Here is a 72,089-nt window from a genome sequence, read left to right as displayed (position 1 = left end):
CTAAAATAAAAGACCCTGTATTCACCTCTGGCACCGTTTCAGCGCGGTCAGCAATCACGATTCATGGCTCACATTACATCATGGGAGCCCCACGTCCAATCACTACCAGCTTCTGTCTCCCCACCTTAGGAATGAATTATCATTTGAGGGAACATAAGGGACCAGGATGGGAGACTTTATCAACTAAAGGTGGCCAGGATGGGGACATTATTAAATAAAGGGGACCAGGATGGGAGATATTATTACTATATGGGGCCAGAACGATGAACATACATTATGGGTTTATGTTGGCAAATTGTGAATATAATTACTGTAGAGGCAAATTAGGGAACATTATTACTGCTGTAATATAATATAATTTTGAGGATACTGTCTTCCATGAGGGGAACAAAAGACTGATGTGGTGTAGAAATTGGGGGAAAAGTGAGGAATGTGCTCAGCTAGAGAGGTCACTGGTAAGTCAGTGTATTACATGTACACACACACACACACACACACACACACACACACACTATACAGTATATACAGAGCTCCTGTGTATAATGTCACTAATTAATGTCACTGGTGATCACTGTATTACCTGTACATTGACACTATATACAGAGCTCCTGTGTATAATGGCACTGATGGTAATATTAGTGTTATTAGTATTGTGGTTTTTATTCATGATCATTATTGTAGTATTATTTGGGCACTGTGTGGTGGTAATATGTGGTCTGGTCACAGTGCGGTGGTATTTCTCTGTTGTATGTGGTATTATTTGGTCATTTATGTGGTCTGGTGTTGAGGTATTTCTCTCTTGTATGTGGTAATATTCGGTTATTATGTGCTCTTATGCTGTCGTGGTATTTATTTCTTGTATGTGGTGCATTCGGTTACTATGTGGTGGTAATATGTTATTGGACTCGGTGTGGTGGTATTTCTCCCCTGTGTGTGGTATTATTGGTTTTGGCATAGTGGCTTGTGTTGTGTCTGTAGGACATTTTTTCTCTCTATCAATAAAGGAAAGATAATTTCCAGTAGAGATTAAATGCTTAAATGTTTAACCCCTCCCTGTTCTGTGACTATTACACTGTAGCAAATATGCTAAGTAATCGCCTATTCTAAGGCCATGTGCCCATGTTGAGTATTTGGTCAGTATTTTACCTCAGTATTTGTAGCCAAAACCAAGAGTGGTAAAATCAGAGGAAAAGTATAATGGAAACACCTCTGCATTTTTAACCCACTCCTAGTTTTGGCTTAGAAATACTGATGTAACATACTGACCAAATATTGAACGTGTAAACGTGGCCTAAGGATAAGTGATAACTTATTCATCTGTGGGGGTCCAATTGCTGGGACCAGCCCCGATCGTGCAACTTTTATCCCCTTGAAAGTGGAGCTGATGTCCGACTCGTCCCTGGATCCATTCATTCAGTAAGTTATCACCAAACATGTGGATCAGTGATCACTTGTTTCAACAAAAGATCCCCCTTACTGCAAACTACTGTAATTTTACATCAGTTATTGTGTGTGCACAGTAGATGTGCCGGAGCCACCTGTGTTTCACAGTCAATGCACCACTATAACGGGGATAACGGCTAACAGGTATTTGCATATCGCTGTAGGGTGGGCCCCTGAAGTCAAGTCCTCTGGTGGGCCTTAGACACCCCAGTTCAATGCTGAACTGGAGTACATTTCTGGTGTAATTTACACCGTTTTAGTGGTGTAAATTGTCATAAAAGTGAACTAATCACCAGGATTTTCATATATAAGCTAAAGCCACTGCTACACTGGCACTATCAGGCTGATTCTATATATACTATTAGTGGTCAGCTCAGATGTTTAGGTTTGGAAATCCAAGAAAGCAAAGTTTATAAAATCGGCAGCTGCTTGAGTGACAGCAGCTGAGGAGCAGATAATATCTTGGGGGTATGCATAGTTTTCCCCTGTTAGAATTAGCATAAGTATTATACTATCGATGTAACTTTTCACTTCCAGGACCTGTGGTGAGGTCATACCCATGCGACCAGAAGGGGTGGGGCTTCAGCCAACAAAGCAGATACCATGAAGCATCATTTTCCTATTGTCTGAGGCCCCACCCCTTTTGATCACATGAGTATGACATCACCACAGGTCCTGGAAGTGAAAAGTTACATCGATTGTATAATACTTATGTTAATTCTAACAGGGGAGGGCATAACTTTGCATACCCCTCCAGATATTATCTGCTCCTCAGCTGCTGTCACTCAATCAGCTGCCAATTTTATAAACTTTACTTTCTTGGACTTCAAAACCTAAACATCGAGGTGACTTCTACAGGTATATATAGTATCAGCCTGATAGGGCCAGTATAGCACTAGGTTTAGATTATATACGAAAATCCTGGTGATTGGTTCCCTTTAATTAGGAAGGCAGAGGTGGCTAGGAATACAGTAAAGACACCAAAAAATGCAATGTTTGTGCAACTTAGAGAGTTTTTTAAACATTTTGTTACACTACACCAAAATTGTAGTGCAAAAAATGTAGAGGAATCGGATCCTAAATGCTTATAGCATAGTCACGGGTTCCGATCTCTGGCTAACTCAGTGGTAGTGTATTGCCTGCCTTGCCTATGTCACCCATGTCACTGGCACCCTGATAGGCTTCTGTGTGTTTCACTCCACAACCTCTGCCCTCAACAGTGCTTCTCCAACCATGATCCTTTCAATAGTGGCAGTGACAGTCGCTTGTTATACATCCTATGCAGAGTCATGCCTGTCATATGCCATCAATAAATAAGCATGCCTCATAGTGCTTTTGACCAATCAGGGGACATTTAGTTTTAGCGTCTAACCTAGTCTATTCTTTAGTTGTCAGAAATGCCTATCCAGTCAATCTGTCACAGTCTTCTCTCTGTTGTGGAATTTAGTGACAGGTTCTGGATCAGAGTGTCACTTTAGGTCCCCTTAATATGTCTGTGTGTCCAGTACGTGTGAGGTCTGTTTTTACGGACACACGTAGAAACATTAAAATCATTGGGTCTGCGCACACCTGCATGTTTTCACATCGACCGTGTGTCTGTGTGGAACATATGTGTGTCCATGTGCTCCACACGTAAATGTAGCGCCCCTGAGACTGGTCGCTACAGGGTATATCATTATATCCTTCCCTGGCAGGTCAAGATGTTAATCTAGTAAGTTCTACACACACCTCACACCACCATACAGCAGGGAGAAGAAGTCACTAGGAAAGGGTTAATAATGTTTCTACAGACACAGGAAGTGACTCAGCCAGTTCTTAGACCCAGGTTACCATAGTAACTTGCAAAAGTTGAGCAGTTAGGAGTAGAAAACAGTTTCACTTTACCTCAGAACAGCTTGGACACAAGACAGAGCAGTCGTGTGCAGCTCCCTGAAGGGAAGCTATCAGGCCTTCAGGGAGGCAGAGCAGAGCTTTCTTGATGTAACACCGAGCAGACAGCACCACCAACCTGGGGGCCAGTGACATCTATAGAGATTGGACCCGGTACCTGTAATCGTGGACCAGAAGAGAGTAGTCACGAGAGAAGGGAACTGAGCACAAGAGAGAGGTACAGAGCCCTAGTCATGGTGGCCTCGGCGCGACAGAACAGAGGGAGCCTGGGGAAAGGGATAGGAGCCTGACCCACGAGAGGCTCAGGCTGCCGGCCATTCGGGCCAGGGCCGGGGGAGAGTACAGAGTTGTGCATGGAGGAGAAAGGTCACAGATTATCAAACCGGATCCAGCCTCTGATTTGCCCGGGAAGCGACTGGAGACTCTGATGGCGAGGACCAGCACCCGGGGTGTGATACCACTTGAGCCAGTAATTAAAGTGACTGAAACCCGCACCTGGTGACTCTGTGAGTAACTGCCGCCGCCCTGCGCTCCGGCGCTCCCGTGGACTGCTGCCCCAGTTCTCACCAACCTTCCGGGGTACCCCACTCCGCCCGTGGGGAGCGATACCATCCCAGCTGCACATAACACCTGCCCTGGAGAGAGACTGTGCAGCGGCGGCTAGTTCCTGGCCGCATACCGCGGGTGGCGCTGCAAAGCATCCCCATTCCCCATCTAGTACTGCCCCTGGGAGAGGACTAGTCGCAGGAAGGGTCAGCGGCGGAGGAGGTTACCGCTGCAACCGGTGACACACTTCCCAGGGGCCCGTCATCCTCCTTCCATCCCCATCTGTGTTGGACACTTGTCCGTTTGCTGTTCTTATTTAACATGCAGCCGACAGGGAGCCGGATCAGGCCAGTCACAGCTACCCCAAGGAACCACTGGCCCAGTGACGAGCACCCTAAGGCCCCGTGGACGCTACATAGACATGTCCGTTTTTCTCTGGCAGCACAAGTGTCATACGGACCACACACTGATGTGATCCGTGTGACATCAGTGTGACATGTACCGGAGAAAACCACATGTCTGTGAAATAAAATCATTTTCTATACTCACTTGTCTCCACCACTGATGTCTTCGGCTCTGCTGTCACTTGCTTCCGACCCCTGCTCATTGTGCTCATTGCATATTCACTGCACCTCGGACCAGAAGCAGCCGCAGCGCCGGACCCAGCAGTACCATGGACAGGTAAGTATAGAAGTTCATGCTGTCTGTGTGCTATGCGGATGTCACATGGATAGCACACGCTGAACACACACAGACACACGCACACACATACGCACCTACACCACGGACAGTGCAAAACCTGTGTCTTGCACGGATGTGTGAAAGAGGCCATAAGACTTTGCTGATTAAATTAATTCCCTTTCCTTTGGGGATAAGCGGGTTAATGTTAGTTTACCTTTCAGCAGCTTCTGACTTCTGGTCAGGTGTTTCACATTTGGACCACTCCCAGGTCCTATATTTACCTTCTGCTTCCAGCAGAGGGTGCTGTTTATTTTCATTCATTTTGAATCTTGGCCGGGAGGAGAAAGGAGCTGGAGAAGCCCTTTCTGTGATTTGCTTTGTTGGCTGCAGCAGTTTGTGGTGTGCTGGTTGTATGGTTTGGAAGTTTCCCAGTAGTCTTTTTACTTCCCCCTTTTGTGTTGTTTCCCCTTGGGCACTTTTAGTGGCTCCTTTTTGTATGATTGCTGTGTGTACGAGTTGTCGTTTTCCCCTGTCCGTGTCTGGTTGCGGGGTTTGTGTTTACGGTCCTTGCTCACCCCTTGAGTGGAGGTGGGGAAGGGGAATTACATCAGGGCTAGGACAGGAGTCAGGGACAGGCTGGTGACTCAGGCCTTGCTACCATCAAGATTACCTCTGAGCTGAGGGACAGCACAGGGTATGCAGTCTGAGGGTCAGCTTAAGTGTCCTGGTCCTGTCATTCAGTCCCTGTGACACAATCACTGACTAAAGCAGATCAATATGACAGCCAATGATGGGCTCAGCAGACATTTGCAACCGTTTCTCATATATCTTGGACAGGACCAATGTGCACAGACTACTGGGATGTTAAATCATGATTTGCCTCAGATTGGTAAGGTTATGTATCATTTTTTTTCCACTATGCTTAACAACGTGAGCCATTTAACAAAAAATATCATTGGAAAAAACATGATTATCGTGTGTGCTCCAATGATTTTATCTCACAGATGTTAGGAATTGGAGATGACATATTGAGTGAGGCCTGGGTACATGGACAATAGCTGTCAGGCTAAGTGCAAAAGATGAATGTTGCCATATCAGGTAATTGCTTTTATCTTTACACTGCTTTCTTAAACATGGTTGGAAAACTAAAATGATGAACTGATCGTGTGCAATGTGTAATGGTTGCGATGTATTAATTTACCACTAGGGGGCACTCCAAGCTTAGACATTCCTTTAGAGTCTAGTCAGTGGAGAGATTTCAATGTTACACAAATGTTGATGAAGAATAATTCAGATGATGCATTTTATGTCAAAACTGTTTATTTATTGGTGGTAAAACACCACATTGCACAAATCCGCTTATAGGTTTTAAAGTAAATGTATATAATTCTTTCAGTCTCAGCACTGTACAGAAATAATGGCTGATATTCAGGTATGATTGCAATTTACAAGGGTCATGAATAATATTGACGAGGACATTTAGTCTTTTTTTGCTCTGCACAAACACCACAGCCAAGCATTAGATGTGACTTGCCAGGAAGAACATTTAGTGCAGTCTTGTGGTTTGGAGGAGGTGCTGGAGGCCTCAGATGAACTTTATGTGAGCACTATAAGGCTCTGTTCACATGTCGCTTTATTCTTTCCTTTTGTCTTTTCTGCTTAGAACAGACAAACAAAATTATGATCCTGTGCACTCCTGTTATTAACAGATGCTGAGGTGTCCTGATGATTTATATGGGACCCGTCCATTTGGTATAATTTTTTTTTAATAAAAAAAGTCATGCACCCAGAACATTTTTTTAAAACTGTAAATACAAAACAACCAGAAATGAGACGGAACCATAGAAATAATTGGGGCGACTATGCTCAAACAGACGTGCGCAGGATCATAATTTCCTTTGTCTCTTCTGTTTGTTCTAAATGGAAAAGACAAATGGAATAATAAAAACAGACGTGATCATAGCCTACACCAACATATTCCATAGTTTGGGATTTTATTGGGTGGTGTTTCTACGTTTTATCCACAGTCATCAGAAGATTTCATAAATATAACGGCATCTTATTTATATACTGTGAATCTTAGGCCTCTTTCACACGTCAGTAAAACTACTTGTTTCTTACGGAGGTGTTGAAAGTGCGTATGGTGCACTGTGTGCCGTGATTTTAGAGAGCAGGAACTTTTATATTCACCTGTCCTCGCCACTGCTGTTCATGGTGCTAATTAGTGATGGGCGAACCCCTCAATGTTCTTGTTCAGGAGACTCGCCCAAACTTTTTGTAAAGTTCGACTTCGGGTTCTGAGATAACGCAAACTTGCGTCCAAACCCCAAACTTTGACTTTACAGTTATGGGATGGGGTGGGTGGCTGTAAAATAAAGAATATAGTTAATAATAGACATTGTCACTATACCTATCACTCCTGCGACGCGTCCTGCAGACACGCTCAGCCGATGTCTCCCAGCCACTTCTGCTTTCGGGTCCAATTATTAACTTCCGGGGGTATTCACTGCACTGCTCATCACTCGGCTTGTCTTCGGCTGCTTTCGACTGTGTTCACGGTGACGTCAGGATTCACCCGAGTCCATGAGCTATGGACTCAATTGAATTTTGACTGCAGCTGTGTGAGTCTTGCATCAGTATCACCCGACACGGCGCACACTCTCCTTACAGGAGCGGGTCGGCTGAATGTATTTCCATGCAGCTGAGGCACTCCTGTCAGGAGAGTGTGCGCTGTGCTGGGTGATACCAATGCAAGACTAGCAGGTGGCATACACAAGTGCAATAATACCCTCAGTGTCAGCCTGCGTCTCGCTCTGTAGATATACTTGTCTGTAGAGAGTGATGAAGCAGAGCTGACATTGCTCTATCTGTGGACTACGTCAGACAAAGGATTTTTGTTATAATAAACATGGAGTCTCTAAATGTTTTTTTTGTTTTATTTCTAATAAAAAAAAATTCTATGTGTTTTATTTTTCTTTTTACTGTTTACTAGAAATTCATGGTGGCCAGGTCTAATTTGGCGTGACACCATGAATTTGGGGCTTAGTACTATCTGAGAATACAAAGCTGGTATTAACACCTTTATTACCTAGCGTGCCACTGGCTGGAGGAGCCAAATAAAGCCTATGGAAATGGCGTCCAATGGCTGTGGAGAATCACAACGCCCAACTGACTGGTTTTACCTGACTAGTGATCAAAATACAGTGGGAGCCAACACATTTTTTTTAATTATTTTTTTAAATAATTAAAAAAAAATTAATGGGCTTCCCTGTATTTTGATTGCCAGCCAAGGTAAAGCCAGGCAGATGGGGGTGGCAGCCCATAGCCGTCCGCTTTATCTGTGCTGAGAATCAAAAATACTGCGGAGTGCTACATCATTATTTATTTTTACACTACTATATGTGTGAGGGACCCAACAGCCAATCTCAAACACACAGAACGGGCGTCTGTGATTGGCTGTTGGAGTAACCTGGAATCTTCCTAGATATTCCAGCTGCTAGAATGTATGGGCTGGTTTCAGGTTACTCCAGCATCCAATCACAGATGCCCACTCTGAGACAGCATCTGTGATTGTCTGTTATTTTAACAGTAATATAAAACAACAACACATAGAAAAAAATATTTTATTAGAAACTAGCTGTACTACCCAGCTTCGCCCGGGTAAATAACTGCTGTTAACAAAATAGAATGTATTAACAAAAATGTATTCTGCACACAAAAACCACAAAACAAATAGATATAAATGCAATTATTAAATTGTTTATTTAAATTGGCTAAGTAATGTGAAGTAATCTTCTACTCCTTATTCGAGAGCCTTTTGATAGACGACATTCTTAGTTCTTCCTTCAGGTGCAAAGTAACTGTCTCTCTGTTTCTTTCCCATTCTCTGTCTGTCTCCCCGCCTGTATATATCTCTCTGTCTCTCTCTCTCTTTGTCTTTCTCTCTCTTTCCCTGTCTGTCTCTGACTGTCTCTGTCTCTTCCTCCGTCTGTCTCAATCTTTTTCCCTATCTGTCTATCTCTTTCCTTCTCTGTCTATCTATCACTGTCACTTTCCCTGTCTGTCTCTTTCCCTGTCTGTCTCTTTCCCTCTCTTTCCCTGTCTGTCTCTTTCCCTGTCTGTCTCTTTCCCTCTCTTTCCCTGTCTGTCTTTTTCCCTCTATCTCTTTCCCTGTGTCTGTCTCTTTGTCTGTCTCTTTACCTGTCTTTGTCTCTTACCTTGTCTGTCTGTTTCCCTCTCTTTCCCTGTCTGTCTGTTTCCCTGTGTCTGTCTCTGTGTCTTTTGTCTGTGTCTGTCTCTTAACCTGTCTCTCTCTTTTCCTCTCTTTCCCTGTCTGTCTCTTTCCCTATCAGTCTGTCTCTTTGTTCGTGTCTGTCTCTTTGTGTCTTTCTCTTACCCTGTCTATGTCTGTTTCTTACCCTGTCTGTGTCTGCCTCTTTCCCTGTCTGTGTCTGCCTCTTTCCCTGTCTGTGTCTGTCTCTTTTCCTAGCTGCATTGTGGAACGCCAACATTCCATTTAAGGGCGTGGCTGCGCATTCTTCTGAAGTTCTGGCTGCACTGTGGCTCCCAGCTCCATTCGCTTTAATGGAGGCAGGTTTTTTTGTGAATAACTGTAAAGCGCGGGGTTAAAATTTCCCCTCAAAACATAGCCTATGATGCTCTCAGGGTCCAGAAGTGTGAGTGTGCAAAATTTTGTGGCTGTAGCTGCGACGGTGCAGATGCCAATCCTGGACATACATACATACACACACACACACACACACACACACACACACACACACACACGCACATACATACACACCTTCAGCTTTATATATTACATAAAACAGAAGACATTTAGGACTCCATCTTTATTACACCAAAAAACCCTCTGACGTAGTAAAAAGGTGGGCCAGTATCTTCAGCTCTGCTACATCTGTGCGAGAGCTGTCAGAGACTTCACTCGAGTGCACAGCTGAGGCTTGCGTATGACTCCTGTGAGTCTCGCTTCGGTATCACCCAGCACGGCACATACTCTCCTGACAGGAGCGCTTCAGCTGCATGGAAATACATGCAGCCGTCTCGCTCCTGTAAGGAGAGTGTGCGCCGTGCCGGGTGATACCGATGCAAGACTCACACAGTGACAGTCAAAGTTCAGTCGAGCCCATGGCTCATGGACTCGGGTGAACCTTGACGTCACCGCGAACACAGCTGAAAAAAGTCGAATACTGCCGAGCAATGAGCAGTGCAATGAATACCTCTGGAAGTTAATGATCAGACAGCGGCTGAGTGGGTCTGCAGGACACGTTGTGGGACCAGTGAGTATAATCATAATGTTTTTTACTAATGTGCTTTTTTTACAGCCCCTGGACCCGAATTGGACCCGAACTGTAACACAAGCTTCCTAGAAAGCTTGTGTTCGAGATCGTGTGGATTACATCAGTGTGTGGGCTGTGTGACATCAGTGGTGCCAGAGAAAAACAAACTTGCCTCCATGCAGAACACACGGACAGTGAGAAATTACTGATGTTTGTGCAGACCCATTGGTTTTAATGGGTCTGCGTATATCAGTAATTCCAGTACGTACAAAAACGTTGACATACGTACTCGAATCACTAACGTGTGAAGGGGACTTAATACATAGTGGCCAACTTTTGGACAATAACAACAGGGAAATTTTGTGGTCCGGAGTTTAGTGGGTATTTTTTACAGCCGTTTTCCTTTTTATCAATAACACTTTTTAGGACCACTCGGGGCATCACAAATTTAGGAGCGTTTTGGAAAAATTTGCTTTTTTGGGGATGAGTGGGTGTGGGGGAGGTAATCACAGGGCTCTGTTGCTAATTGTAGGGCACTCAAAGGACATTTTTACTTTTTAATGAGCACATTATTAGTTGATAGAGGGGCACTCAAGAGCATTATTGCGTAAGTAGACACTTAATGGGCATAAATACTTTTTAGAGGAGGTACACAGGGGGAATTTTTATTTTTGTTGGCCATTCCAGGGTCAGTATTGTGAAGGAAGCACTCAATGGGCATTATTACTTTGTACGGGACACACTGTGGATTATTAAGGTTGTAATGTACGTAGTCGCCAACAGTCCTGGATTTTCCAGTATTTATGTGGCAAAAGTGTGATTCCGAGGGTATATTAGGGACTTTATCAGGAGGAAAGGAGGTGCTCCATGAAAAACTGGGGGAAGGGTTGAGACATCTCCCAGAAAAGATGCAACTTTGACAATATATGGCTCGATTGTTCGTTTCAGTGTCATACTGGTTAGAAGATGTAATGTGGTCTTGCATTTTGCAATAAAAGCACATGGTGGCACTAAAGGTACATTAGCTGTGTAGAAAAGTGCAATGTAGAAAAATACAATTTTAGCTGCTTTCTTTTCTCCAGGAAGTTATACCAGAAAAGGTTTGAGTTCAGTGCAGATGATGGTTATTTAAACAATTGTGCAAGGCACCTGACACGTAGCATTGTTACTGTGAATAGCTGTGTCCCAAGTCACTGCGAGTAACTTCATTTAACTATTGCAATCATGTTAGCATACAGCCTTTGAATATATAATTAACTCCAACAAAATATGTACAGTATCTGCAGCTTAAGGTTCTGTTCACATCTGAGGCTCTATTACATTCCATTGTGGATTCCTTTACAGAGCATGTTAAATTCCTTAAAGGTGTTCTTTTAGGATGAGATAAAATGGATTCCCTGATATAATTCAAACTGGAGCCTGATCTAGTTATGCGTCAGTTTGGGCTGCAAATTGATGACATAAAGTTCACAATAATCTGTGCATCTTAAATTACAAGAGCTGTATCACACATACCCTGTTGGCAACTAGGAGCATAGCTGCGATATGTGAAGAAATATGTTTTAACCCACATTGTGCTTGGAGAGTAGAATTCCAGCTTCTTCCTCTTCCATAATTGTGCCAGCTTTGTAGCACAATTCGAAGACTGACTGTCCCCCAACTGTAAAACAAACATTGAGGAGGATGAATCTGTAGAAAACCTTCTTTATGCTCAGCGTCGAAGAGATATATTTCTTCACATATGACTGCCTTGCTTCTGGCTTCCAACTGAGGTATGTGTCATACAGCTATAGTTAGTTGTGACATAGATCTCAGGAGCTTTATGTCTTCAGTCTGCAGCCGGTATTGACATGTGACTAGGACAGCTTGCCGTTTGAATAATATCACAAATGTCATTTTATCTCATTCTTGGAGAGCTCCTTTAAGAAAATGATCTATTGGGCACCATTTGAATTTTCTGAGCACTGGATCTGGCACAGCATTATAGTTTCCATTAAAAACAGAAGATATAACAGACAGATATTGACGTTACATTATTATTAGCAGTAAAACAGATCAATTGTCTCTTCTGCACCATCATAAAAAAGGTGAGTGCTTATGACAGATCCAAACATGTTTATGAATAGGACAACCACAGAGACTAGAAGAGGTCCTGGTAACCCCAAGGAACTGCGATTGAAGCCATTCCATATTATACTGCTCAAAAAAATAAAAGGAATGCCAAAATACAAAATCCTTGTTTAAGTGTTCCCTTTATTTTTTTGAGTAGTACATATTGAAAAGTAGATACAATTCGGAGCCATATCATGTGGATTCTTCTAAAATAACTGATGGCTACAATGCAGTTAAAGGGAGTCTGTCAGCCCAAACTGACAGTATAAACATAGCACAGAGCCTTCTAGAGAATATAACCCTATAAAAATTGTACTTCTAGAGTTTCAATAGCTAACTCCCTTAGGTAATTTACAAAAAAAGACAGTTTGCACTCTGATAATGCTAAAGTATGGAAACCATGAATGTTGGAACATGGACCTGCATTACTGCTAAGTAAAATCTAAGAAAAATGAGATATTTAGCATATATAAATGGCCATTTGTATATCTGCCCAGTTGCCCCTTCATGGCACATCTCATAACTGGGTACCTACCCTATGCTGAAGCCTCTCTCTGGGTTAAAAACCTCCTGTGTATGGGCAAGTAGGAACCTGCTATATAGGATAAGATTACCTGTGGCAAGTGGGGGAGGGGTGCTCGGTCAGAAGGTATGACCCTCTTAATATAGGCAAAAAGACTGACTGCACTCACCAAACTGAGGTGTGAACAGGTGCATAACTGAACATGACATAAAATACAAAAAAAGACACTCTGAGAATGCTAAAGTATGGAAACCATGAAGTTACGAGATATGCCGTGAAGTGGCAACTGGGCAGATATACAAATGGCCATTTATATATGCTAAATATCTCATTTTTCTTAGATTTTCCTTAGCAGTAATACAGGTCCATGTTCACACATTCATGGTTAACATACTTTACTATAACAGCCAAGCAAAAGGGTATGGAAAAATGTGGTAAACAATTAAAATGTAACTTTTATTAACTAATCGTTAAAAGCCATAAACCACACAACAATAATGGTTGTAAAACCAACCTAGTAAGAACGGAGCGGATGTCAGGCTCCTATATTTGCCAACTCAGGACAAACTTCACATGGAGGGGAAACTCGTCCCTCCGTAGTGAGGGTAATGAGGACAACACTGAGTTTTCAGACACAATAATTAATGTGTAACAGGGTCATATAAATCACTGTAGTCTCAATGTAAAAAAGAGAGAACAAGGTAAAGCTTTATGCCAGGCCCAGATACTACATGCTGGAGGTCCATCACACGGAAGCTCTCACATGACCATAGTCCCCTGAGGAATAAGCGAATTATGAAACGCATTGGGAGGTCTAGGAGCATATCAGGTCAGATGGTTGCCAATTGAGGGGTAATGTGAGGCTGTTTTGATTGCCCCCCCCCTCTACATATTGGACAACCTTGTTCTCTCTTTTTTACATTGATACTACAGTGATTTATATGACCCTGTTACACATTAATTATTGTGTCTGACAACTCAGTGTTGTCCTCATTACCCTCACTACGGAGGGACGAGTTTCCCCTCCATGTGAAGTTTGTCCTGAGTTGGCAAATATAGGAGCCTGACATCCGCTCCGTTCTTACTAGGTTGGTTTTACAACCATTATTGTTGTGCGGTTTATGGCTTTTAACGATTAGTTAATAAAGGTTACATTTTAATTGTTTACCACATTTTTCCATACCCTTTTGCCTGGCTGTTATAGTGAATTTGGTGTAGCAAACGGCACTATATAATCATATTTCCATACTTTAGCATTATCAGAGTGCAAACTGTCTTTTTTTGTATTTTATGTCATGTTCAGTTATGCGCCTGTTCACACCTCAGTTTGGTGAGTGCAGTCAGTCTTTTTGTCCCTCAGGTAATTGACAGCTTGACTGTCTTGCCTGGAATGAGAACTGTCTGCAGAGAAAGTTCAAGCACAACAATGCTGCCAAACACCAGTGAGAGAGGCAAGAGATGCAAAATCAGTGGGCAGAAAGGTGCACTGAGCCTCTGTGGCTTGCCGATCTGTGATGTGTGGCTTGCGACTGCCAGCTTGATGCATCTATATAGGTGGATTTCCTGATGAAGAAGTGCGGTGTCAATTGAAAATGCATAATATAAAACCACCTTCATTCAACTTTCCTCGATTTATGTCATATCTTCAGCAGCGCAGTAACAGTTCCACATCTACTTTGTTCCTGATCTGCTTCAGCTTGATACATTTTCAGGGCACCAAGTCTAACAAACAGCTTTGAAGAGAAGGTCTGCAGATGATGACTTTTGTTAGTATCCCCACACAGAAGAGCAGATCTGGATGAGAATATACTGGGAGAATAGATAAATATGGTAAGCTTCAGATAGCATGATACAACTAATAAGAGGAGTATTGAATATGGCTTGAGACCATCTCTCAGAGCTGAATGTATCACTCACAGTAAGGTAGTTTGGGGACTACTGCTCTTGGCCATGCCAAGGGTGCCCCGAATATACTAATTAGCAGGTATGATTAAAGGGGGCTTTACACGCTGCAACATCGCTAACGATATATCGTTGGGGTCATGGTGTTTGTGACGCATATCCGGCGTCGTTGGCGATATCGCAGCGTGTGACAGCTAGGAGCGACGATCAACGATCGCAAAAACGTCAAAAAACGCTGATTTGATTTGACACGTCGCTCCTTTTCATAATATTGTTGGTGGTGCATGCTGCTGGTTGTTCGTCGTTCCTGCGGCATCACACATCGCTATGTGTGACACCGCAGGAACGACGAACATCTCCTTACCTGCTTCCACCGGCAATGAGGAAGGAAGGAGGTGGGCGGCATGTTACAGCCGCTCATCTCCACCCCTCCTCTGCTATGGGCGGCCGCTTAGTGACGTCTCTATGACGCCGAACGAGCCGTCCCCTTAGAAAGAAGGCGGTTCGCCGGTCACAGCGACGTCCCTAGGCAGGTAAGTATGTGTGACTGTTCCTAGCGATGTTGTGTGCCACGGGCAGCGATTTGCCCGTGACGCACAACTGACGGTAGGGATATCGCAGCGTGTCAAGTGCCCTTTAGTTTCTGCAGAATGGAGGCAGTGATTAGAACACCAAGGTCTGATTCAGATTTCTTTTTTTTTCTTGTTCATGAAGAAAACAGACTAATTTTAATCACTGTCTAACATAGCAGTTGCACTCAAGTAAAGGGAAGAAGAAAAAACAAGTATGTAGATTGGGAACATTGGAATATAAGTATGCATTACTGCCAAGAAAACATTAAATCTTTTTTGAAAAATATGAGTTACTTAGCAAATAAAGGTGGCCAAATTTACTTGTGCCCTAATTTTCATCACTGAGCCTGGTCAATTTCAGATCACTGGTCAGTGCATCCAGTTCTATCATGCAATTATTTTCTTGTATGCCGAAAAAATTGCACTGCTTCTCTTACCCATTACATAAAAAACAGACAGCTCACAGATTGTACATAGATGGGATATGTGTGCTGACCATGATTTTCAGCGTTCCATAGACTTTGGATCAAAAATATCTCTATCATTTTTTTTTTTGCAGACATTCAGTAGTTTGAACAGCACCACATCATATAATTGGTTTGTATTCTGGGAAAAACACAAATAGAACAGAAAAGCAGATGTGTGAAGGAGGCCTAAAGGCCCCGTCACACTAAGCAACATCGCTAGCAACATCGCTAGCAACATCGCTGCTAACGAACAACTTTTGTGACGTTGCTAGCGATGTTGCTGTGTGTGACATCCAGCAACAACCTGGCCCCTGCTGTGAGGTCGTTGGTTGTTGCTGAATGTCCTGGGCCATTTTTTAGTTGTTGCTGTCCCGCTGTGAAGCACAGATCGCTGTGTGTGACAGCGAGACAGCAACAACTAAATGTGCAGGCAGCAGGAGCCGGCTTCTGCGGAGGCTGGTAACCAATGTAAACATCGGGTAACCAAGAAGCCCTGTCCTTGGTTACCCGATATTTACCTTTGTTACCAGCCTCCGCCGCTCTCACTGTCAGTGCCGGCTCCTGCTCTGTGCACATGTAGCTGCAGCACACATCGGGTTAATTAACCCGATGTGTGCTGTAACTAGGAGAGCAAGGAGCCAGCGCTAAGCATTGTGCGCTGCTCCCTGCTCTGTGCACATTTAGCTGCAGCACACATCGGGTAATTAACCCGATGTGTGCTGTAACTAGGAGAGTAGGGAGCCAGCGCTCAGTGTGCGCTGCTCCCTGCTTTCTGCACGTGTAGCTCCGTGCGGTGGTAACCAAGGTAAATATCGGGTTGGTTACCCGATATTTACCTTAAGTGGGCTTTACACGCTGCGACATCGCTAATGCGGAGTCGTTGGGGTCACGGAATTCGTGACGCACATCCGGCCGCATTAGCGATGCCGTTGCGTGTGACACCGATAAGCGATTTTGCATCGTTGCAAAATCGCTAATCGGCGACATGGGGGTCCATTCTCAAATCTCGTTACTGCAGCAGTAACGAGGTTGTTCCTCGTTCCTGCGGCAGCACACATCGCTGCGTGTGACGCCGCAGGAACGAGGAAGCTCCCCTTACCTGCCTCCCGGCCGCTATGAGGAAGGAAGGAGGTGGGCGGGATGTTACGTCCCGCTCAGCTCCGCCCCTCCGCTGCTATTGGGCGGCGGTTCAGTGACGTCGCTGTGACGCCGCACAGACCGCCCCCTTAGAAAGGAGGCGGTTCGCCGATCACAGCGATGTCGCCGGACAGGTATGTATGTGTGACGGCTGTTGTGCGACACGGGACCGATATCGCAGTGTGTAAAGTAGCCTTTAGTTACCAAGCGCAGCATCTTCCACGCGGCGCTGGGGGCTGGGACACTGGTTGCTGGTGAGCTCACCAGCAACTTGTGTAGCGACGCTCCAGCGATCCCTGCCAGGTCAGGTTGCTGGTGGGATCGCTGGAGCGTCGCAGTGTGACATCTCACCAGCAACCTCCTAGCAACTTACCAGCGATCCCTATCGTTGTTGGGATCGCTGGTAAGTTGCTTAGTGTGACTGGACCTTTAGGTGCATATTTTATTGAGCCATATCCTCTACAAGATTATATAATTAGTTTATACCATCGGTTTGGGTTGACAGACTCCCTTGGATGTCATCTGAGTCTGATATACGCCAACACAATCAATGGAGAAGATGAAGAAATTATAATTTCTCCATCTTCTCCACACCTCTTATCCGATTCTCGCATGCCACAGAATCGTAGCACAATAAATAACACTTGGCTCACGCTCACAGCAGATTTTGAGCCGAGTGTCATTTGCATAATGCATGCAATTCTCTCATCATCACCAGTGTGAGCGAGCCCAAACTGTGGTCCGATTCTCTCTCAATAACTCAACACACAGCCATTAATGTAGAAACCACTGGAAACGAAAGTAAGTATGCCCCTAAGTGAAAATGGCCATATTGTGCTCAAAGTTTGACTATTTTGTGTGTGCACTATTATCTTCAAGCACTGCCTTAATTCTCTTGGACATCGAGTTCACTAGAGCTTCACGGGAGCCACTGGAACCCTCTTCCACTCCTCCATGATGAATCACGGAGCTAGTGGATGAAAGAGACCTTGCACTTCTCCACCTTCTGTTTGAGGATGCCCCACAGCTGCTCATTAGGGTCTAGGTCTGGAGACATGCTTGGCCAGTCCAGCACCTTTACCCCCAGTTTCTTTAGCAAGGCAGTGGAAGTCTTGGAGGTGTTTTTGTGGTCCTTATCATGATGAAATAGTGTCCTGCTGCCCAGTTTCTGAAGGGAGGTGATCATGATCTGTTTCAGTATGTCACAGCACATGTCGGCATTCATGGATCCCTTAATGAATTATAACTAGCCACAGCCGGCAGCACTAATGCACCCCCAAACTATGACACTCCCACCACCTTGCCTGACTGTAGGCAAGATACACTTGTCTTTATACTCCTTACCTGGTTGCTGCCATACACACTTAAGACCATTTGAACCAAATAAGTTTATCTTGGTCTCATTAGATCACAGAACATAATTCCAGTAATCAATGTTGTAAGGGCCGTTTCAGATCAGCGGTATTCTGCCGCACTCGCAGATCCGGCATAAGGGCAGTACAGTACTTTACAGTTCACTGGCAAGCTCCGGGCACATAGGGTCATGTGACTGGACCATGTGACAGCATATGACCTGGGCTTGCCGCACTGTCTAAGAACTGTAAAGTACTGTACTGCCCTTGTGCCGGATCTGCAAGTGCGGCAGAATACCGCTGATCTGAAACGGCCCTTGTGCCGGATCTGCGAGTGCGGCAGAATACCGCTGATCTGAAACGGCCCTAAGTCTGCTTGTTTTCAGCAAGCTCTTTGCAGACTTTCTTGAGCATCATCATTAGGAGAGGCTTCCTTCTGGGATTTTTTCTTTGTCTCATGGTCAGTGTGAACATGCGCTTATTGCATGCATGTGTACCAACTCACGCTCCAGCTCATTTTTTTTCTCTCTCTAGTGTCTTGTACTCAGTACAAATAGGGTGTGGCCCCCTTTTCAAATGAGCTGAGCTATTCATCCATTGCATCCTATGGCTGTGTGCCTATAGTCGGGAACCAGCCATTCTCTGCCCTTATTCAGATTGATGTCTGTTGACACATGGTGAGGTTTTAATATTAGAGAGTAAAGGTACCATTCCGATTTGGGTACACCTTGTCGCGATGGGATGGCTTTATGCTTTTTTGATCAAAATAGTATTTACTAAGTACCCTATGTTTATTTATATGCACTATGCTTTTATTTAGTTACAGCAGGGTATATATTCATATTATTCTTATTTTGGGTTTTCTTTATCTCATAGCCAGTGTGAACATGCACTTATTACAGCCATGTGTACCAACTCACGCTCCAGCTCATTTTTTTTAGTTTTTTTGGTGTGCTCATTTTTGTTGCTAGCGGTTTAGACATTAATGGCTGTGTGTTGAGTGATTTCACAGAGGGAACACCAAATTTACATTATTATGCAAGCTGTACACTGACTACTTTACATTGTATCAAGTGTCATATTGTCAATGTAGTTCCATGAAAATAAAAAATAAAACAGTTTAAAAAAAGTGAGGGGTGTACTCACTTTTGTGATTTACTGTAGATATCACAAGTAGAAACAACATTTAGGAAAATCTGAGATTGTTAACAAGTGCTGCATATTGTGCCAAATAATAGGGCTGTTTATAGCCTTCTTATTGCTAAACACATGCAAATGAACAATAAATGGACTCGATCTTGTGATATCCTTTGCTTCTACGTGTAATTACTGATTTCAAATGTGGTCTTCTCAATGATGGCAATCTGTTCGGTAACAGAAGATTGCCAATTTACATTTCTCCCGGCATCTCGGTTGCACTTTTGTATTGTTTCTGCAGTTAGGAGAAATTATACTTCTTGTAACATCACATTAGGCGATTGCTATCTAGGCAATTTTCAAAACGTTACAATAGCTCAGGGGTCATTAGTTTCCTGTTATAAAACTCAGATTGTTTTACAAATTAAACGTAAAGGGAACCGTCAACAGGTATCAGCTACCTAATAGAGTAAACTGCCAAGGCTTGCTTGCAATAATAGGAAATATAGATGCCCCACAAAGGCACAGTTCAGATTAGAAATGACCAAAAGAAAAATACATGCCAGGACAGAATTAATCATAACACTTATTTAAAAAATGTTAAACCTTTATTGGTTACAATTAAGTAAAAACAGCAAATAATCCTGGCAGAACAAATAAGGACTCTTACCGTGAGAACCCCATAAGGTGCATATGTCACATGTAATGGAGGTAATGGTAAGTATGAATATATATTATATAACATACAATTATATGATATAACAAATGTAATAAAGATAAATATAACTCAATATTAATGAACATAAAACCAACTGATAAATAAAAAATAATACATATATATAAGGAGTAATACCAAACTCACCCACCAAACACACTCCATGAAACGCGCGTTGGGTGTTTTGTGGGATTACTCCTTATATATGTTTATTACTTTAATTTATTTATCTGTTGGTTTTATGTTGATGAATATTGATACTATTATTATTAATATTTATATTTATCTTTATTACTTTTGCATACAATCTGTATAGTACATTTGTCATGTCATATAATTGTATGGTAAATGAAAATTGATTCATACTACCTTTATGTCACATGTAGAGCTTCACAAACTTCGCTGACTGTCATGGCGGTGTCGGGTTCTGTTCAGATTACAGATTCTGACACTCCATCAACCTGCTGTGTGCTGATTCATAGGCAGGCCATCAAGAGTTAAGGGGGCTTTACACGCTACGATATCGTTAATGTTTTATCGTCGGGGTCACTTTGTTAGTGACGCACATCCGGCGTCATTAATGATATCGCAGCGTGTGACACTGACCGGCGACCTTAAGCGACCTCAAAAATGGTGAAAATCGTTCATCATGGAGAGGTCGTCCCAAACTCAAAAATCGGTGAGGGTTTTTTATCCATGTTGTTCATCGCTCATGCAGCAGCACACATCGCTATGTGTGACACCGCAGGAGCGAGGAACGTCTCCTTACCTGCCACCGGCCCCAATGCGGAAGGAAGGAGGTGGATGGGATGTTACGTCCTGCTCATCTCCGCCCCTCCACTTTGATTGGCCGGCCGCTTAGTGACGTTGCGGTGACATCGCTGTGATGCCGAACATCCCTCCCCCTTGAAGGAGGGATTGTTCGGCAGTCACAGCAGCGACGCCGCCGACCAGGTAAGTACGTGTGACGCTGCCGTAGCGATAATGTTCGCTACGGCAGCGATCACAAACAATCGCATGCGCGACGGCGGCGGGTACTTACACGCTTGATATCGCTAGAAATTGCTAGCGATATCGCTACCGTGTAAAGCCCCCTTAAATCTCTGCTAGTCTGGTTGTTAGTAGTGATGAGCAAGCATGCTTGTAACTACTCGGTACTCGCACGAGTATCGCTGTACTCGGGCTGCTCGGCGGGGACCGAGTAATCTCGCGATACTCGTGCTGTACTCGTGGTCTTCATTTTTGCATGTTGGCGCTCTTTTGAGAGCCAGCCCTCATGCAGGGATTGGCTGGCAGACCACTGCAATGCCACAGCCCTGTTAGTTGTGGAATTGCAGTGATTGGCCGGCCTGCACAGCGTGACCGAGCCTTTATATCGGCCGGCGCGCTGTGCTCTGCTCACAGCTATCCAGACTGTCAGTGCAGGGAGAGTGTCGCTGATTCAGGGAAAGCTTTGCGGCCCTTTATAGCTTTTTCAGTTGCAGGTCTGCAAACAGTGTGACCAAAAGTCCTTCTCAGGACTATTCTAGTTGTATACAGGCAGGCAGGGTATAGCCAGGTCGGAGTACAGTAGCAGAGTCCTTCTCAGGACTATTGTTGCTATATACAGGCAGGGTATAGCCAGGTCTGAATACAGGCTAGTGACCAAAAGAGTCCTTGTCAGGACTATTGTACCAGTATACAGGCAGGCAGGCAGGGTAGTGGTGACCGTATACCAGCCTTCATCATATCTGGGGCTGGTGTACACAGTGTAAAACAGTCCAGATAGTGTCTGACTTGTCTGTAATTGTCGCTCCCCAAAAAAACCTGTTAGGTTCTTATTGCGTCCGTGCTTGGTTTTTAAAACCGCACGTGTGTGCCTGTTGGTGGCAGTGTACAGGTGCACTTGTGTGCAATTTCCAGAAACTTTGATATAACGCACAAGTAGTGAATATACACGTCAGCAGTGCACAGCATTGCAAAATGCGCAAGGGCATTGGCAAGGAACAAGGAAGTGGACGTGATGGTGGTGCAGGCAGAGGCCGAGGTCGTGGGCAAGCTCTAATTTCGCCACAACAAAGGGCCACATCTAGTCGCTCGCACGTCCTGTCCCAAATTCTTGGGGACGGCAGCAGTACACCGCTCTTGAACCAAGACCAGTGTCAACAGGTTGTTAGTTGGATAGCAGATAATGCTTCCAGTCAGATTGGCACCACCACAAACACTCTGTCTTCCACACGGTCAAGTGTCAGTAGCCGTGATACTGCACCGCACATTTCTGAACCTGATCCTCCTTCCTACCACCAGGCTGAGTACACGTCCTCCTCGGACATTAATGATCCCACACTTGGACACTCGGAAGAGCTGTTCACGTTTCCATTCACACATTCTGGCCTCTCGCCAGCTCATATTGAAGTGGGTCATGAGGAGATCGTCTGTACAGATGGCCAAATATTTGAGCAGCCACGTTCTCACGAAGTTGGCAACGTGTCTCAACAAGTGGTGGACGATGATGAGACACAATTGTCAGCAAGTCAGGAGGAGGAGCAGGGTGCGGAAGAGGAAGACGACGTGGTGGATGATCCAGTAACTGACCCAACCTGGCAGGAGGATATGCAGAGCGAGGACAGCAGTGCACAGGGGGAGGGAGGCGTAGCATCACAACAGGCAGTAAGAAGCAGGGTGGTGGCCCCAGGCAGAAGTCAGGCAACCGTTCCCCGGAACAACACGACGACACAAGGTGCCTGTACAAATGTTAGGTCTTCCCGAGTCTGGCAGTTTTTTAAGTTGGATCCAGATGATTCAAAAAAGGCCATTTGCAACACCTGCCGTGCCAGCATCAGCAGGGGTACCAAAACTAGCAGCCTGACCACCACCAGCATGATCAGGCACATGTCAGCCAAGCACCCGACTTTGTGGGAAGTACAACAGAGTCGAGGAGCAGTGCTTGCTGATGTCACTGCTACGTCTTCGCTGGTTGTGCATGCGAGCCAATCCCCTGTCCATGCTGCCTGCGAACAAGCCTCCTCCACTCCTGCACCTGCAGTTGCCTACGCAGAAAGAACACCATCATCAAGCACGTCCTTGTCCCAGCGCAGCGTTCAGTTATCCATTCAGCAAACCTTTGAACACAGGCGCAAATACACTGCCAACACCCCACATGCCACAGTTCTAAATGCTAACATTTCGCGACTGCTTGCGCTGGAAATGTTGCCTTTTAGGCTGGTGGAGACAGAAGCATTCCGTGACCTGATGGCGGCAGCTGTCCCACCTTACTCGGTCCCCAGCCGCCACTATTTCTCCCGGTGTGCCGTCCCCGCGTTGCATAACCACGTGTCACAAAACATCACACGTGCCCTGAACAACGCTGTTTCACCCAAGGTCCACCTAACCACAGACACGTGGACAAGTGCTTGTGGGCAAGGCCGCTACATCTCGTTGACGGCACACTGGGTTAATATTGTGGAAGCTGGGACCCAGTCTGAGCGAGGGACGGAACACGTCCTTCCCACACCAAGGTTTGCAGGCCCTACCTCAGTCAGTGTTTCACCCACACTCTACAGCTCCGGAATGTCATACTCTTCAGCCTCCTCCTCCTCCTGCGCATCCTCATCCACTGTACCCTCCACACCAGTCACAAGCTGGAAGCACTGCAGCACTGCCTCGGCAAAGCGGCAACAGGCTGTGCTGAAGCTAATCTGCATAGGTGACAAACCCCACAATGCAGAAGAGCTGTGGACAGCTCTGAAACAGCAGGCAGATCACTGGCTCACACCTCTGAACCTAAAGCCAGGAAAGGTCGTGTGTGACAATGGCCGGAACCTGGTGGCGGCTTTGAGGCGAGGCCAGCTGACACATGTTCCATGCGTGGCCCATGTGCTCAACCTCGTGGTTCAGCGGTTTCTAAAATCATACCCAGAGCTGTCTGATCTGCTGGTAAAAGTTCGCCGCCTGTCTGCACATTTTCGAAAGTCACCTACTGCTTCAGCCGCCCTTGCCGGCTTTCAGCGCCGTTTGCATCTTCCGGCTCACAGACTGGTGTGTGATGTCCCCACGCATTGGAATTCAACTCTGCACATGTTGGTCAGGATATGTGAGCAGAAGAGGGCAGTTGTTGAGTACCTGCATCACCTAAGCCGTCGGGAAATGGGTCAAACTCCACACATAACACCTGAGGAGTGGAGATGGATGTCAGACCTATGTACCATCCTCCAAAACTTTGAGGACTCCACCAAGATGGTGAGTGGTGATGACGCCATTATTAGCGTCACCATACCGCTACTCTGCCTTCTAAAACGGTCTCTGCTGAAAAACAAACATGATGCATTGCAGGCGGAGCGCGATGAGTTGCAGCAAGAAACAGTAGTGGGTGTGGGTGATAACGCACAGCCCAGCCTCGTCTCATCACAACGTGCAGTGGAGGACTATGACGAGGAGGAGGATGAAGTCATGGAGCAACTCTCCGGCCAAATTGAGGATATGACATGCACACCAGTCATATCCTCGGTTCAGCGTGGCTGGCCAGAGGACAGGGTAGATGAGGAGGAGGAGGAGGAGGAGGAGGAGGACAGCATGTTCAGTCATCTTGTTGGTCAGGCTACTGAAGTCCTGGCTGTTAAGAGTCTGGCGCACATGGCTGACTTTATGGTAAGCTGCCTGTCTCGTGACCCTCGCGTTAAGAACATCTTGGCCGACAATCATTACTGGTTGGTAACACTGTTAGACCCACGCTACAAGGAGAACTTTTTGTCTCTTATTCCCGTGGAGGAGAGGTCAACCAAAATGCAGCAGTTCCGGAAGGCCATAGTCACGGAAGTAGGCAAAGCATTCCCCTCACAAAACGCTAGCGGCATAGGTCAGGAATCAGTGGACAACCGAGGCGTACAGCCGAGAGAGGCACAAGTCCAATCCGCCAGAGGTAGGGGAACAGTCTTTAAGATGTGGGACAGTTTTCTCAGCCCCTCACGTACCACAGCCCCTGAGGTGCGGGGTAGTGCCACAAGAAATCCTAAGTTTGCCCAGATGCTGAAGGAGTACCTTGCAGATCGAACAACTGTACTCCGACATTCCTCTGTGCCTTACAATTATTGGGTATCCAAGCTGGACACGTGGCATGAATTGGCTCTCTACGCCTTGGAAGTCCTGGCCTGCCCTGCTGCTAGCGTTTTGTCAGAGCGTGTTTTTAGTGCCGCAGGTGGAATCATTACAGATAAACGCACCCGCCTGTCAACTGAAAATGCTGACAGGCTGACTCTGATCAAGATGAACAAGGGTTGGATTGGGCCAGACTTCACCACACCACCAGCAAATGAGAGCGGAATTTAAAGTTTGCCATGTACCTCCACTCACCCATGGGTACACACTTCTGGACTTTGGATAATCGCTGGACTGCTCCTCCTTCTCCTCATGCGCCACCATGATGATGACCGTTACAAATTGCAATACTTAGGCCTTTGTTTCAGGTATACCCCCAGTGGTAAATTTTTTCGCCCATTCTTTGCAGAATGGACATTACAACGACAGGAGACCCGCTCCTTTGCAATGGGAACAATGTTTTGAGGCCCTCATGCACGTCTCTACCCAGGGACAACGTGGAGCCTCCCAATTTTTGGCTGCCCTGCCTAAGGGCTATACTATAATACACCCACTTCCTGACAATGGACACTTAATGTTTTGAGGCCCTCATGCACGTCTCTACCCAGGGACAACGTGGAGCCTCCCAATTTTTGGCTGCCCTGCCTAAGGGCTATACTATAATACACCCACTTCCTGACAATGGACACTTAATGTTTTGAGGCCCTCATGCACGTCTCTACCCAGGGACAACGTGGAGCCTCCCAATTTTTGGCTGCCCTGCCTAAGGGCTATACTATAATACACCCACTTCCTGACAATGGACACTTAATGTTTTGAGGCCCTCATGCACGTCTCTACCCAGGGACAACGTGGAGCCTCCCAATTTTTGGCTGCCCTACCTAAGGGCTATACTATAATACACCCACTTCCTGACAATGGACACTTAATGTTTTGAGGCCCTCATGCACGTCTCTACCCAGGGACAACGTGGAGCCTCCCAATTTTTGGCTGCCCTGCCTAAGGGCTATACTATAATACACCCACTTCCTGACAATGGACACTTAATGTTTTGAGGCCCTCATGCACGTCTCTACCCAGGGACAACGTGGAGCCTCCCAATTTTTGGCTGCCCTGGCAAAGGGCTATTCTAAAATAGACCCACTTCCTTACAATGGGCACTTCAGGTTTACAGGCCATCATGCACGTCTCTATCCAGGGGCAATGTGGAGCCTCCCAATTTTTGGCTGCCCTGCCTAAGGGCTATACTACAATAGACCCACTTCCTTACAATGGGCACGTCAGGTTTACAGGCCATCATGCACGTCTCTATCCAGGGACAATGTGGAGCCTCCCAATTTTTGGCTGCCCTGCCTAAGGGCTATACTACAATAGACCCACTTCCTTACAATGGGCACTTCAGGTTTACAGGCCATCATGCACGTCTCTATCCAGGGACAACGTGGAGCCTCCCAATTTTTGGCTGCCCTGGCAAAGGGCTATACTAAAATAGACCCACTTCCTTACAATGGGCACTTCAGGTTTACAGGCCATCATGCACGTCTCTATCCAGGGACAACGTGGAGCCTCCCAATTTTTGGCTGCCCTGGCAAAGGGCTATACTAAAATAGACCCACTTCCTTACAATGGGCACTTCAGGTTTACAGGCCCTCATGCACGTCTGTATGCAGGGGCATTGGTGAACCTCACAATTTTGGACTGCCCTGGCAAAGGAAAATACTACAAAGACTCACTTCCTCAAAATGGGCACATTAGACTCAAGAGGCCTTCATGTACGTCTCTTCTCAGGGACATCGGAGTGCCACACAATGTTTTCACGTGAAATCATTCATGTATTAATCTCAAAAAGTAACATACACCAGCTCTATCTCACTATTGGGTATGTGCCCTTAACATTTCCGCCATGAAAAATCATTTTGGGGTCATTTTGGAAGGTTTTCTGGTGAGTCCGTAAAAATGGCGTGAAACGCGGACAAAATTGTTCACAGCTGTGACTTTTGAGTGATAAATGCTTCAAGGGGTCTTCCCCATGCTGTTGCCATGTCATTTGAGCACTCTTCTGAGACTTTTGTGACATTTTTAGGGTTTCTCCATGCTGCCGGGGGGTCATTTCACAAAAATACTCGGGTCTCCCATAGGATAACATTGGGCTCGTTGCTCGGCCCGAGTACACGAGTATCTTGGGAGGCTCGGCCCGAGCTTCGAGCACCCGAGCTTTTTAGTACTCGCTCATCACTAGTTGTTAGTCTTCTTTGACCACATGTTCTGGGGAAGCCAAACACATCTGCTCCCCATATATATATATATATATATATATATATATATATATATATATTGACTGGATCCTTCCTCCTATGCCAGCTAATGTTTATCTTAGTTGGTCTGGTGAGGTGTGGTGTTCCAGACTATCTGGTGGTGGTGGTACTGATTGCTTTGTGTAGTTGTGAAATTTATCCCTATTGTCTTTTGTAGTTTCTTTCTTGCTCTCATTTTCCGCCTTAATCTCTTACTGTCTGTTCCTGGGTGTGTGCAGTGTCACAGTTTTGTTTTTTCCTTGTCTGTCTTTACCTGTGGTTACCATCACACTTCTTCCCTGTTCTTCCCTGGTGGAGGTGAGGAAATCAGATTAGGTCTGGTCAGGAGCACGGCCAGGAATTGGACTCGGGCATCTCCATCATTAGGAGTATCCCTGAGGTCAGTATAGAGCCCCCTAGCATGAGGGACAGCTTAGGGGCCCCATCCCTCATTATCCAAAGTCACATCATAACACTTTACATGTGATCTGTGTATCTTGCATTAGTGGGGTTCCCACAGTTGCTCACCCACCATTTATTCAGTCCTTTTTGCATTTGCTGTTTTTAATTAATTGTACCCAATAAAGTTTAACATTTTTTGAATAAGTGTTATTATTAATTCTGCTCTGCCTCATATTTTTTCTTTTGGTTATTTCCAATCTGATTGCATAATGTAGAGACAGAGACCCTGACTCCAGCAGTGTCACTCACTAAGATGCTTGCTGCAGTTTTGTTAATCCCCTGCTGATAAAACAGTGATTTTATCACTAGAAGACTAGTAAATCTGGTGCCATGTAGTCCTCCATATTCATGAGTTTTATATAACCTTGCTCCCGCCACTGATTGTCAGCTTTCTACCTAAGCACAATGTACACAGAAAGCTACCAATCAGGGATGTGAGCAGGGTTATACAGATATTAGCATTTAGAGAACTTGTAGGTCTGCAGCAGGTAAAACACTGATATTATCAAAATGACAGCAAGCAGCCCAGTAAGTGATACATTGCTGGAATCGGGGTCTCTGCTCGTACATTATGCTGTTCTCAGATGTATAAAACAAACCTGGTGACAGATTGCCTTTAAATATTAAAATATGCGCAATCATTTATGTAGTGCATATGTTGTGTCTTTATTAACTCTATGTTTGTTGATCAATATGATATAGTCCCTAACGCCAGGAAAAATGCATGGTACATGTGAAAAAAGCAATTTGACTTCCAACATAGATGTAATTTATTATTCACGGATCCATTTATAATTTCTTCATAACCTTAAAGGGTAAAATTGGGCAGCTGAAGGATGTGTATGATACATGCAGATTTCCTGCTGTCACGCTTGGTACAAGTTGCTGCGTTCAGTTCCTTCCTGGGCAGAGACGCAGGGCTGTTTTATCTCTGACACAGTGGGCATTCAAGAATTCATTTGTTTCAATTACTCTTACCTAACAAGCTGATATGTGCAGAGGTACATGGAGATAAATGAGTGGTGTCAATGGCTGCATCGCTTACTGAAGCGATACGGAGGAATACCTAATGTATAAAGACGTTCCTGTGGAATTAGTACTGTCAGCACACCGTGGCCCCATGTTTTATGTATGGCACACATAGCATGCTAATGAGCGCAGGATTTAATTACCAAGCTTCACAGGTTGCTAGCTGCCTTCAGAAGTTAATGGAGGTGTGTTTCAGACCTTCCCTCCAAGTGAGGTGGGAATTTGATGGGACTGACATATTTAGATTCAGATCATATATTAAAGTTGTACGACTGGCATTCTCCATTGTGTTCTCAGTGCCTCCTGCCTTTATTGTCTATGCATTCAGCTCCATTGGGATCAATGATTCCTACTTTCCATCAATTATCGCTCTGCGTTTCCCATTATAATGCAGCAGATCATCACACAGCCCCCTGCTAATCTACTGGTTGCATGAACCTAGTTGAATATGCAAAGGAATTTCCTAATAGCCTCATCGTTAACTGTGAAAACTGTTGTTGTTCCTTACACTTTGTTATTTCTTAGAAACGTATCACCGGAGGATTCTGCTGAAATAAGCTAAACTTTGTGAAAATATCTATCTATCTATCTATCTATCTATCTATCTATCTATCTATCTATGTCTATATCTGTCTATCTAAACATTGAATTAATTTTTTTAATTAGGCCTAAGACACACGGCATGAAAATCGGTGCGAGTGGAGTGTGATAAAAAATCGCATTCCACTCGGAGCAATATTAGCCTGTGTGTCAGCACCCATGAGCGATTATTTTCTCAGCCCTAATCGGACCGAGAAAACAATCGCAGCATGCTGCGATTGTAATGCGATCATTGTTTCTCTCACACCCATTCAAATGTATGGGGCGAGAGAAAAATCGCACTGTACTCGCAGATACCGGTGTAATGCGAGTGCAGTGCGAGAATGGCAATAGCCGGCTACGGAGTAGAGAGGGAGATAAATCCCTCCCAACCCTCCTCAGAGCCAGCCCGCCCCCCCTCTGCAGCACCAGCCCGCCCCTCCTCAGTGCCGGCCCAACCCCCACAGTTGAGGTCCGCTCGCACGATCGGACCTCAGTCGCAGGGACACTAGCATGACACTCGGCTCTGCTGTACTGCCAGCGTGAGCCGAGTGTCATGCGAGGGGATCGCAGTAATCCCCGTGTGGCCCCAGCCTTAAAGTGTAAAAGTCATTTCACTGTGAGAAGGAGTACTCAATCAGGATTATATCTAACTGCTCATCTAGCTATTTGCCTAAAGGCCGCTTTACACGCTGCGACATCGCTCAAGCGAACTCGTTGGGGTCACGGAATTTGTGACGCACATCCGGTCGCTTTAGCGATGCCGTTGCGTGTGACACCTTTGAGCGATTTTGCATCGTTGCAAAAACGTGCAAAATAGCTCATCGGTGACATGAAGGTCCATTCTCTAATATCGTTGCTGCAGCAGTAACGAACTTGTTCCTCGTTCCTGCGGCAGCACACATCGCTATGTGTAACACCGCAGGAACGAGGAACCTCTCCTTACCTGCCTCCCGCCCGCAATGCGGAAGGAAGGAGGTGGGCGGGATGTTACGTCCCGCTCATCTCTGCCCCTCCGCTTCTATTGGGAGGCGGATCAGTGACGCAGCTGTGACATTGCTGTGACGCTGAACGAACCGCCCCCTTAGAAAGGAGGCGGTTTGCCGGTCACAGCGACGTCGCAAGGCAGGTAAGTAGTGTGATGGGTCTGGGCGATTTTGTGCGCCACAGGCAGCGATTTGACCATGTCGCACAATCGATGGGGGCGAGTACCCATGCTAGCGATATCGGTACCGATAACGCAGCGTGTTAAGTGGCCTTAACAGGCCTCAAAATAGAAGAGACAGTACAGGACCTTACAGTATTTATCACTTGTCTGTGGATAAAAGTCTACAGGCCAAGAGGAGTGCAACAAATTACAGTAAAACCTGTTAATATAAGCATAATATGCAGGTGCACATGAAGAGATGTATCTAGGCTTTCCGGCACCCAGGGCAAGAATTCAGTTTGGTCTCCCGCCACCAAGCGGTTTGAGTAGTCATGTGACCACTCATTCATATGCGATTTGCTTACTTACACTCACATGCCGACTAGCTGTTCTTTGTAATTCTCTCAATGGTCAGTGAAAAACTGAGACAAGACGGAAGAAAGGCTAGTGTCACATGACTGGAAGAATGAAAATCACAAAGAAGTGAATTGACCATGTGATGACTTCTGGAATCAACCAGCAGAGCTGAATCCTTACAGGGAATATACAGTATTACACGTTGTTAGAACTGGGCATGCTTCAGTGCCTAATTTTATAATTAAAGAGGTTGCCCAGGTTTGTGATGAAAGTCTGCAGTTACTCTAGGTGACTGCGGGCTTCTGAATTCTCACAGCGCATTTCAAACTGGAAAAATCATACAGGAACCACAGAACTCATCAGAATTAGTCAGTATCACAATCATTTACATCCATGTACCTTATAGATGACATTGCCTCTGATTTGAGTCATTCTTTTTCTTTTCTTCATCTTCTCCAGATGCAATGATGACTTTTCACATCCACAGCTTGTCTCTGCCGACTTCCATTTTCTATGGTGTTCTGCATCAGATGCTGAAGCGATACCCTTAAAAATAGCAAAATGCTCATGAATAAAAATAATGCTCCTGAATAAAAATATCTGCCCTACGCTGTGGCCCTGAATAAATAGTTGCCCATCAATGTGTTCCGTGTACAAAATATAACCCACACACTGTCCCTCCTATTATACATGCCCTCCACACTGCCCTCTCCTTTCCATACTGGACCTTCTCTTCACACTGTCCTCTGCCCAGTCTCTATACTCTGGCCCTAATCACACTCTTCATCCCCGACATACTGTCCCCTCCTTGCTATGGCTTCACACTGTCCCCCTATGCGTCCCCCTCTTCATACCCTCCCCACACTACCCAGTCTCTATTCTCTGCCTCCTCATATTATTCTCATCTCACAGTGTCTACCCACTTCTTCTGCACTCATCTTCCTCACTCTTCATACTGTATCCATGTACACTACCCTTCACTCCTCATTCCGTGTCCTCATAAAGTCCCCCTCACTCCCCATACTGTGTCCACATACCTTCTCCCCTCACTCCTCATACATCTCCTCTTACTTCTCATATTGTCTCCACATGCATTTCCCCTTGCTCCTCATACTGTGTCCACATATATTACCTCCCCACTCCTCATACATTCTCCCACACACTCCTCATACTGTGTCTGCATACATTTATCCCTTCGCAACTGATACTATGTCTGTGCCTATCCTGCCCCCCTCATACTGTGTCCTCAAATTTACCCCCTTGCTCCTCATACTGTCTTCGAATTTCCATTTCCACACTCTCCATACTGTGTCCTCAAGATTTCTTTCCCTTGCTTGCTCCTCATACCTTGTTTGTAAGCACTCCTCCCCTCGCTCCCCATACGGTGTCTGTATATATTCCCCCTTCGCTCCCCATACTATGTTTGTATACAACCTCCCCCTCTCTCCCCATACTGTGTCCATATGCATCACCCCCACCCTCTCTTCCCATCCTTGCTCCTCAAATGTCTTCCCCTAATTACAATAAATCTTTGGTGTCTTCTTCTGCTCCACTGGAGCATTTACTACCAGCGCTGTGAGCCACCTTGATCACACTGCTTCCGTCGCCCTTACCCAAAAGTGCTGGTGGGCAGGGGGTCAATTGTACTCTCGTCTGAATGGCGCAAGTACAATTGATCACTGGGAGCCAGCGCACTGCATCTTCTCTGAGCCGGCTATCCAGGTTGATTGCCGACTCAGGGAATGGCTGACTCCCACTATGGGGGAAAGGAAAATACAGTGTGCCCGGGACACATGCTCCACCTGCCTTCTCCTCTAGATACATCACTGTGCACATGTACACTGTAGCCATTAGTAAATATAACTGAGAATAAAAACAATCCGTAGGAACAATGCAGTTAAAAAAGTGTATACAGCTATAGCTTGGCTATTATAAGCAATATTTTAGGGCCCATCAAATCCTGTTTATTGTGCCAGAATATGACTGCATTTCAATCAGACTGTCAAAGTCAGAGACATATTCTAATGTAAATACTATTATGTCTCATTATGACTCAGTTTCAAAAGGATGATATAAATGTAATACATAATATATTTGGTTTATAGGAGTTTTCTGAGACTAAAAAAGTGTTTTGTTTTTTTTCTGCTTTTTCCCAGAAACAGCATGATTCTAGCCTATGGTCTGTGTATGGTATAGATGTCTCAGGAGACCATTTTTTACTTCTGCAATGCCCTACAATTTGGGGATTATATTAATAGGAATCTGTCACCAGGTTTTTTTCCCTATAAGCTGTGGCCACCACCAATAAGCCCTTATACAGTATATAACATTCTAGAATCTATATATATAATTGCCTTATTCTGCCTGTCTGTCTGTCTGTCTTGCTCCAAAATTGTGTCCTTACGGTGACACAAAGCTGATTGGCCGCTGGGCTCGCCATGGCCCCGCCCCCCCGCACGGATTGGCCGCTCACCCAGGCTCCGCCCCCCACACGGATTGGCCTCTCGCCCCGGCACCCTGCACGCATTGGCAACTCGGCCACGCCCCGCCCCCCTCACGCAATGCACGCTCGCTCTGGCGACGCCCCCCGCACGCATTCCCCGAACCGACACGGAGCCACGACTCCCAGGTGAGTACTGTACCCCCGGGAGCCCACATCAGCGTACGCCGCAAAACCCAGCCGACACATACCCTCGCATTGCTGGGGTTGCCGCCGTATGCTGGTGTGGGCTCCCGTGCGAGCGGGGGACGGGATACGCTGGTAACCATGGTAGCATAGTTACCAGCGCATCAAGGTCCTGCAGCGGCGGAACATACACACGCACACACACACACACACACATCAGATCACACTCACTCTCACACACACATCACATCGCATCCACACACTCACAACATCCTGGGATATCGCTTGCTTCTCGGCGGCGATACTGTGGAGTGACCTTCCAGGACCTGCCGGAGGATCACATGGCCAGAAGCATGTGGTATCTCCGGATGTTGTGAGTGTGAGCGCGTATGTGCGATATCGTCAGTGTGTGTGTGAGTGTATGCGATCGGATGTGTGTGAGTGTGTTCTGATGTGTGAGTGTGTGTGTGTGAGTGTATGCGATCGGATCTGTGAGTGTCGGCAGAGGAGCACGGCGTGCTGGGGGAGGCTGGGAGGAGAGAGGCTGATCCTGGGGAAGGCTGGGAGGGGGAGGCTGATGCTGGGGGAGGCTGGGAGGAGAGAGGCTGATGCTGGGGTAGGCTGATGCTGGGGTAGGCTGATGCTGGGGGAGGCTGGGAGGGTGTAGGCTGATGCTGGGGTAGGCTGATGCTGGGGTAGGCTGATGCTGGGGGAGGCTGGGAGGGTGTAGGCTGATGCTGGGGGAGGCTGAGAGGAGGGAGGCTGATGCTGGGGGAGGATGGGAGGAGAGAGGCTGATGCTGGGGGAGGCTGGGAGGGGGAGGCTGATGCTGGGGGAGGCTGGGAGGAGGGAGGCTGGGACTAGAGAGGCTGATCCTGGGGAAGGCTGGGAGGGGGAGGCTGATGCTGGGGGAGGCTGGGAGGAGAGAGGCTGATGCTGGAGGAGGCTGGGAGGAGAGAGGCTGATGCTGGGGGAGGCTGGGAGGAGAGAGGCTGATGCTGGGGGAGGCTGGGAGGCAAGAGGCTGATGCTGGGGGAGGCTGGGAGGGGGAGGCTGATGCTGGGGGAGGCTGGGAGGGGGAGGCTGATGCTGGGGGAGGCTGGGAGGAGGGAGGCTGGGAGGGGGGAGGCTGAGAGAAGAGAGGCTGATGCTGGGGGAGGCTGAGGCTGGGAGGAGAGAGGCTGATGCTGGGGACAGAGAGGCTGATGCTGAGAGGAGAGAGGCTGATGCTGGGAGGAGAGAGGCTGATGCTGGGAGAAGAGAGGCTGATGCTGGGGGCAGAGAGGCTGATGCTGGTGCAGTATGGGGGATGGAGCACGATGGGGGGTGCGCAGCATGGGGGATGGAGCACGATGGGGAGTGCGCAGCATGGGGGATGGAGCACGTTTGGGAGTACGCAGCATGGCGGATGGAGCACGTTTGGGAGTACATAAACAAAGAGAACACCTGAGTAGTTGCGCATTATAAAGATACAAATTTTATTGCACATATATACTTGACAATAATAAAACCTTATATGAACATTAAAAGTGAAGTGTTACAGTGTACAAAACACACACAGATGCGTAGGACAACAGTACAGGCTGAATTTCCGTTGCAATGAAATAATTAGTGTAACAAACAGGGAGTGCCTACATAGGTCTATTCCTCCTGCCAGTACAGAGCAACAGATGTACAATTCACCTAGATGCTATGATTAAAGTGCTTAGTGCAAATGACAAGTTAATGATTGCTATGTTGCCCTATAAAACAGTATATCCACAGTGTCTGGTCAAAAGAAAGGACTGTGGTGCAATCACCATGTATATAGCCCAGTGTCCAAGTTGGACAAATCACTGGGCAAAGTATGGATCCACATATGTGAATCTACAATCATTATTCAAATATACCTTTTACAGTCGGCTTGTGGCACTTGTGGTCCAGGTCACACAATATAACATAGCAATAAGGAATTACCCATTGAAGAGATGAGACAGCACATAGCACATATAGTCCAATTCACATAATCAACCATAGCCAGATAGTATTACCCATTATGGAAAGGTGAATCAGCACTGTAAGTCCTCCACCCCAATGTACATTTCGCAGTAAAAAACGCTTCCTCAGGGGGCTGCGTCCAGTATTAATTGTTACATTTGGGAGTACGCAGCATGGCGGATGGACCACATTTGGGAGTGCGCAGCATGGCGGATGGAGCACGTTTGGGAGTGCGCAGCATGGCGGATGGACCACGTTTTTTGAGTGCGCAGCATGGCGGATGGAGCAGGTTTGGGAGTGCGCAGCATGGCGGATGGAGCACGATGGGGGGTGCGCAGCATGGGGGATGGAGCACGATGGGAGGTGCACACCTCCCCCCAACACACACACACACACACACAACACACCACACACACACTGGGAACCACAAACACCGCCCTACACAGACACCCACACACACAGACAACGCTGCACACACACAACACCCAACACACAAACACCGCGGCATACATAAATATATGCACATACCACGCAACACACACACATTGCACAAAACATACCTCCCCCCAAAACACACCACACCCACACAAACCCCGCAACACACACACACACACAACACTACAGACACACAGCGCTCCACAAACAACGCAACACACGCAACACACATACAACACCACTCTCACCCCCCGCCACACCCAGACAACACCCAGAACATGTACAGCGCCCTACACAAACACTTGGTAACTACAGACAACAACATCTATATATATATATATATATATATATATAACAAAAATCATACATTAACTACACAATACGTAAATTCTAGAATACCCGATGCGTAGAATCGGGCCACCTTCTCGTGTATATATATATATATATATATATATATATACACACAGTGCCTATAAGTAGTATTCAACCCCCTGCAGATTTAGCAGGTTTGATAAGATGCAAATAGGTTAGAGCCTGCAAACTTCAAACAAGAGCAGGATTTATTAACAGATGCATAAATCTTACAAACCAACAAGTTATGTTGCTCAGTTAAATTTTAATAAATTTTCAACATAAAAGTGTGGGTCAATTATTATTCAACCCCTAGGTTTAATATTTTGTGGAATAACCCTTGTTTTCAATTACAGCTAATAATCGTCTTTTATAAGACCTGATCAGGCCGGCACAGGTCTCTGGAGTTATCTTGGCCCACTCCTCCATGCAGATCTTCTCCAAGTTATCTAGGTTCTTTGGGTGTCTCATGTGGACTTTAATCTTGAGCTCCTTCCACAAGCTTTCAATTGGGTTAAGGTCAGGAGACTGACTAGGCCACTGCAACACCTTGATTTTTTCCCTCTTGAACCAGGCCTTGGTTTTCTTGGCTGTGTGCTTTGGGTCGTTGTCTTGTTGGAAGATGAAATGACGACCCATCGTAAGATCCTTGATGGAGGAGCGGAGGTTCTTGGCCAAAATCTCCAGGTAGGCCGTGCTATCCATCTTCCCATGGATGCGGACCAGATGGCCAGGCCCCTTGGCTGATAAACAGCCCCACAGCATGATGCTGCCACCACCATGCTTGACTGTAGGGATGGTATTCTTGGGGTCGTATGCAGTGCCATCCAGTCTCCAAACGTCACGTGTGTGGTTGGCACCAAAGATCTCGATCTTGGTCTCATCAGACCAGAGAACCTTGAACCAGTCTGTCTCAGAGTCCTCCAAGTGATCATGAGCAAACTGTAGACGAGCCTTGACATGACGCTTTGAAAGTAAAGGTACCTTACGGGCTCGTCTGGAATGGAGACCATTGCGGTGGAGTACGTTACTTATGGTATTGACTGAAACCAATGTCCCCACTGCCATGAGATCTTCCCGGAGCTCCTTCCTTTTTGTCCTTGGGTTAGCCTTGACTCTTCGGACAAGCCTGGCCTCGGCACGGGAGGAAACTTTCAAAGGCTGTCCAGGCCGTGGAAGGCTAACAGTAGTTCCATAAGCCTTCCACTTCCGGATGATGCTCCCAACAGTGGGGACAGGTAGGCCCAACTCCTTGGAAAGGGTTTTGTACCCCTTGCCAGCCTTGTGACCCTCCACAATCTTGTCTCTGATGGCCTTGGAATGCTCCTTTGTTTTTCCCATGTTGACCATGTATGAGTGCTGTTCACAAGTTTGGGAAGGGTCTTAATTAGTCAGAAAAGGCTGGAAAAAGAGATAATTAATCCAAACATGTGAAGCTCATTGTTCTTTGTGCCTGAAATACTTCTTTATACTTTAGGGGAACCAAACAGAATTCTTGTGGTTTGAGGGGTTGAATAATAAATGACCCTCTGAATAAACGTTTCACAATTTAAAAAAAAAAAATAAAAAAAGAAATAACATTCTTTTTTGCTGCAGTGCATTTCACACTTCCAGGTTGATCTACAGTCCAAATGTCACAATGCCAAGTTAATTCCGAATGTGTAAACCTGCTAAATCTGCAGGGGGTTGAATACTACTTGTAGGCACTGTATATATATATAGTACAGACCAAAAGTTTGGACACACCTTCTCATCTCTAGAACAACTGTTAAGAGGAGACTTTGTGCAGCAGGCCTTCATGGTTAAATAGCTGCTAGGAAACCACTGCTAAGGACAGGCAACAAGCAGAAGAGACTAGTTTGGGCTAAAGAACACAAGGAATTGACATTAGACATTAGACCAGTGGAAATCTGTTGGTCTGGTGAGTCCAAATTTGAGATCTTTGGATCCAAACACCGTATCTTTGTAGAAAAGGTGAACGGAGGTGAACGGATGGACTCTACATGCCTACATGCCACTGTGAAGCATGGAGGAGGAGGTGTGATAGTGCTTTGCTGGTGACACTGTTGGGGATTTATTCAAAATTGAAGGCATGCAGAACCAGCATCTTGCAGTGGCGGGCTATTTCATCCGGTTTGCGTTTAGTTGGACCATCATTTATTTTTCAACAGGACAATTACCCCAAACACACCTCCAGTCTGTGTAAGGGCTCTTTGACTAAGAAGGAGAGTGATGGGGTGCTACGCCAGATGACCTGGTCTCCACAGTCACCAGACCTGAACCCAATCGAGATGGATTGGGATGAGCTGGACCGCAGAGTGAAGGCAAAAGGGCCAACAAGTGTTAAGCATCTCTGGGAACTCCTTCAAGACTGTTGGAAAACCATTTCCTGTGACTACCTCTTGAAACTCATCAAGAGAATGCCAAGAGTGTGCAAAGTAGCAATGAAAGCAAAAGGTGGCTACTTTGAAGAAACTAGAATATAAGACATATTTTCAGTAGTTTCACACTTTTTTAAGTATTTCATTCCACATGTTTTAATTAATAGTTTTGATGCCTTCAAATGTGAATCTACAATTTTCAGAGTCCTGAAAATAAAGAAAACTCATTGGATGAGAAGGTGTGTCCGGGGGTCTCGCGGCCACTCGAATTAAGGGGGGTATGTACAGGGGGATTATATTTAGAGTTTGTGATGCCACCCGTGGTGTGTGCTAAGGTGGAGTACCATTGCTGCAGCTGGGAGTACCCGGTGGCGATGGAGTGGGCAGCCAGGTGTTGAACCCCTCCACGGGTAGGGGGGATGCCCCGGGACTCAGTGATGGTGACGGGGATGTGCCATTGGGGAGGTAAGGGCCACTTGCGTACTCACTCAGTCCAATAACGCTGACACCGACAACTTTAGTAAGGCCTCTTTCGCACGTACGTGCCTCTGGTACGTGTTTGGCAGTTTTCTCATGTACTGGAGACACATACACACGTAGACCTATGCATTCCTATGGTTTTGGACACACGTAAGTATTTTCGCACAGAACGTGTGTCCGTTCCGTACTTACGTGTGTCCGTGTGTTTCTCATTGCAACATGTCCGTTTTCTCTCCGGCATCACGGGTGTCACACGGAATGCAAACGTGTCACACGTAATGCAAACGGACCACACGGATGTGTTCCGTGTGACACGCACCGGAGAAAAGACATGTGTCTGTGGGAAAAAGAACAAATCTTTACTCACCTTCTCCTGCCATGCTGTCTCTGCCGCTGCTGTAACTTGCTGCCGACCGCCGCTCATTATGCTCATTGAATATTCACTCACTGCGGCCGGAAGCAGCAGCAGCGGGGAGTCAGCAGGACCGGAGACCGAAGATCAGCACCACGGACAGCGACACCAGGGACAGGTAAGTAGAAAGTTCCCGTTCTCCGTGTGTTATCACGGACAACACACGGAGAACACACGTGTGCCATACACACGGCACACCGAGGGCAATACGCACCTTTGACACGTCCGTGAAACACGTGCGTGATTTTCATGGACGTGTGAAAGAGGCCTAAACCAAAGTTGTGGACACCGCTGCCGCTAAGGGGGAGCACGTTTGGGTCCCGTTACTGCTGGTGTTGCCTGTTGATCTGTGACCTTTGCCTTGGCACATTGTTTCCTTGTAGTTGGTCCCTGTAGCTTGAAACTAGTTGGATCCCGCTCCCCAGTGTGGCTAAGTGAGGGAGCTTGCTCTCAGAGTTCACGCTTGGGATTTCTTGGACCGTATTTGTGGAAAGTCCTATCCCTCTCATTGCGCTAGTACCCCGATTTTGGAGCGGGTGGAGAGTGAATCTTGAAGGCTCCGTTCTCGTTGGTCGAATTGTCAGGTTTCCTGAAGCTACTCCCTGACCTAGGGGCCACGTACCCCGTTGTGCCCTGGTCCCAGCCAAGTGATGGTAGAAAGCCACCGGCTGTCCTCCACGACAATGCCGTTCCCCTTGTCACGATCCCCCGTGACCGGGGGTCCAGCTCCTACCAGGCCCAGGCCAACGTCTGCTACCTAGTAGTTCCAAGGAACCCAGCTCCTGACCGCCTCTCACTTTCACCTCCAACACTACACTCCTTTCTCTGACTCTGACTCTCACTGACTGACTCCTGACACTCTTGACCTCCCCTTAACCAACCCCCCACGTGGGCGACCCTATATTACTCCGGCCGTCCAATGGTGTGTCTGGTGGGTGTGGTGCAGAGTGTTCCTAGGATTTTGATTAGCTGGTTTTGGCAACACCTAACATTTGTTAGAGACCCGTAACCAAGGAGGAGGTGGATATTGGACAGAAGGGCAGATTGCACAATACCCTATGATGACCTGATAGGCCAGGGCGTCACATATATATATATATATATATATATATATATATATATATATTTATATATATATATATATATATATATATATATATATATATATATATATATATATATATATATATATCAGTAATATTATTGTCAGCAGAACTGATATTTGTAATTTTTACAAACACAGCTACAGCTGCACTTGTCCTATGTTTTTATCCTTGTCTTTTTGGATATGTTTTTTTGACCTCATGGAATAAAGCTTGAATATTTTATTCATGGATGTGCGTGTCCAACTCTTTTCAGTTGTCCTATCATAGCGCTGTCAGCTGTGCTGCAGAGCTGTACCAAATTTCAAATAATACTTCTTCAGCCTCCATCCTACATGCAGAGAGTTTAGGGGGAGAATCAGTATAGCAGACTTTTGTGTCCTTACAAACATGTCTGCAGTTGTGATTCTCTCATAGTGTTGTCAGCTCTGCTTTACTGCCTTTTCCCCCACACATTGCCTGTTTGAGCTGAAGAAAAGTTAGTTGTCAGACACAGTTATATAAGCAGCTGAGCTGACAATAGAAAAGGAGAGGTGCAGCTGCAAATGTGTTCAGAATGAAACACAGTTCAGCTATGTTTTACTGTTAATTGTTCTTTTAAAATAAACTTTGTATGCAGATTTCTGGGGAGATCTGTGTCTGGGCCATAGATCTTAACAGCTCCTTTCAGGGGAGTACATAAAAATTATGGCACCCCATAGCAGAAGTTCTAATTGGGCTCTCCCCCATCATAAAAAAATAAAATGAATATTCATCTGGGGCACATAAGAACATATCTCACAACTTTACAGCCCTTATAAAGTGATTTTCCTACTATTGAATCCCCTAAATTCCCCTTTGATTGAACCTATAAAGTTTGATGCCAAAATAAGTGCCCCACAAACACTGTATGATACCCCACAGTGAACTCCTCTACAGTACCTCCACACGTACAGTATGATGACTCTAATATAACCAATCTCAACTACCCCGGCAAAGTATGGTGACGCCTACACAGTATGATCCCCAACTGTGACCCCCACATAACCATCCATGCTCTGTAATGGGCCTACATACAGTATAATGACCCCCCACACCTCTTCACCCTGTATAATAGCCCCCACTAGCCCTCCAAACAGTATAATGGCCCCCACATTGCAAGATGGACCCTTAGTTACCCGATGTGTATCATAGTTACCAGTGTACACCGGCTCCGTCACGATCCCAGCAGCGCCAGACATAACCTTGCGATGCTGGGATCTTGACGGAGCCGGTGAACGCTGGTAACCATTATACACATCGGGTAACTAAGGTCCCTTAGTTACCCGATGTGTATCATAGTTACCAGTGTACACCGGCTCCCGGAACACATGTGCAGGGAGCCGGCATTATACTCCTCTCCCCCCAGGACTACTCCTCCTATTACAGTCCTCCTATTATACTCCTCTCTGAGTATAATAGGAGAACTATTATAGCATGGGGGATGTAGCACGATGGGGGGTGCGCAGCATGGGGGATGTAGCACGATGGGGTGCGCAGCATGGGGGATGTAGCACGATGGGGAGTGCGCAGCATGGGGGATGTAGCACGATGGGGAGTGCGCAGCATGGGGGATGTAGCACGATGGGGAGTGCGCAGCATGGGGGATGTAGCACGATGGGGAGTGCGCAGCATGGGGGATGTAGCACGATGGGGAGTGTGCAGCATGGGGGATGTAGCACGATGGGGAGTGCGCAGCATGGGGATGTAGCACGATGGGGAGTGCGCACCATGGGGGATGTAGCACGATGGGGAGGTGCGCAGCATGGGGGATGTAGCACGATGGGGAGTGCGCAGCATGGGGGATGTAGCACGATGGGGAGTGCGCAGCATGGCGGATGGAGCACGATGGCGGGTGCGCAGCATGGGGGATGTAGCACGATGGGGAGTGCGCAGCATGGGGGATGTAGCACGATGGGGAATGTAGCACGATGGGGGGTGCGCAGCATGGAGGATGTAGCACGATGGGGAGTGCGCAGCATGGGTGATGTAGCACGATGGGGAGTGCGCAGCATGGGGGATGTAGCACGATGGGGAGTGCGCAGCATGGGGGATGTAGCACGATGGGGAGTGCGCAGCATGGCGGATGTAGCACGATGGGGAGTGCGCAGCATTGGGGATGGAGCACGATGGCGGGTGCGCAGCATGGGGGATGTAGCACGATGGGGAGTGCGCAGCATGGGGGATGTAGCACGATGGGGGATGTAGCACAATGGGGGATGTAGCACGATGGGGGGTGCGCAGCATGGGGGATGTAGCACGATGGAGAGTGCGCAGCATGGGGGATGTAGCACGATGGGGAGTGCGCAGCATGGGGGATGTAGCACGATGGGGGGTGCGCAGCATGGGGGATGTAGCACGATGGGGGGTGCGCAGCATGGGGGATGGAGCATGATGGGGAGTGCGCAGCATGGAGGATGGAGCACGATGGGGAGTGCGCAGCATGGAGGATGGAGCACGATGGGGAGTGCGCAGCATGGGGGATGGAGCACGATGGGGGGTGCGCAGCATGGGGGATGGAGCACGATGGGGAATGCGCAGCATAGGGGATGGGGCATGATGGGGGGTGCGCAGCATGGGGGATGGAGCACGATGGGACGTGCACACCTCCCCCCAACACACACACACACACACACACACACAGGGAACCACAAACACCGCCATACACAGACACCCACACACACAGACAACGCTGCACACACACAACACGCAACACACAAACACCGCGGCATACATAAATATACGCACATACCGCACAACACACACATTGCACAAAACATACCTCCCCCCAAAACACATCACACCCACACAAACCGCGCAACACACACACACACAACGCGACAGACACACAGCGCTCCACAAACAACGCAACACACATACAACTCCGCTCTCACCCCCCGCCACACCCAGACAACACCCAGAACATGTACAGCGCCCTACACAAACACTTGGTAACTACACACAACAACATATATATATATATATATATATATATATATATATATCTATAACAAAAATCATACATGAACTACACAATACGTAAATTCTAGAATACCCGATGCGTAGAATCGGGCCACCTTCTAGTATAGTATAATAGGCCCCACATATAGTCCTCCATATAGTATAATCCACTCCTCGTAGTCCTCCATATAATATAATGGGCCCCACATAGTCCTCCGTATAGTGTAATGCACCTTCCATAGTCCTTCATATGGTAAAATGGCCTCCACATTGCTCTCCATATATTATAATGCACCCCCCATGGTAATCTATATAATATAATTGGCCCTACATTGCCTCCCATTAGTATAATGCACTCCCATAGTTCTCCATATAGTATAATGTGCCCCACATAGTCCTCTATATTGTATAATGCACCCCCATAGTCCTCCATATATAATGCACCCAGCATAGTACTCCATATAGTATAATCCACCCTATAATCCTCCATATAGTTGTCCCAAGGATCTTTTTGCAGGCATCACCAAGTGTTGTGGCAGTGCCAGGATCTGTGGGGACTACAGATTCTGGCACTCAGCCTGCTAACTTCTTTGATGTCTGTGATCAGCATAGGGAGACTCGAGCGTCGACTCATGACATGTAGTTCATAGGCAGACTAGCAAGAGTAATCTCTGCTGGGCTGGTTGTTAACCTCCTTTGATCACATGCTGCTGCAGACCCACTGACATTCGCTCCCCTTCTGTATAGGCTGGCTGGACAATTCCATTAATGCCAGCTATAGCTAGTCTATACTGGTCTGAGAGGTGGTGTAATGCAAACTTACTGGTGGTTGTAGTACTTTATTGCTGTGAGTGGTTGTGATGCTAACCCTTGTTGTCCTTTTATTACTGCCTTACTTTTCTTGCTATTCTCCTTAGTCACTTACTGTTTGTTCCTATAACTTTGCAGTGTGTCTGAGTCTTGTTTTTCCCTGTCTGACTTTATCTGTGTTACCATCACACTCCTGCCCCTTCCTTCCCTGGGGGGGTGAACAGATTTGTTCTGGTTAGGAGAATAGCCAGGCATGGGACTCGGGCATCTCCATCATTAGGGGTAACCCTGATTTCAGGGATAGCCTAGGGTTCCCTAGCTAGAGGGGCAGTATAGGAGTCCCCTGCATCTTGCTATCCTGCAGTCATATCATGACATTAGTATAATGTACTATGTATCCTCCATGATCTTCCATATATTATAATTCACTCTATAGCCCTTCATATAGTATAATGCACCTCACAGTCCTGCCTATAATATAATACACCCAATAATCCTCCATATATTATAATGAACACCAAATAATCCTCCACATATTATAATGCACCCCCATAGTCCTCCATATATTTTATTGTACCCCATATAGTGTGATGCATAGTCCTCCATATATTAAAATGCACCATATATTCCTCCATATAGTATAATGTACCCTATTGTCCTCAAAATAGTATAATGGACCCCCATAATCCTTCATATATTATATTATAATGCGCCCACCATAATCCTCCATATATTATAATGCACCCACCATAGTCCTCCATCTATTATAATACACACCTCATAGTCCTTCATATATTATAATTCACCCATAGTCTACCATATAGTATAATGCACTTCATAGTCCTCCATATAGTATAATGTACCCCATAGTCCTCCATATAGAATAATGTAACTCCCATAGTCGTTCATATACTGTATTATTATGCAACCCCATAGTCCTCCACATATTATAATGCACACTCCATAGTCCTCCATATAGTGTAATGTACCTCATAGTCCTCCATATATTATAATGCACAACCAATCATCCTCCATATATAAAAGAGGGGTACTGTCACGGTTGTCTCTCTATTTTTGGAGACTAGTGACAAATTCAGGGTCGGGATCCCTAATTTGGGACTGTACATTTAAATGTGGTTTCATTTCTTTCTGTACATCAGGAGTTAATGTTAGTTTTGTTGTACTGCAGTCCCTTGCTGAATGGTGCAGCTGCTTTGTAGCCATGCCCCTTCAGGCTTAGGCTAGTTTCACACTTGCGTTGTTTTGACGCAAACGGAATCCGTCACTAATGTAGTACAGTTCATTTATTTACATTGGAAGCGCATTACTATGGCGCATGTGTGTGTCATGCAGTACCCGCTTGTGTCCACATGATGTCGCGCTTCCAATGTAAATAAATGAACTGTACTACATTAGTGACGGATTCTGTTTGCGTCAAAACAACGCAAGTGTGAAACTAGCCTTAAATAGAGGTGTCTTCCCAGCAATCCCTGCTAAACATACAAAGCCAATTGTTCTCTGGCCACATTGGTGAAAGGATCTGTGAAGGCTTGCTCCTGCATTTGGACTTTATCCTTTGTTGTTTTCCCATTTGTCTTAACTTTCCCTGTGTGTAGTAGTGCAGCGGTGGAGCTAGCATCTCCCACCTGCCAACGCACTAGTCAGGGACATTACAGGGTTTTTCTTAGGGTCTCAGATTCCTGCTCGTTGACAGTTGAGGAGACTGTATAGGGCCTAGCTAGGAGTGTAGGGTCAGCTACAGGTGAGGATAGGAAGTATCCATCTACCCGTCTCACTAGAGTTAAGGCCCTGTCACTCACAGAGATAAATCTGCGGCAGATCTGTGGTTACAGTGAAATTGTGGACAATCAGTGCCAGGTTTGTGGCTGTGTACAAATGGAACAATATGTCCATGATTTCACTGCAACCACAGATCTGCCAAAGATTTATCTCTGTGTGTGACAGGGCCTTTAGGGCCCACTGTTGTTATTGTGCCTCTGGTAGTTTAGCCTTCCAGAGGAAAAATATAGATCCAAGGGACTGGATAGTACAGAAATGTATCCCAGAATGACTGCCCCTGTTGTTATGAGATAAAATTGCAAGGAATGGCCTTTGTGTGCTGTGGATGTTTAATCAACAAGATTGTGTATCATCATCTTCTGTCTGAAAGTAAAGAAATTTTTGTTTCAGCTACCACTATTCTCCTGTTCTCCTCTTATTTATACATTATGGTATGCGCCACTAACCATCCACTTGTAACGGGGTGCCAGGGGCGCCTCTGGGCTTGTAGTCGTGGCCCCTTCTGTCAGGCTTACCCCTGGCTCCGCCGTCACTATCGGGACGGGAGATGTCTTGGTGGGGCAGAGTGTGGTGGTGCAGATGTCGTCCGACGTATAAACACTCTCCAGGCATGGTTCGATGCAAATAAAAGACATTCTTTATTTCACAACTCTTTCCAAAAACCGGCAGTTACAGATGACTTCACGTTCTTTTCTTAGCTGGGGAAAGCCTGTCCTGACGTCTCCTCCAGTGGGGATGTGCCCGGCTACTCTACTTCACCTGGCTCCCACTTATGGCTACCCACAGCCCGGACCCACACCGGGACTGCTTCGCACTATGAGGTTCCGCCCGCTCCTTTTCTCTCCGGCTTCCCTGTTCTTCCAGCTCCCTTCTTTCTTTCTTTCTTTCTGCCCACTCAGCTCCACACTCTGCCCCTGGCTGTTCCTTCTCTCCCGTCCCGGACACAACTGCCTTCAGCACACACTTCCTTTCCCCCTAAGCTGCCGGCTCCTCCTCCCTCCTGTACAGTTTCTATGGGGACAGCATTAACCACTTCAGAGAAAACCTGTGCTTCCTTGTAAGGGGTCTGCCCACCCCTTACATACCTCCCCTCTTTAAGCCTAAGCCTCCTAGCAAGGCACAAATCTAAAATCACATTTTAAAACTAAACAAAGTCATTTTAATGAAACTGTGAACATGTTCACCTGAGGGCACCCGCAAGGGCACACCAGTCCAGCGCCCGGAGTTCCTCCTGGAAGCTCCCGGTCTTAGTCGTGCCCGGAGGCCGTCGACAGGCACTCCCGGTCTTAGTGGAGTTTCTGCCCGGAGGCTTTTGCAGCACTCCCGGTCTTAGACGTTAGCTGGCAGGAACACAACTCGGAAAAAATCTTCTTAACGACGCGGAGGGAGCCCCTGGCTCAGTCCAGCATCAGGCTCTCTTCCGGGCTCAGCAACTTGAACGGTTACAAACAACACACCTTCTTCCGGCTCAAAACAACGCCGGTGTTGAACAAAAACAGGCCCGCCATCTTCCGGTCTTGAAAAGTCACTCCGGATGATATGCACGTTGCCATTCGGCTCGTTGGGCCTGCACGTACTCCGACAGGGACTGTCCGGGCAACCGGCGCAGCCTCCGGAAGGGCTCGTAGTTGGCGGGTTGCTCCAACGTCTCGGGTGGGAGAGTTCAGCTAGCACCGGTCTTTGCTGCGACCGCCGCCGGTATTGGCATTCCTCCCACTCGATTTCCTGTTGCCACTGTGCGGCCTCTTGTGTAGTGGGCCGCTCCGGTCCTCCTGGCACAGCCGATAGGTTAAGGGTGGGTCCTTCCGCAGCCGCAGTCTGCTTCGGGCGTCCTCTGCCCAGGCTAGTCGCTACTAGTGCGGCTACCGCAGCTTGCTGTCTTCCTGGAGTCTCCATCTTGCTCGGAGTCAGCGTTTCTGGTAATGGCGTCGGGGTCAGTGGAGATGCTGGAGGAAGTGGAGGCGGGCTTACTTTTCCCGCTCTTGGGTATACTCCACCCCCAGTCTCACACATCAGGTCGACCCCTACGCGGCGGTTCTTTTTTTTCTCTGGAACACCGCCCACTTCACATATCTTCCTTCGTGCCCTTGGACCGGCACCTCCCCTCTTTGGGCGGAGTACTCCGAACTTCTTTTTCGGCACCTGCCAGCCCCAGGCTCTTCTTTTGGCGCCAATTCTGCGCGCGCTTTCTGTGTCTTCACAGACAACGGCCATCTTGCCGCCATCTTGTGCCCGGTCCAACGCCTTAGGCACTTCTTCCTCTTCCCACCATGGGATCGGGACTCTTTTCCAATAATCTGGATCCAGTGTCCTCGGCATCACTTGATCTCCTTCTTCTTGGAGCGGGACCCCTTGCATATGATCCGGATCCTGCCGACTACGCCACATGTAACGGGGTGCCAGGGGCGCCTCTGGGCTTGTAGTCGTGGCCCCTTCTGTCAGGCTTACCCCTGGCTCCGCCGTCACTATCGGGACGGGAGATGTCTTGGTGGGGCAGAGTGTGGTGGTGCAGATGTCGTCCGACGTATAAACACTCTCCAGGCATGGTTCAATGCAAATAAAAGACATTCTTTATTTCACAACTCTTTCCAAAAACCGGCAGTTACAGATGACTTCACGTTCTTTTCTTAGCTGGGGAAAGCCTGTCCTGACGTCTCCTCCAGTGGGGATGTGCCCGGCTACTCTACTTCACCTGGCTCCCACTTATGGCTACCCACAGCCCGGACCCACACCGGGACTGCTTCGCACTATGAGGTTCCGCCCGCTCCTTTTCTCTCCGGCTTCCCTGTTCTTCCAGCTCCCTTCTTTCTTTCTTTCTTTCTTTTTGCCCACTCAGCTCCACACTCTGCCCCTGGCTGTTCCTTCTCTCCCGTCCCGGACACAACTGCCTTCAGCACACACTTCCTTTCCCCCTAAGCTGCCGGCTCCTCCTCCCTCCTGTACAGTTTCTATGGAGACAGCATTAACCACTTCAGAGAAAACCTGTGCTTCCTTGTAAGGGGTCTGCCCACCCCTTACACACTCACAAGGGGACAGTGATGCCAACTCACCCCACATATATTTAGGAGGTGGACCTGCCCTTGTACTGGTTATGCTATGTATTCTATGTGTTATACCAATTGTGTTGTATATGTTAATATATGAATGCTGCTAGCTAGGTGCAGGTTCCAGATACAGCAGAGTCGGGACTGTTACCAGTAAGTGCCACCTAATGGTTGAGTTAGCAGCAGAGTAGAAAAGGATAGGGTTAGGGAAGAGTGACAGATGCGGGAAGAAGGACAGGAGGGACTCAAGAGAAAAAGAGAGAGAATAGGGTTCAAGAGAGAGAATATGTGGCCTCGGTGCTAGGGCTGGTCAGGGAATATCCAGAGGTCCAAAGCCTACGGTTCACCCCAGCGGGCTTAGAGGGTTTTCTTGCTTGAGATACGTCGAGGCCCAGCATCGGACATAGGTGCGAGGAATAGGGGGAAAGGAGGCCCAAACCACGCAGCTTGAGGACGAGGTCCAAGATAGCGGGTGACAGGTTGAGGAGCAGTACCCCACACTAAGAGAAATAAAGGAAAAGAAGGTCATAATGGTGTGAAGAATAAAAGTGAACAATTATGGCTAAGTGAACTCCAGTGTTGCATGTGTTACTAACTGACTACGAAAACTACCAGCAGGGTGATGGACGCCGGTCAAAAGAACAAAGTAAGGGGTACTTTGCACACTATGACATCGCAGCTGCGATATCGTTGGGGTCAAATTGAAAGTGACACACATCCGGCGTCGTTGTCGAGATCGGAGTATGTAAATCCTTTTTGCTACGATTAACGATCGCAAAAGCGTCAAAATTGTATGATCGGTGTAATGTCGGTCATTTCCATAATTTCACTGCAGCGACAGATACGATGTTGTTCCTCATTCCTGCGGCAGCACACATCGCTGTGTATGAAGCCGCAGGAGCGAGGAATATCTCCTTACCTGCGTTCCACCTGCAATGAGGAAGGAAGGAATGAGGTGGGCGGGATGTTTACGTCCCGCTCATCTCCGCCCCTCCGCTTCTATTGGCCGCCTGCCGTGTGACGCTGCAGGACCCGCCCCCTTAAGAAAGAGGTGGGTCGCCGGCCAGAGCGACGTCGCAGGGCAGGTAAGTGCGTGTGAAGCTGCCATAGTGATAATGTTCGCTACGGCAGCTATCACAAGAGATCGCATGTGCAACGGGGGCGGGGACTATCGCGCTCGGCATCGCTACAATCGGCTAGCGATGTCGCAGTGTGCAAAGTACCCCTTAGTGTCATGCACCCTACCCCGTCATATTCGTGCACGGAGTCTCCTTGACAAAGAAGTGTGGCACCCGCGGCCTAGGGGCGGCTTCCACCTTCACATGTATAACTGAGTGCCTTCCACTGCTTCAGTTGCACCAGAAATTGAGCACAGCCAACACTGCTGACAAAGGGAAATAACCAGACCCAATCTGTTGTGTTTTTTGTACACTGCACATAGGAGTTTGTCAGACCAGGAAATGCTTAGGGTGGCTTTACATGCTGCGATATCCTGCCCGATATCGCTAGCATGAGACCCGGTCCCATCGTTTGTGCGCAACGGGCATATCGCTGCCCGTCACGCACAAAATCGTGCACCCCCGTCACACGTTCTTACCTGCCCTTTGACATCGCTGTGACCGGCGAACCGCCTCCTTTCTAAGGGGGCGGTCCGTTCGGCGTCACAGCGACATCACTAATCGGCCGCCCAATGAAAGCGGAGGGGCGGAGATGAGCGGGACATAACATCCCGCCCACCTCCTTCCTTCCGCATTGTGGCCGGAGGCAAGTAAGGAGATGATCCTCGTTCCTGCGGCGTCACACGTAGCGATGCGTGCTGCCGCAAGGATGAGGATCAACTTCGCCCCAGCGACAGCAGCGATAACTGGCAGCGGACCCCCATGTCAGCGAGGAGCGATTTTGGACGTTTTTCTAACGATCCAAAATCGCTCCTAGAAGTCACACGCTACGACATCGCTACAGCAGCCGGATGTGCGTCACAAAATCCGTGACCCCAACAAGATCGCTGTAGCGAAATCGTAGCGTGTAAAGCCTGCTTTAATAGAAAAAGGCATACAAATTAGTTGTCCATAGGAAGGAAGAAATCTACTCTATCACCGATAAGAAATTACCCTTTAATGCCTGCTTTACACGCTTCAATAAATCTTTCAATCCGTCGTCGGGGTCAAGTTTTAAGTGATGCACATCCTGCATAGTTCGTGACGTATTTGCGTGTGACACCTACGTACAATCAAGATTGAACGAAAATACGGTGATCGCATACACGTCGTTTATTCCTCATACATTGGACATTTTGTTGTATGAACCTAGTCAATTGAAACATGTGACATCCCTCATTCGATTGTGATGTCTGAGGCTATGTGCGCAGGTGTGCGCTCTGCACCGCAGCTTAAAAAAGGTCCGCTTCAGAGCGCAGTTAAAAAGCTGCGTTCTGAAGTGCCTCACAATGTCTGTCATTCACTAATCTCTGTCAGTCGGTCAGTATCTCTGTCCCTCTCTCTCTGTCCATGTCAGGCTATTCCTCTTACCCCCTCTCTCATACTCACCGATCCCCGATCACCGTCGCGGCGCTGCACGGATTTCTCACTGCTCCGGCGGCTTTTACTATTTTGAAAAAGCCGGCCGCTCATTAAACAATCTCGTATTCCCTGCTTTCCCCGCCCACCGGCGGCTATGATTGGTTGCAGTGAGACACGCCCCCACGCTGAGTGACAGGTGTCTCACTACACCCAATCACAGCAGCCGGTGGGCGTGTCTATACTGTGCAGTGAAATAAATAATTAAATAATTAAAAAAAACGGCGTGCGGTCCCCCCAAATTTTAAAATCAGCCAGATAGAGCCATACGGCTGAAGGCTGGTATTCTCAGGATAGGGAGCTCCACGTTATGGGGAGCCCCCCAGCCTAACAATATCAGTCAGAAGCCGCCCAGAATTGCCGCATACATTAGATGCGACACTTCTGGGACTTTACCCGGCTCTTCCCGATTTGCCCTGGTGCGTTGGCAAATCGGGGTAATAAGGAGTTATTGGCAGCCCATAGCTGCCAATAAGTCCTAGATTAATCATGTCAGGCGTCTCCACGAGATACCTTCCATGATTAATCTGTAAGTGACAGTAAATAAACACACACACCCGAAAAAATCCTTTATTAGAAATAAAAAACACAAACATATACCCTGGTTCACAACTTTAATAAGCCCGAAAAAGCCCTCCATGTCCGGCATAATCCAGGATGCTCCAGCGTCGCTTCCAGCTCTGCTGCATGGAGGTGACCGGAGCTGCAGCAGACACCGCCGCTCCTGTCACCTCCACGCAGCAAATGAAGACATGAATGAAGGTGGGCGGGGAAAGCAGGGAATACGAGATTGTTTAATGAGCGGCCGGCTTTTTCAAAATAGTAAAAGCCGCCGGAGCAGTGTGAATGCCGTGCAGCGCTGCGCCGGTGATCGGGGATCGGTGGGTATATGAGAGAGGGCTGCTCAATTCAGTTACTCAGGAGTTTAGCGGTCACCGGTGAGTCCTTCACGGGTGACCGCTAATCAGGACGCGACACAGACAGAGCCACAGCATGACAATGAAGTCGGGTGAAGTTAACCCAGGTTCATTCTGATCGTGCGGCTCTGTCTGTGTCTGCTGTCATCGGCCATTCAGCTCTGCTACATGGCTGTCTGTGTCTGCTGTCAGCAGCCATGTAGCAGAGCTGAATGGCAGATGACATAGTAAAAACGCATCCCTACACATTACACACGCTTGGCAAGTCAATAAATAAAAAAAAAAAAGGGTGCCCAATGCATACGTCACAGAACACATGAGCTAAAGGATCGCACACAAAATTGATCAATTTAACATAGACTCCTAATGCACGTGTGACAGCAAATGAACGAACTACATGTAAAGGAGAAGAAAAGGACTGCTAGAAGGCCAAACATAATATCAATAAATATCAACCATAGCCTTGTAGTATCAAAAATGTATAAACAAGTTTATTTTTAACATTTAATTCAGACAATGGTAAAATCACAAAAAGTAGAAAAAAGGCATAATGTGCAGGAAATTAGTCCCAGAAAAACATTCCCATAATAGGTGGACATCTGCCCAAAGGTAGGTATTTAGGCACAAAAATGGGCAAGCAGCACTCTAGGATTATCATAAGAGGACAAAGTCCTCACACAAAAACAATTTAGCCAAAGCTGCTTACCCATTCAATAAAGTGCAAGTACTGGATCAGTGCCAGGGCAGGGGTCCAAGTGACAGTGGGAGAAGCCCCAACGCATTTCGCTGCGTTGCTTCCTCGGGGGGCAATGTGTAAGTACGATGTGGCCAGAGGTCCCTAAATACTGTCAGGGCCAGGTGGACGGGCAGACCCAGGAGGTGGATCCACTGGGCCGAACTCCTAGTTGGTGGTAAGGGGTCCGGTAGCTGGAGCACTATAGGCAGCAGAACAGTCCGTGCACAGGAGTATAACGGAGAAGTCCCTGGGACTACGGAGTCACTGGTGGTAGTCCGGGTGACGCAGCTCAGGTTCGGAAGCCGAGAAGATGTCAGGCGGGGTCCGGAACCTTTGGAGCGAGATGACAGGTCACCGCAGGGATCCGAGATGGTACGGACTGTCAGGATGGCAGATGGACTGCGTTCGGGGTTCGGGATTCGGTCTGGACCGGATGGCGAGGCAGGCACGGCTCTACAAGAGAGATAGGTGAGTATATACACATATACACCAGGAGACCTGACTCCTAGCTTAAGAAACACGAAGATCAGGCCCCGCCCCCTTGGACATAAACCCCCTTTATACCCTGTACCTGTTTTGCATCATTTCCTGTTAATGGACGCTGGCCCTTTAAGAAAGGGTCAATGACCGCGCGCGCGCCCTAATGCGCATGCGCGCGGCCCGAGTGCCAGAAGCCAGAGCAGGAAGCTGCGAGGAGGAAGCAGCAGGGCCAGGATGGGGCTGTGAAGCCGACGGACGCCGGGTGCGGGGACCAGGACGCTGGGGACGCGCTGGCAAGGAGTGCTGGAGAACGGGGAGCGGCGGTAACCGGACCAAGGAACCGGGAAGCGAGACGGGGGACCCGGGGAGCGTGACAGGTGAGCCGGAGGGCAGCACAGGGGACCCGGGGAGCGTGACAGTACCCCCCCCCCCACGCCCCCCTCCCCGCAACCGGGACAGGAAGGCACGGATCAGCGGAGTACCCACATTCTCCCGGGGCTCCCAGGACCTATCCTCAGGACCATACCCTGCCCAGTCCACCAGGATGAACTGTCGACCCCGTACGGTATTCATGGCCACGATATCCCTTACCGCATAGATGTCGTCATCGGCTGTAGGAGGAGGAGCCGAACTGGCAGCAGCGGAGAAGGGACCCAGGACAACCGGCTTGAGCAGGGAGACGTGGAATGAGTTGGGTATCCTCATCGTGGCCGGGAGCTGTAGCTTGTAGGAGACCTCATTGATCTTGTTGAGGACTTTAAACGGCCCGATGTAGCGAGGACCCAGCTTGTAGGATGGTATCTTCAATCGGACGTACTTGGATGCAAGCCAGACTAGATCTCCAGGAGAGAAACACGGAGGATCCAGACGTCTCTTGTCTGCGTGTCTTTTCATCCGCAGGGAAGCACGCCCAAGGGACGCCTTGACAGAGTCCCAAATGGTTGCAAAGTCACGGGCTACAGTATCAGCAGCAGGGACATCCGAAGAAGGGGATACAGGCAATGGGACGGAGGGCTGAAGTCCGTAAACGACATGGAAGGGAGAGCTGGAGGAGGACTCACTGACGTGGTGGTTATGGGAGAATTCAGCCCAAGGAAGAAGCGTGGACCAGTCGTCGTGATGGGCGTTGACATAGTGACGTAAGAAAGAGGTCAATATTTGATTGACCCTCTCCACTTGGCCATTAGACTGAGGATGGTATGCAGATGAAAAGTCCAGAGTCACTCCCAGATGGTTGCAGAGAGCCCTCCAGAAGCGGGAGGTGAACTGAGTTCCTCTATCGGATACGATGTGAGATGGAAAGCCATGCAAGCGGAAGATGTGATGTATGTAGGCGTCCGCGAGTTCCTGAGCAGAGGGCAATCCAGCCATAGGGACGAAATGAGCCATTTTAGAGAATCGATCCACCACGACCCATATGACTGTGTGTCCGGAGGACAATGGCAAGTCTGTAATAAAGTCCATCGCTATGTGTTGCCACGGAACTGAAGGTATCGGCAGAGGCAGAAGACGGCCATATGGCAGGTGTTTGGGCGTCTTGTTCCTGGCACAAGAGGAGCAGGCAGAGACAAAAGCAGCGACGTCCGTGCGAAGGGATGGCCACCAGTAATGGCGTACAATCGCACCCCATGTTCTCTTCTGACCAGCATGACCGGCTGTTTTCGAGGCATGACCCCAGTGTAACACTTTTTGCCTGTCTGTCTCAGAGACATAGGTCTTCCCGGGCGGTATCTGGGCCAGGGTGACAGGGGCCACCGGAATGATTTTGCTAGGACAGATGATGGGTTGGGTAGTCTCCTCCTCCTGCTCCATGGGCATGAAAGACCTGGACAAGGCATCAGCGCGTACATTCTTGTCCGCGGGTCGGAAATGGAGCTGGAAATCAAACCTGGCAAAGAATAAGGACCACCTGGCTTGCCGTGGGTTCAGTCGCTGAGCAGACCGCAGGTATTCCAGGTTCTTGTGGTCCGTGTAAATGATTACGGGGTACACTGCTCCTTCCAGAAGGTAGCGCCATTCCTCCAGAGCCAGTTTGACTGCCAAGAGCTCTCGGTCACCGATGGTGTAGTTGCGTTCAGGCGCTGAGAAGCTCTTGGAGAAGAATCCGCAAGTCACCATCTTCCCGGAGGAGGATTTCTGCATGAGCACTGCTCCGGCTCCTGAGGAGGAGGCATCCACCTCCAAGGTGAACTGGCGGTTTAACTCCGGACGGTGAAGTACAGGAGAGGAGGCAAATGCCCGCTTCAGTGAGCCAAACGCGGCGTCGGCCGCAGGTGACCAGTCCTTTGGATTAGCCTCCTTCTTGGTCAAAGCGGAGAGAGGAGCAGTCAGAGCCGAGAAGTGAGGGATGAACTGGCAGTAGTAGTTGGCGAATCCCAGGAAGCGTTGGATTGCCTTCAGTCCAGAAGGAGGAGGCCAGTTGAGAATGGAGGAGACCTTCTTTGGATCCATCTGCAGTCCGGTATCAGAGATGATGTACCCCAGGAAGGGGAGAGAAGACTGCTCAAAGACACACTTCTCATACTTCGCGTACAGACGATTCTCTCTCAGTCTTTGTAGAACCAGCTGCACGTTCTCTCTGTGGGTCTGGAGGTCCGGAGAGAAGACAAGGATGTCATCCAGATATACTACCACACAGAGGTAAAGAAGGTCCCGGAAGACGTCGTTCACCAGTTCTTGAAAGACGGCTGCGGCGTTACACAGGCTGAAGGGCATCACGCAGTATTCATAGTGCCCATCGCGAGTGTTGAACGCGGTCTTCCATTCGTCCCCAGAGCGGATGCGGACCAGATTGTAAGCACCCCGAAGATCCAGCTTGGTGAACACACGAGCTCCTCTAAGCCGGTCAAACAATTCAGGGATGAGCGGCAGAGGGTACTTGTTTTTTACGGTGATTTGATTCAAACCCCGGTAGTCTATGCATGGGCGTAAGTCGCCCTCTTTCTTCTTGACAAAGAAGAAACCTGCTCCAGCAGGAGAGGAGGATCTCCGGATGAATCCCCTTGCCAGGCTCTCTGTGATGTAAGTAGACATGGCCCTTGTTTCGGCTGGAGATAATTGATATATCCGTCCTCGAGGTGGTGTAGTTCCAGGGAGCAGGTCGATGGCACAATCGTAGGGACGATGTGGCGGAAGTACCTCGGATTCCTTTTTATCAAAGACGTCTGCAAAGGACCAATAGGCCGAGGGCAGCCCCGGTAGGTTCTCTGGAACCGGAGGTCGTCGGATGGGTTGTATGGTCTTCAGGCACTTCTCATGGCACGAAGAGCCCCATCGGGTGATTTCGCCAGTGCCCCAGCTGACTGATGGTTCGTGTGTCCGCAACCAGGGAAGTCCCAGCAGGATTTGATGGGACATGTGTGGGAGGACGTAGAGAGCGATGTTCTCGGTGTGCAGGGCACCGATACGCAGTTCCACCGGCTTGGTGATCCAGGAGATGGTGTCAGAGAGGGGTCTCCCATCCACAGAGGCAATCACGAGGGGCTTGTCAAGTGGAGTAACAGGCACCTGGTACTTGTCCACCGTGGCCTGCTGGATGAAATTGCCTGCTGCCCCGGAATCGAGGTATGCCTCAGCCGTGAACCGCGTCTCTCCCGTTGTCACTTGCACAGTCCATGTAACCGGGTCTGAGAGAGTCCCAGCACCTAGGGTGGCCTCTCCTACCAACCCTAGGCTTTGGAGTTTCCCGGCCTCTCAGGACAGGAGCGTAGCAGGTATGTGTCCTCTCCGCAGTAAAAGCAGAGGCCCTTGGCGAGCCGCTCAGCTCTACGTTGTTCAGACTGCCGCACTCTGTCGATCTGCATGGGCTCGTGGACGGGGACCCCAGCTGTCGAAGACTGAAGTACGACGGGCTTCTGCGGAGGAGAGGAATGCCGTCCCGGTCGTCTCTCACGGGACACTTCCTTGAATCGCTCCTGAAAGCGGATGTCCACTCGAGTCGCTAGGGTAATCAGGGCATCCAGGGTGGTCGGTACGTCACGACCCGCCAGCTCATCTTTAATTCGCCCCGAGAGTCCTTCCCAGAAGGCGGCGGTTAGGGCCTCGTTGTTCCACCCGAGTTCCGAAGCCAAGGTGCGAAACCGGATTGCGTATTGGCCCACCGTCAGAGTCCCCTGACGCAGCCGGAGAAGAGACGAAGCAGACGCGGAGGCGCGTCCGGGCTCATCAAAGGTGCCACGGAATGCCTGCAGGAAGTCCTGGATGTTCGTGGTCACAGGATCCCCCTTCTCCCACAAGGGGTTCATCCACGCCAGTGCCTCACCCTCTAGATGGGACATGATGAAGGCGACCTTGGCTTGATCAGAGGCAAACAAATGCGGCAGCTGCGTGAAATGGAGGGAGCATTGGTTTAAGAATCCCCTGCAGGTCTTGGGGTCTCCGGCGTACCGGGGTGGTGAGGCCAAACGAAGTCTGGAAGTATCTGAAGAAGTCGCCACGGGAGCTGGAGCCGTGGCTTGACTAGTGGAGGCCCGGGATGCTGAAGACGTGACTGCCGCTTGTAGCGTGTTCAGGCGGGCGTCCACAGAAGACATAAATTGCAGCATGCGGGTCTGAGTCTCACGCTGGCGTTGGAGTTCCTCCTGTACGGCTGCTAGTGCTGCAGCGGGATCCATGGCCTGATCTTACTGTCAGGGCCAGGTGGACGGGCAGACCCAGGAGGTGGATCCACTGGGCCGAACTCCTAGATGGTGGTAAGGGGTCCGGTAGCTGGAGCACTATAGGCAGCAGAACAGTCCGTGCACAGGAGTATAACGGAGAAGTCCCTGGGACTACGGAGTCACTGGTGGTAGTCCGGTTGACGCAGCTCAGGTTCGGAAGCCGAGAAGATGTCAGGCGGGGTCTGGAACCTTTGGAGCGAGATGACAGGTCACCGCAGGGATCCGAGATGGTACGGACTGTCAGGATGGCAGATGGACTGCGTTCGGGGTTCGGGATTCGGTCTGGACCGGATGGCGAGGCAGGCACGGCTCTACAAGAGAGATAGGTGAGTATATACACATATACACCAGGAGACCTGACTCCTAGCTTAAGAAGCACGAAGATCAGGCCCCGCCCCCTTGGACATAAACCCCCTTTATACCCTGTACCTGTTTTGCATCATTTCCTGTTAATGGACGCTGGCCCTTTAAGAAAGGGTCAATGACCGCGCGCGCCCTAATGCGCATGCGCTTGGCCCGAGTGCCAGAAGCCAGAGCAGGAAGCTGCGAGGAGGAAGCAGCAGGGCCAGGATGGGGCTGTGAAGCCGACGGACGCCGGGTGCGGGGACCAGGACGCTGGGGACGCGCTGGCAAGGGGTGCTGGAGAGCGGGGAGCGGCGGTAACCGGACCAAGGAACCGGGAAGCGAGACGGGGGACCCGGGGAGCGTGACAGGTGAGCCGGAGGGCAGCACAGGGGACCCGGGGAGCGTGACAAATACACCCGTTCATTTACCGGAGATAGCCGCCATCTGAGCCGCATGTGTCGCGTCAGCGCTCCCCGTCCGCCTCTCACTTCCGGGTCTCGTTAGCGGAAGTGACGCTACTGCAGCGTCCACTCCCACAACATCCGAGCCCTTCAGTGTGGGCGGAAACAGGGAGCGGCAAGAGACATGCGCCGCGGCCATCTCACATAAGGGCAGGAGAGAGGGCGTCCCCAAACTCCCCGTACCACACTGCGACTGCTCTGTCAAATGGGGAGGACCAGCGGCAGCACTATGATACCTTATTTACTTGTAGTGTGGTACGGGGAGTTTGGGGACGCCCTCTCTCCTGCCCTTATGTGAGATGGCCGCGGCGCATGTCTCTTGCCGCTCCCTGTTTCCGCCCACACTGAAGGGCTCGGATGTGGTGGGAGTGGACGCTGCAGTAGCGTCACTTCCGCTAACGAGACCCGGAAGTGAGAGGCGGACGGGGAGCGCTGACGCGACACATGCGGCTCAGATGGCGGCTATCTCCGGTAAATAAACGGGTGTATTTAGGGACCTCTGGCCACATCGTACTTACACATTGCCCCCCGAGGAAGCAACGCAGCGAAACGCGTTGGGGCTTCTCCCACTGTCACTTGGACCCCTGCCCTGGCACTGATCCAGTACTTGCACTTTATTGAATGGGTAAGCAGCTTTGGCTAAATTGTTTTTGTGTGAGGACTTTGTCCTCTTATGATAATCCTAGAGTGCTGCTTGCCCATTTTTGTGCCTAAATACCTACCTTTGGGCAGATGTCCACCTATTATGGGAATGTTTTTCTGGGACTAATTTCCTGCACATTATGCCTTTTTTCTACTTTTTGTGATTTTACCATTGTCCGAATTAAATGTTAAAAATAAACTTGTTTATACATTTTTGATACTACAAGGCTATGGTTGATATTTATTGATATTATGTTTGGCCTTCTAGCACTCCTTTTCTTCTCCTTTACATATATGCTTTTGTGGAGTGGCCTTAGATTATTTTCACCTAATACCCCATCTGTTACCCAGAAAATTTTGATTATAATTGTTTCACTGTGTATTTCCACAGCTTATTCTATGGGACAGATGGACACGGCACGTGAGAGCACGTGGCAAAATAAACTGGAGCAGGTTTTTAATGATGACCCAGAAAATGTTGTGACGCATAATTCTAGAGAGACAGACACGTTGGTGGAGAAGCTGAAGTTCTCGTTGAACCAAAAGACACGGGTGTGGTGGAACAAGGCGTTCATGGAGAGATATCTAACCAAGGGTCTTATACCCAGGGGATTGCGGATCCAGGTGTTCCCGTCCTTCAATGTTGAGAATGATGGGATTAGAAGGGAATGGGAGGAACTTGCGACCAACTGTTCCAGAGGTTTTATGAACCTCTTCATCAGAATTAATGAGGAAACACTCGTCCAATTAGATGGTGGGATCGAGGAACTGAAAAAGGATTTGTCCTCTAAACTATCTGATGACTCTCTGATAAAACTAAATGAGGAGTTGGAGAAATCCTTTTCCAAATGGGAAAAGGAGATTATAGATGTAAAAACTAAGAAATACAAGAGGGACTCGGGGGACTTTAGGAGTGGTTCCGTGTATAGGTGGAAACATCCCCAGAAAAATAATAGGAAAAAGAAAATGATGGTAAACCTGGACCACTCGAAATCTCTCTCAGCTTCCTCTCTCTCCTCTGTGGATGAGGATCTTCTATCTAAAAGGGGATTTGTGACCCCTTTGACTGGCAGATGGGTTAATACTAAAACCAAATCAGTGGGTCCGACCTCTTCAAAGAGGAAGATCACTCCTCCTGAACCAGTTGAGAAAAAAAGTAAAAATAAGAATAATAATCTCGAGGTGATTAATCTCTCTGATATTTCACTATCTAAATCACAGATGGAGGTTCTGGAGCTGGGATTGTCTTTTGTGCCTAACACAAAATTTGATTATTTTACAGCACTAAAAGATCTGAATCTATTTTCGCGGAAATTGGTCCTCCAAAAATTACATGCACAAAAGGAGACATGGGGAAATCGGTTGGAAACATCTACAATGGATACTGTGGAGACATCAGAGGAGCTGGATGATGCTCTTCCCTCGACATCTGGAGGTAAAATTCCCTATTCCATCTGTCCACGATCAACCACATTCCCCCCATTTTCACTTTGTCCTGCGGTGGATATATTCCACAAATTGGTCGCCGGTGACTTCAAAGCACTGGAGGATAGGAGATCGGGCAGGGATAACCTGACTTCTGATCAGAGGAACGCTCTGAGGGAGCTAAGGTCCCTGCCTGATATTGTTATTAAACCTGCGGACAAAGGGGGGAATGTGGTTGTATGGCCTGTTAAAATGTATGAGCGGGAAGCCTTCAGGCACCTGAGGGATAGATCGTCCTACTCCATCCTGACGTCTAATCCAACTGATAAATTCATGGCTACTCTTTTTGAGATAGTAGATCGGGCCTTTCAATTGGGTTTGATCCCCAAAAAGGTTATGGAGGGCTTATTAGCCAAGGATCCCAAAATCCCGACTTTTATCTACTCCTTAAAATCCACAAAGATCCCCTGGTCCCCCCGGGGCGTCCGATAGTCTCCGGCATTGGGGGGCTGTCTGAACCGGTGTGCAGATTTATTGAATTTTATCTGCATCCGCTGGTTCAGACTTTGCCCTCCTATGTCGGGGACTCCACTGACGTCCTGAGGCAGATCGATGGGATCTTTGTGGATCCTGGCGTTATCCTGGCCACTGTGGACGTTGAGTCCCTGTATTCATCTATCAAACATGAGTTTGGACTTCAAGCAACAAAGTTTTTTCTGGAGATGAGCGGTCTGGATGCACGGATGATCGAATTAATTTTGGAATTGCTTTCTTTCATTTTAACACATAATTATTTTCTTTTCAAGGATCGTTTCTTTTTACAGGAGTGCGGCACTGCGATGGGCGCGGCGTGCGCGCCTTCGTACGCAAACCTCTTCCTAGGCTACTGGGAGAGGGAGATTTTCGGCGAGGGCGTGCCCGCCGCGTCTCAGGCGCAGTGCTGGCTCCGTTTTATTTATGACATTTTGATTTTTTGGAAGGGCACTGATTATGAGTTTTCACAGTTTATTTCAGATTTGAACTCCAACAGTTATAATATTAAATTAACATCAAAGTGTCATATCACAGTTATTGATTTTTTGGACATTCGTGTCTCTGTGCATCCTGACCGCTCAATCCAAACCACCATATACCGCAAGGAGACTTCAGTCAACAGTCTCCTTCATGCGTCCTCTGCGCACACTCCCTCCACAATCTCAGCGATACCAACTGGTCAATACTTACGAATCAAACGAGTTTGCTCCAATGAAGATTTGTTTGAGGAGCAGGCTAAGGATCTTCGGGAGAGATTCCTATCTAGGGGATACAGTGGGAGGAGTGTGCGCAGGGGATATCGGCGGGCCCGTGGTACACCACAGAATGAACTACTTGTTTCCAAAAGGAAAGTGGAGACTACTCCTGTTGCTCGTTTTATATCTACGTATAATGGTAATTGGCAGGATATGCGTACAATCCTAAAACGCCATTGGGATATTCTTAAGACGGAATCTTCTATTGGGGCAACCTTACCACCAAATCCACCCATGACAGCAAGGAGGGCCTCCAATCTACGAGACTCTTTAGTTAATAGCCACTACGTGGCTAGGGTACCTCGCCTTTTTGGCGTAGGTGAGCCACGACATGGATTTTTTCCTTGTGGCAATTGTATTGCCTGCCGCAATATGATGAGGGCAACTACTTTCTCTTCTGCCGATGGCAGTCGAGAATATGAGATTCGCCACCACATTACTTGCCGTACAAGTAATGTGGTTTATTATGCCACCTGCGGGTGTAATCTCATTTATATAGGACTTACCACACGTGAACTACGTTTACGAACACGTGAACATGTCAGGAATATCTCTGCAGCGTCTGAGCTGGACTTGGATGACCCTTCTTTGACCACCCTACCCCGTCATCACAAGGTGGAACACGGATGTGACCCGACCCTTTTTAGGGTGAGGGGCATTGATGTGGTGCACCTTGGGATGAGGGGTGATGATTATGGTAAAATATTGGCACAAAGAGAATGTGCTTGGATTGTCCGTCTTGGGACCATGGCACCCAAGGGCCTTAACGAGAAACTCAGCTTCTCCCCATTTTTATAATTATTGTGTATTCTGTCTCTCTGGGGGCATTCCATATGTGTTTTCATATGTGGATTGTTTTTAAGTGATTTTAATTATTTTCCCTTTCTTTTTTCTTATTTCTTAGTATCCATATTTTCCTTTGTGGCCCATACTATGGAATTCCACTATACCGAAATGAGTCCTCCAGGAATATGACATAACATGGATAACATGATTTTTTTATACTTGTACTGAGTACAGTGTTGTCTATGTAAAATTGTTATGATTTATCCCCTATATTTGAGTGTACTCATACACTTCTGTGAAATTTACATTGATTCCCCTATGCACTCGTTAATACAGTGGTGCTGCTGCCGGTCCGGTGTACAGATTGACAGATCAGTGGATACCTGATGCCTTTAGTATCATTTCTACTGTAGTCTTATATCGGCATCGGGGGGGTTTTTTGAATCCCCAACTGCGACTGCTCTGTCAAATGGGGAGGACCGGCGGCAGCACTATGATACCTTATTTACTTGTAGTGTGGTACGGGGAGTTTGGGGACGCCCTCTCTCCTGCCCTTATGTGAGATGGCCGCGGCGCATGTCTCTTGCCGCTCCCTGTTTCCGCCCACACTGAAGGGCTCGGATGTGGTGGGAGTGGACGCTGCAGTAGCGTCACTTCCGCTAACGAGACCCGGAAGTGAGAGGCGGACGGGGAGCGCTGACGCGACACATGCGGCTCAGATGGCGGCTATCTCCGGTAAATGAACGGGTGTATTTAGGGACCTCTGGCCACATCGTACTTACACATTGCCCCCCGAGGAAGCAACGCAGCGAAACGCGTTGGGGCTTCTCCCACTGTCACTTGGACCCCTGCCCTGGCACTGATCCAGTACTTGCACTTTATTGAATGGGTAAGCAGCTTTGGCTAAATTGTTTTTGTGTGAGGACTTTGTCCTCTTATGATAATCCTAGAGTGCTGCTTGCCCATTTTTGTGCCTAAATACCTACCTTTGGGCAGATGTCCACCTATTATGGGAATGTTTTTCTGGGACTAATTTCCTGCACATTATGCCTTTTTTCTACTTTTTGTGATTTTACCATTGTCCGAATTAAATGTTAAAAATAAACTTGTTTATACATTTTTGATACTACAAGGCTATGGTTGATATTTATTGATATTATGTTTGGCCTTCTAGCACTCCTTTTCTTCTCCTTTACATATATGCTTTTGTGGAGTGGCCTTAGATTATTTTCACCTAATACCCCATCTGTTACCCAGAAAATTTTGATTATAAATGAACGACCTACGTGCAATCTCATAAGATCCCGCATGCAACCTGGGCGTGTCACATCGCATACGAGATTGCACACCTAATTGTAAGGTGTAAAGCTGGCTTAAGTCAACGCCCAACCCTTTAGAATTCTTTAAATCGTGGCTAGTGATTATAGCCAATTCCATAGTAAGAGACCCTCATCTGTAAACAGCCAACTACTACCTTGTCTAAATCATTAAAATACAAGGCCGTGAAAACGCTGTCCATAAATGGCTGTTAGACTAAAATCTGTTGTCACAATTCAAAACTTTTTCACAAATTGAACTTTGACTTACAAAGTAGCTACCTGTCAGTGGCGTTTGAGAAACAGTTTGACTTCTGAAGAAGTGCTAACTACCGTGTTTCCTTGAAAATAAGATGATATCTTATTTTTTTACCCCGAAAAATGCGTTAGGGCTTATTTTCGTAGTAGGACTTATTCCCGGGGAAACACAGATGGGGGAAAGTTTACCCCCCAAGAAATGCAAACCCCTCCTTCCCATGAGAATCATACTTACCATACCCCGTGCGTCTGCGTCGCAGGTATCCTCTTGCGATCTTCGGTGGGTGCTCCCATCAGGTATGCTCCAGGCGGTCCTCGCCTGCTTCAGATTACTGGATGTGATGAGTGTGTGTGTGCAATCTGATGTGTCATCATGTGTGTGCTCTGATGTGTGTGGGTGTGAAATCTGATGTGTGTGCGTTCCACTGCACGTCCTTAATGTGTTCTACTGCAGGTCCTCCCGTTCAGAATCTGGTTAGTATGATTGCGGGGTCCTCTGTTCTTCTCTTCTGGGGGTGTCTGCTTTCTATAATGAAGTGTCCTGCAGTATTCTTTAACCTTTTTAGCTGCATGGACACTTCATTATTGAACCGTGATAGGGCTTATTTTCAGGGTGGAGCTTATATTTAAGACTTACGTTGAAAATACTAAATATTCCTTAATTTATTATTTTGGGGTATTTTTGGGGAAACACGATAGTAAAAAGCTAGAATTCTTGTTATATCTTTTACATCTTAAGGACTAAAATTGCTCATGAAAATCTTTTTATTACAGTATTAGGACATATTTAAGGTGGACAAGCAACTCGGTCTGATTTTTCACATACGCATCTAAGCTTTCAAAAACAAAATAGTATCCAAGTTTTTCCCCTACTTTCATCATTAGGAGAAATATTAATTATTATAAGTACTATATTTTATACTATATTGAAAAGAAAGAAAGGACTACATACAAAATCTAGGGATTTACTATACTCCACTGACATCAGTATAGTGTTCAAACGAAGGTCTTTTAATGGAAAAGAGGCAACCTGGGCAGGTACTTTGGCACAGATAGGGTTGGGTGAAAGATGGCACCAGTACATCATGTTAGGTGATTCAGTATCAAATCCGGTGATTAAGCATCTCATTTGGTGCTGCTAAGCAATGAAGTGAGTTGTCAGGCTGGGAGGAGGAGTGTAACATTAGAGCTTAACACTGACACCACACTTTCAGATCTGATTGCCATGGCAGTGAGTTGATAGGGGGAGAGATTTTGTCCCACAACTCCAAGGTATCCATTCTCCAAAGACTATTGGGACCTCCTCTGATTCCAAGGATGATGCTATGCAGAGTGCTTTGGACATCAAACATGCACACGTCTCCATTAATTGTCTATTAGCCTGCTGGAATGCTGGAAATAGCCAACTTATGTACTCAGCTGTCTCTGGAAATCCCATAGACGAAAAAGTGGAGGTGCACAAGCTCAATTGCCATTCCATTTAGATGGAGTGTTGTGGAGCTCCGTTCTTAGGCTTGTGAGAGTCACAACTGATCACATGTCCAACAATCAGTAAGTTATACCCTCTCCAGCCCTCTTTAAGGGGAAATGTCAACATGTTTTTACATATGGCATATGGTTGTTTAGGTGTTTGTCTTCAAACAAAAATGATACACTTTTTGTTGAGATCTGAAATATCAGTCATGAAAAACCTAGCGTAGAAGCCTCATGCAAATCAGACTGGAAGATCACTGCATCATGCCAATGCCAATGCAGCACTTCTTCTTCCACGTCCCTGGACATGGTATGCTACAAAACAGGAATAAGATTTATCAGGGATTAGTGTCTATACAGCCATTGCACTATTCATATACAAAAACATACTGAAAAGTTCCCTGTTAGCAGGAGTGTAGCACCTGAACCACTCACTCTCCTCCCTGCAGGGACGTCGGTTCATCACCATGGCCAGCCCGCACTGCCTTGCCTGGCTTCCCTGAGGTCCTGCACGTGGGACTCCCCTGCTTCCTGCTCCCTTTCTGCACAGATCCTCCGGGAGTGCACCTAGGGTGTGTGTGTGTACCGCTGACATTCTCTTAAAGGGGCAGCTCGCCATTTGCTGGAAGTGTCTCTCAGCCTGTGGCTGAGAGGCACTGGCTACTTAAGGCACAATCCCACTAGGGGAGGTGCCTGATCAATGTGGTTAGTTAGTGGTCTGTGCCCTAGCCAGCTAGTTGTCATGTCCCTCGTCCACTGTGCATCCCTGTGTCAGTGTTCAGTGTCCTATTACTGTTCTCTGGCCTCGTCGGTACTCCGGTTCCTGTCCATCCTGGCCATACTATCAGCCTCAGCCGTCCTGGCTGCACCTTCTACACTAGTGACTCTGTCCATTGGCGCCATTCTATCTGCTTCAGCTGTCCTGGTAGTTCCTGTCTACAGTAGAGACTCTGCCTGTCTGCACCTGTGTCCGTTCTTGACCTTGGGGTCAGCTGCCACAGTGCCAGTCACTGCCCTGGTAGTGGTACCTGACATCTGCCTCGTGGTGAATACTTAGTCAAGCCACTCCCAATAAAGAATAAGCTCAGGTCCCCCCTGTGGTCCAGTGAGTCCACTTCTGCTCGCCGCCTTACCATCTCCAACGGCGAGCGTTACAAGGAGAAAGGAAGTGAGTGGTGGGTGAGAGTTTGCATGGTGCGTAAGGTATCTATATTTCTTCTATTATAAGTGATTCACATTAGCATGCCTAAAAAGTGTTTCCTGGTAAAGCATTGCCCATGCCCTATAGATTTGGACTGAGCTGCCCTGTAGATAGACTGTTAGTGGGGCATTGAGGTGGTATGAGATGGAGGACTTTTTTAGGGAAGATTCACTTGACGTTTGGTGCAGCCCATCTATGAACTGTCTGGTTGGGTAAGGCAAATGGTAGAAGCAGGCGCTTGGTGATTCACGATGATTCAGATTGGGAGGGATTTCGGATTTCATAGTGATTTTGGCACATCCCGTGTGATAGACGGAAATTCCCACAGTGGTTCAGTTCCACAGCTTCGGAGTATGTTGGAGCACAAACATTTTTTCTGGTGCTTTGTACATCTGACTGTAGTTTCAATTAAAGATGTCTATCGCACCATTGTTACATAGTTACATTTGTTGAAAAAAGACCTAGGTCCATCTAGTTTGACCTTTCTCCACCAATTCTACATTTTTGTCTACTCTAAGGGGCAATTTGCACACTACGACATCGCAAGTGCGATGTTGATGGGGTCAAATTGAAAGTGACGCACATCCGGTGTCACATGCGATATCTTAGTGTGTAAATCCTTTATGATAGGATTAACAAGCGCAAAAGCGTCGTAATCGTATCATTGGTGTAGCCTCGGTCATTTCCATGAATTGTGAAATACAGATGTTATGATGTTGTTCCTCATTCCTGCGGCAGCACACATCGCTGTGTATGAAGCCACAGGAGCGAGGAACATCTCCTATCTGCGTCCTGCGGCTCACGCCGGCTATGCGGAAGGAAGGAGGCCGGATGCTTACGTCCCGCTCATCTCCACCCCTCTGTTTCTATTGGCCGCCTGCCGTGTGACGTCGCTATGACGCCGCACAACCCGCCCCCTTAATAAGGAGGCGGTTCGCCGGCCAGAGCGATGTCGCAGGGCAGGTGAGTGCATGTGAAGCTGGCGTAGCGATAATGTTCGCTACGGCAGCTATCACCATGATATCGCAGCTGCGATGGGGGCGGGGACTATCGCGCATGGCATCGCAGCATCGGCTTGCGATGTCGTAGTGTGCAAAGTGCCCCTAAGATTCTCCATCTTTTTGAAGGAAATGAAGGAAAGCCTAGCTCAGCTCTGAATGTTTTGAATGTAGCATTTTGGGGGACAATTTTAACATGAACACCAAAGCTGGCAACTGTACAGTTAATTTACACTTTTCAATTGCAGGAAAATATCCATTTTGATATTGTTTTCTCAGACTGAAAAGCCAGGACTGCCCTAGGAAACTCATGGTCATTACTTCAATCAATGGATCAGAAATTACTTCTGAATACAACAAGTATTACAAACACAGCTTCCTTTTAACAAAAATAAAACACCCTTATCTATATTATCCTATAAGGCTGCAGGCACAAAGCTGCATTAAGAATAAGTCCTTTTATCCCGTTAGATTGGGAGACTCTGATAAATGTTATTGTGGAAAATTCTAATAATATAAATTAATTGAAAACTGAAGCAAAAACGTCTCACGTTTATTAAAAAAAGCAGTGCCTTGTTTACCTCCTCCATCTGAACTGTTGGGTAAGTCCAGTCTTTCTCTAAAAATTGCTGTTTCTCTTTGGTCCACACAGTAAATAATATAAAGCATTACTTACAATTTACTAATCCAAATGCATCCAAATTTAGATTTAATGCATCTTAATTTACTTCAAAAAACTGTCAAATACATTGAAATTTATTTTGTATGTTGTTTTGCTATATTTTTAGCACTAAGGTTCAGATATGGCTTTAAAGAAGGCAATTAAGTAATTTTATTATAAAGGTTAATATGAATTACAAACGTAAAGGAAAAGTATGATATTGCGTACACTTTTGTATATTGAACATACAAAGGTTAAGTACAGTTAAATACTTACATCACCAAGGAGTTTTGGAACATCATCTGTCTGGAACTACAGTCAGAGAAGCATGACATAGACAGAGAACTCCTGGACGTCTCACAGAGCAGCAAAAAACGAGTTTCTGTCTTTGCTATACTTCAGCTGATCTTATAGAGGCTTGAACAATATTACAAGCCTTAACGTCAATGTGTTGTATTTCTCACTGACCCATGCCCTTTGATGGCCAGTCTTTGAACATAGATCAAGTAGAGATAGAACACACATCAGACAATGGGGTAATTAACCCATAGACTTCAAATCTCCCAAGAATACACATCAGGTATTTGAGCTAGGTAAATCATAAGGTTTCTGTTATTGTCTGTCCGTATGTTCAAGACAAACACACAGAAACCCTTAAGCTGGGGTCACACTAAATGACAGCGACAACGACGTCGCTGTTACGTCACCATTTTCTGTGACGTAGCACCGACCTTGTAAGTCGCTGTTATGATCGCTGCTTAGCTGTTAAACACAGCAACGCAGCAGCGATCATAACGTCGCTACATGTGCAGAGAGCAGGGAGCCGCGCACACTGCGCTGGCTCCTTGCTCTCTTAGCTACAGTACACATCGGGTTAACCCGATGTGTACTGCAGCTACATGTCACAGTGCAGAGAGCAGGGAGCCACGCACACTGCTTAGCGCTGGCTCCTTGCTCTCCTAGCTACAGTACACATCGGGTTAATTAACCCGATGTGTACTGCAGCTACATGTCAGTGCAGAGAGCAGGGAGCCGCGCACACTGCTTAGCGCTGGCTCCTTGCTCTCCTAGCTACAGTACACATCGGGTTAATTAACCCGATGTGTACTGCAGCTACATGTGCACAGAGCAGGAGCCGGCACTAGCAGCAAGAGCGGCGGAGGCTGGTAACGAAGGTAAATATCGGGTAACCAGGGAAAGGTCTTCCCTTGGTTACCAGATGTTTACAGTGGTTACAGCTTTCCGCCGCTGCCAGACGCCGGCTCCTGCTCCCTGCTCGCTTCATTTCGTCGCTCTCTCGCTGTCACACACAGCGATCTGTGCATCACAGCGGGAGAGCGACGATGAAAAAATGAAGCAGGACATTCAGCAATGAGCAACGACCTCACAGCAGGGGCCAGCTCGTTGCTGGATGTCACACACAGCGACAGCGACGGGACGTCGCTGCAACGTCACAGAAAATGGTTTTGTATGATTTTGTAACCATGTACACTTTGTCTAATTAAACAATATGTTATAGTATAACATAATGTATGTGCTCAAAAATAGCCATTATTATATTTGCAATACATATATATTTTAGAAACTTTTTCCTGTTTGCTCAACAAAGGGGAGAGGTCTTGTAGAAAGGGGCAGTGAATTGCCTGAATGGGAGTGTATGACTTAAAATGTAGCACCATGCATCCAAACTGTGGCACAAACTAAGTTTATGTATAGATGGAAGAGTAAATGTATCACTGTAATCCATTTTGATATATGTAACTGGTGCATTAGAGCGCATTTTCCAACTTTTCTGGAGAGGTATACGAAAGGCTACTATCACAAGTGCATCATAGCCTGATGTGATCCCTAGATCACAGCGTATTGTGGATCGCAGATACACTTTAGTACTCGCTCATCATTTACCCTGAGTTGGAGCATATTTAATTCTATCTGGTACTGAAGAGGCTAAAGGTTCATTGCTTTCCAGTAACCTAACAGGTAGTTATAACCTCAGCTACAGCGACTCCATTCTGCTATAAATATCCACTCCTCACTCCTCCCTATGTCGGCTATAGTGCATACCTTAGCTGACCATGTTACTGGAGCTCATGATGTTTTTCTATTGCAGCTGTGAAGCTTCAAACTGAAAAAAACAAGAAGTGCTTTTCATTGTGTCTTTCCTCACCTGTTGGTCTTATCTACATCATGTTGTTTTATTATAGTGGTGAGCCTAGCGTCTTGCTGGCCCCCACTTGTTAGGGTGAGTTCAGGGCCAGCGAGGGCCTAGGCACGTGATTGGTGCATGGGGGTAAGGAGGACCCATCTAGGGACGTTTGGGAGTGCAGTGATCAGCCTCTGGTGAGTGTTAGTAGGGGATACCGCTCCCCTCTCCTCAGCTCAAGGGTCTACCATAGCATAGTGTTCCCTATGTGTTGCGTTACTCCCTCAGGTCTTCCCCTTTCCGCGGGGTAACTCTACCTAGGTGTTCCAGCTTTGTTGGTGCTATTGGATGGGAGACCTCTTGTACCTGGTGTGACACCTATAGTCACAACATGACAGCTACTGGAATAACGAGAGACCACCTGGACTACTGGAAGAGTGAACAAATAGGAAAGTTTCATCATTCAGTAAAATGGACAAGAGGAATTGGCACAAAAGAGTCATGGCTTCAGAAAAAGGGTGTATGGTTATGGTAAAAAAAGTTATAAAATGATACTGTGTATATAAACTATGATATTGTAATTCTACAAGAAACATTCTTCTACACACAGA

This window comes from Anomaloglossus baeobatrachus, chromosome 1, assembly GCF_048569485.1.
Source record: "Anomaloglossus baeobatrachus isolate aAnoBae1 chromosome 1, aAnoBae1.hap1, whole genome shotgun sequence".
Classification (NCBI taxonomy): Eukaryota; Metazoa; Chordata; class Amphibia; order Anura; family Aromobatidae; genus Anomaloglossus; species Anomaloglossus baeobatrachus.
Note: the sequence above shows the minus strand (reverse complement) of the source record.